Source organism: Hypanus sabinus (assembly GCF_030144855.1).
Source record: "Hypanus sabinus isolate sHypSab1 chromosome X2 unlocalized genomic scaffold, sHypSab1.hap1 SUPER_X2_unloc_17, whole genome shotgun sequence".
Taxonomy (NCBI): Eukaryota; Metazoa; Chordata; class Chondrichthyes; order Myliobatiformes; family Dasyatidae; genus Hypanus; species Hypanus sabinus.
In genome coordinates this window covers 260,783-332,485 of record NW_026778987.1, presented here as the reverse complement: position 1 = coordinate 332,485, position 71,703 = coordinate 260,783, and the positions used below count along the sequence as shown (strand labels likewise).

The 71,703-nt window shown below is 46.4% G+C and overlaps 2 protein-coding genes and 1 long non-coding RNA gene across 5 annotated transcripts in view; all 3 read left to right on the top strand.

The window, feature by feature from the left end:
* Positions 1-2,856, top strand: part of LOC132385755 (zinc-binding protein A33-like) — a 13,077-nt gene extending 10,221 nt beyond the window's left edge. Inside the window, exon 6 of the mRNA XM_059957982.1 lies at positions 1,475-2,856. Within this exon, the coding sequence (XP_059813965.1) occupies positions 1,475-2,028 (554 nt within the window). The 3' untranslated portion in view covers positions 2,029-2,856. The remainder of the gene's footprint in view (positions 1-1,474) is intronic.
* A 25,640-nt stretch (positions 2,857-28,496) lies between these two features.
* Positions 28,497-30,135, top strand: LOC132385758 (nuclear factor 7, brain-like; the record flags this gene model as incomplete). The annotated part of the gene is made up of 4 exons (XM_059957984.1): positions 28,497-28,907; positions 29,504-29,599; positions 30,010-30,094; positions 30,125-30,135. Coding segments are annotated over exons 1-4 (603 nt in total), but the record flags the coding sequence as incomplete, so codon positions are not given.
* Positions 30,136-43,783: 13,648 nt separating this feature from the next.
* Positions 43,784-59,894, top strand: LOC132385756 (uncharacterized). 3 transcript variants are annotated; one of them, XR_009509269.1, is made up of 3 exons: positions 43,784-48,296; positions 54,395-54,542; positions 59,059-59,894. It is a non-coding gene; the product is annotated as an uncharacterized LOC132385756 (long non-coding RNA). The 3 variants fall into 3 exon arrangements; XR_009509270.1 differs by having other exon boundaries at positions 54,395-54,715; XR_009509268.1 differs by having other exon boundaries at positions 54,395-54,715; positions 59,055-59,894.
* Positions 59,895-71,703: the final 11,809 nt, after the last annotated feature.

Genomic DNA, 71,703 nt, shown 5'->3' with positions numbered 1-71,703 from the left:
CACGTGCTAGCGAGGGCAAGAATAGTAGGATCAGACTGATGAATGCGTGGCTGAGAGACTGGTGCAGGAGGCAGGGCTTCAGATTCTTGGATCTTTGGTGTCTCTTCTGGGAAGTATTACCTGTTCAAAAAGGACGGGTTACACCTGAACCCGACGGGGATCAATATCATAGCGGGAATGTTTAATAGAGCTGTTAGGGAGGGTTTGAACTAATTTGGCAGGGGGATGGGAAACCGGAATGATAGAGCGGAGGAGAGGGAGAACGGAAGTAAATCTAAGATAGTGAGCAGTAAAGATGTCAGGAAGGACAGGCAGGTGATGGGGCAAATTTGCAGCCACTGGGATGAGTTGCAGTACAATCAAAACAAAAAAGTAACAAAGTAACACCTTAAGAGGTGTTATACTTAAATACACACAGCATAAGGAATAAGGTGGATGATCTTGTCTTACAGCTACAGATTGGCAGGTATAATTTTGTGGCCATCACTGAGACGTGGCTGAAGGATGCATGTCTCGGAGAGCTGAACGTCCAAGGATACACGGTGTATCGGAAGGATAGGCAGGTAGGCAGAGGGGGTGGCGTGGCTTTATTGGTAAGAAATGATATTAAATCATTAGATAGAGGTGACATAGGATCGGAAGGTGCAGAATCTTTCTGGGTTGAGCTAAGAAATCGCAGGGGTAAAAGGAACCTGATGGCAGTTATCAACTTCTGCTTTAAAAATCAAACAGGAGAAAATCTGCAGATGCTGGTAATCCAAGCTACACGGGTCCTGATGAAGGGTCTCGCCAGATTTCTCTGGCAGCTTCCTGGAGAGAGTTGATGTTGGGAGGATGTGGGTGAGTCGAGAACGGTAAGCACAGCCACCGACAGTAGGGATGTCCATTTAGGACAGAGATGAGGAGGAATTCCTTTAACCACAGGATAGTGAATCTGCAACAGGCAGCTGTGGAGGCCAAATAATTGAATATATTTAAAGCAGAGTAACACAAACAAATTGTTGGGGGAACATTAGGCCGGGAAGTTTCTATGGAAAAGAGTAAACAGTCGACGGTTCAGACTGAAACACTTCATCAGGACCTGTGTTGCTTAAGGATTCCTGCAAACGGACGATGTTTCCCCTGTTCAGTGGAAAACCCTTGTGGAGACATCTGCTTTAGTCGAGTCAAAGGTTCGTCACACCGGCCTTTTCCCTCGGTCCCGGGGCTCCGCTGCCCGAGTCTCCCCCCGATCCCCGGGGCCGCGCTGTCCGAGTCTCCCCCCGATCCCCGGGGCCCCGTTGCCCGAGTCTCCCCCCGATCCCCGGGGCCGCGCTGCCCGAGTCTCCTCCCGATCCCCGGGACCGCGCTGTCCGAGTCTCCCCCCGATCCCCGGGGCCGCGCTGTCCGAGTCTCCCCCCGATCCCCGGGGCCGCGCTGTCCGAGTCTCCCCCCGATCCCCGGGGTCTCTCTAATTCTCTGCTTCTCCCCCCAGTCTCTGTCACCCTGGATGTGGAAACGGCGAATCCGGATCTCGAGGTGTCTGAGGATCGGAAGAGTGTGAGATATACCGGGACACGGAGGAATCTCCCTGACACCGGGAAGAGATTCACAGACTGGGAATGTGTGCTGGGATCGGAGGGATTCACATCGGGGAGACATTACTGGGAGGTGGAGGTGACGGGGAATCGGGGCTGGTGTCTAGGAGTCGCCGCAGAGTCTGTGGAGAGGGAGGGAGGGTTCAGTCTGAGTCCGGAGACCGGATTTTGGGTCATCAGGCGGGTTGGTGACGTGTTACATCGGGATTGTAACGTGTTCGCTGCTCTCACCTCCCCCGAGTCCCGTCTCGCTGCCGGTCCCATCCCCGGGAGGGTGCGAGTTTATCTCAGTTACGAGTCCGGGACAGTTTCATTTTACAACGCGGAGAACAAGTCCCATCTCCACACCTTAACTGGGAATAAATTCACCGGGAAACTTTATCCTCTCTTCGCGACCTGGGATGGAAACCAGTGGCTGACAATCTGCTCCGGTTCCGCTCCGGGTCTGTAAACGGGTCGGGTCCCGGGACCGGCGTCAGGAGTAAATTCCCTGTAAATATAAATGTGCGGAGAGTGCAGCTAAATACGTGGCTAACGAGATGGTGCAGGAGGGAGGGCTTCATGTTTCTGGACAATTGGGCTTTGTTCCCGGGAAGGTGGGGCCTGTTCCGACGGGACGGTTTGCCCTGAACTAACATCCTTGCGGGTAGATTTGCCAGTGCTGCTCGGGGGGTGGGGGGGGGGGGGAGATTTGCAGAGGGAGGAGAACCAAAGTGTTAGAGCAGATAGTGAGGTGGAGGAGGATAAAGGTCATGCGAGGACTGCCTGTACAGACAGAAATCAAAGGTTTGTACATTAGGTTGTAAATTAATTTTCAGAGCTTTAGAAATTGTAGAAAATAAAGATTTCCAAAAAGATTTTGATGAAGAGCATGACCAGAGCATATGTGAAAAAGTGGCTACTTCAGTTTTACACCTATCGCAATAACTGTCTATGGTAGGAAATATATTGGATAGTCTCTCCTTTGTTAAATAGTAACAGGGAACAATTTTAAATTGAATTAAATACTGATTGGCACATATTAAAGAAGAATTGACCATCTTCATTAACAAAGGTCATATTAAGTTCTCTCTCCCAATCTTGTTTAATCTTTAGTGATTAAGGTGATCTGTTTTTTTTTTGCAGATTTATTTATTTTTATTTTCATTTATTTTGTGATGGTCGATCGATGACTTTTGAAGAGTTAATTAGCAAAAATTCTCTTCAGGGTAGACATTTTTTACAAAAATAATTATCTAAGTTTCCAGAAATGCAAGAATCTGATTTGTTGGATACTACTTTGAATATGAATCCTTTAGTAAGAGGCTCCATTGGTAGAATTTATAATTTATTTTTAATACATTAATACAAAAAGATAACCTCTCACCTAAGGTTTATACATGATAGAAATATTCGTTGTTTCAGACATGATAGAGAGGGAGGGATGAAAGGGGGTGGAGTGGCATTACTAGTCAGGGAAAATATCACAGCTGTGCGTAGAGAGGACAGCCCGGAGGGCTTGTCTACAGAGGTCATATGAGTGGAGCTGAAGAACGGGAAAGGTGTGACCACACTAATAGGGGTGTATTATAGACCGCCCAATAGTCAGAGAGAATTGGAGGAGCAAACCTGTATAAAGATAGTAGACCAATGTAAGAAACAGGAAGTTGTAATAGTCGGGGATTTTAACTTTTCTCATATTGACTGGGTCTCCCAAACTGTAAAAAGGCTAGATGGCTTGGAGTTTGTGAAATGTTTTCAGGAAAGTTTTCTAAATCAATATATAGAGGTACCTACGAGAGAGGATGCAATGCTTGATCTCCTATTAGGAACCCAGACAGGTCAGGTGACAAAAGTATGCGTAGGCGAACATTATGGGTTCATAATGATCATAATGTCATCAGTTTCAAGTTAATTATGGATAAGGATAGGCCTGGTCCTCAAGTTGAGGTTCTAAATAGCAGAAGGGCTAATTTTGTGGAAATGAAAAAAAGATCTAGGAAGAGTGGATTGGGATAAGTTTTTTTTTTCCTGACAAGGATGTGTTCAGTAAGTAGAAGACCTCCAAATGTGAAATTTTGAGGGTGCAGAGTTTGCATTTTCCTGCCAGGATTAAAGACAAAGTTAACAGGCAGAGGGAACCTTGGTTTTCAAGGGATATTGGCGATCTGGTTAAGAAAAAGAGGTAAGTGTATAGCAGGTAGAGGCAACAAAGAACAAATGAGTTACTTAAAGAGTATAGAAAATGTAAGAAAATACTAAAGAAGGAAATCAGGAAGGGGAACAAAAACATGAGGTGGCTTTTGCAGATAATGTGAAGGAAAACCTGAAGGGTTTCTACAAGTATATTAAGAGTAAAAGGATAGTAAGGGACAAAATTGGCCCCCGAGAAGATCAGGTTGGTCGTCTATGTGTGGAGCCTCACGAAATGGGGGAGATCTTAAACAGATTTTTTGCATCAGTATTTACTCAGGAAACTGGCATAGTGTAAATGGAAGGAATGGAAACAAGCAGTAGTGTCATAGAAAATTTGTAGATTAAAGAGGAGGAGGTGCTTGCTGACTTACAGTGTATAAAGGTAGATAAATCCCCCGGGCCTGAGTTGATATTTCCTCGGACCTTGAGAGAGACTAGAGGGTCCCTGACAGAAATTGCAGGGTCCCTGACAGAAATATTTAAAATGTCCTCAGCCACGGGTGCAGTGCCAGAGGATTGGAGGGTAGCTCTTGTTATTCCATTGTTTAAAAAAGGCTCCAATAGCAAACCAGGTAATTACAGGCCAGTGAGCCTGACATCAGTAATATGTAAATTATTGTAAGATGTTCAGAGAGATTTGTATTTGGTACAAGTCGACAAGTATTTGGACAGCCAAGGGCTGATTAAGGATAGTCACTATGGCTTTGTGCAAGGTAGATCTTGTTTAATGATTCTTGAAGAGTTTTTAGAGGAGTTTACCAACAAAGTAGGTGAAGGAAAGGCTGTGGCTGTTTTCTGCATGAACCTTAGTAAGGCCTTTGACAAGGTCCCACATGGGAGGCTAGTTCAGAAGGTTCAGACATGAGGTATCCATGGAGAGGTTGGAGAGACTGAAAGAGTGCAGAGATTTACTAGGATGTTGCCAGGTCTTCAGGAGTTGAGTTACAGGGAAAGATTGAACAGGTTAGAACTTTATTCCTTGGAGCGTAGAAGAATGAAGGGAGATTTGATAGAATGTAACAAAATTATGGTGGATATAGACAGAAAATGCGTTTAGGTTCTTTCCATTTAGATTAGGAACGATAAATATGAGAGGGCATGGTTTAAGGGTGAAAGGGGAAAGGTTTAGGGGGAACATGAGGATGAACTTCTTCACTCAGAGAGTGGTGTGAGTGTGGAACGAGCTGCCATCTGACATGGTAAATGCAGGCTCACGCTTAAGTTCTAGGAATAAATTGGATGGATACATGGATGGGAGAGGTCTGGAAGGTTACGAACTGGGTGCAGGTCACTGGGACGAGCGAAATAAAGTTTCTGCACAGACTAGAAGCGCCAAATGGCCTCTTCTGTGCTGTAGTGTTCTATGGTTCGATTGAGTGAAATAAACACGACACGAGAATTATCGATCAATCAATTTTAACTCATTCACCGCATCCGTCAGCCAAACAGAAACACGGGGGATTCAGAAGCAGTCCTAAGCTCCCCCGGGTCCTAAAGTTCACCCGTAATGAGACAGGTTAAATGGGACAAGTGGGGGCGGTGCTGACCGGAAAAGACAGTGAAGAGTGTTCATTCAGTTCATCGGCCATTTCTTTGTCCCCCAATTACTACTTCACCAGCATCATTTTCCAGTGGTCCAGTATCAACTCTCATCACCCTTTCACTCTTCATGTAACTGAAAACTAAACTTTTAGTATCCTGATTTATATTATTGGCCAGTTTGCCCTCATATGTCGTCTTGACCATTCTTATGGCGATTTTTGTTGCCTTTTGATGGATTTTAAGAGCATCCCAATAACCCAACATCCCACTCACCTTTGCTATCTTCTATGTCATTTCCTTGGTATTAACACAATTATTACATGCTTTTTCCAGTACAAACTCTGAATTGATTTAAAGTCAGTCTCATAATTTAATAGTTTTTATTTGAAAACTATCTACCCTCGCAAAGATTGCACTGAAGGCTGCATTTGATTTTTCTTCAGCCTTGTACGCTTCACATTGAAATAGTATGTGTTTCGACAGTTTCATAATGACAAAATGTACACGACACAGAATGAAGTTTTCCAATTAGTTACAAGGCATAATTAAGCATAGTGTGGATATTTCTGTCATGTGAATATCATTCCTTCCCTTGTTTTAAGCCCTTCTTCTATAAACCCAACAGGTTTATGTATTCTGGAAAGGTGTCTGTCTTTATGTCCATTATCCTACAGTGGGACATATTGTATCATCAAATACACTCATATTCCCAGCGTGGTAAGAACCCAGCCACCCAAAACAAAAAAAACACTCTTCTTGTGATGTCCCCAACCGTCCTCCAGCACACCTTTAACAGGATGATAATTTCCTTGCCCACGCAAATTAAACCAGTATTTTGACATCAACTTGAACCTCTATTACTTTGAGGGCAATTGTCCCACTGCAATCAGTAAAGCCAAAACAGGAGACAACATTACTGCACTAGAAAACAATCTGAAAGTCTGTAATTGTATCACATACAAACATTTTAAATTTGAAGATGAAGCTGACCCATAAGCCACACAGACATAATCAAGAACAGATCAAATTAAACAAATTGGTCAACAAAGATTTTCATGTTGCACCCAAGAATACCCACATAGATGTCTGAGGAGATTTAAAGCTCCTTTACATTTATCAATTATTTTACTGATAGGTGCTTCCTCGAAAGATTATCCATCCACATACTGAGAAATCTTACCACTGACACTTCCTCAAGACATTAGTCATATAATTTTAAATAAAGTGCAAGGCTATTGATGTTGTTTGTAAACCACGCAATGTGTTTAACGACTGAAAGCTTAAAATCCTCATCAATCTGTTCAGTGTTTGACATATTAATTGTAAATTGCAATTAATAACTAATCCTTAAAGCTATGTCATCTGTATATTGTGATTTACACAGGGTATCCCATTTTCCCATCTCAGAGAAAATATCATTAATCATAATATTAAATAATGAACGGCTACAATACTGCCTTGTGAGTTCCCATTCTCTATCTCATAGAAACACAAACATAACATGCCCTGTATTTGGACAGTCCATCCAAAATAAACTAAAAAAAATATACAATGTACCCCTCACTCCTAACTTAATCAAAAGTCTATTCTTCCATTTCATTTCCCTTTTCAGTAACAAGAAATACTGCTATTACAACATCTTTATTTAATTGTGCTTTCCGAATATCATCTTCCAAACCTAAAACTGAATCTAATGTCATTTCACCCTTCCAAAATCCACTCCAATAAAACACTTCATCTCCACTCTTTCCAAAATATAACTCAAGCGCTTCATTACCATACATTCCATAAGTTTACATAAATAAGACGTTCACGATATCGGCCCTTAACTAGAAGGATCAAATGGGGATCTGCCAGGTTTTAGAATAGTGACTACTATTTCCATTTTCCATGAGGAAAGTAGCTGCACAATTCAAACATTTAATATTTACAAAAGTGAATTATATACAATTACAATTTCAAATATCACTGTTTCCTGGGAACACCTGACCTGCATTATTAATAGACTTCTTAAAATCATACAAAGAAATCTCTCCATCAGTGATACTATCATTGCTACAGCTGACTTCCAGCACATCAGGGTATTCACTGAAAAACATATCCTTATATTGTTTAATTTCTTCACTTAAATTATCCTGATTATGAATCTCAGCAAATGACTCAGCCAGTAACACAACCTTCCTTGTTTCAGTAACAATCATTTTGCCCTCATTAATCTATACTGGAATATTATGATCCCCACAAATCCCCATATTTTCTAAATAATATCCCAAACAATTCCAAGTTTGATATCCGTTCCAATATTATCTCCATATAACCTCCAATAAATTACCTACTTCCTCACCACGGCCTTTGCCCTTTTATCGTTAATAATGTAACTCGGAGACTGATGCACCATCACATAAAAACTCACATTTCTCCCAATTTGCTTCCTGTCCCATTATAAATCCAAATCCAAACTCATAAATACAGGAAGGCTGACTGACGTTCACATAAACTAATCACCCTCCGAGTTCGCATTTGAGCGACAGGCACTGCAACCAATGACAGAAGGGGTCAGTGTTAAGACTGAGCGACGATAGGCTGGAGGAAATCGGCCCATGATCAGCCCCTCCTCTTCCGCTCCATCGCCATGGCGAAGATCAGCGAGTCGCTTCTGTCGGTGTCGCCGGCCTCGGCGCCCACAAGGACGGGTGTGATTCCCCTTCGCGCCCCGATGGATCTGTTTCGGTGCCGTCTGTGGTGGCTGACGAAACATGCTTTGACAGGGAGCGAGCGAGGAACAATGACTGCAACTCCCAGAAGGCCCCACTGATGACGTTGTGGTGTTTCGGGGTAAGGTATAAAAGCAAAATGGAGGAACATGTAATGCATTAAGTTTTCTGGACTGTGTCGTGCCTTCAATAAACAATTAAACTAAAAGAGAGATTCCAGCGAGAAATAGAGAGAACACAGAACAATACAGCACAGTACAGGCCCTTCGGCCCACAATGTTGTGCCAACCCTTAAACTCTGCCTCCCTAACTCCCTCCATATATCTGCCTAGTAGTCTCTTAAACTTCACTAGTGTATCTGCCTCCACCACTGACTCGGGCAGTGCATTCCACGCACCAACCACTCTCTGAGTATAAAATCTTCCTCTAATATCCCCCTTGAACATCCCTCCCCTTACCTTAAAGCCATGTCCTGTTGTATTGAGCAGTGGCGCCCTGGGGAAGAGGCGCTGGCTGTCCACTCTATCTATTCCCCTTAATATCAACTATACCTCTATCATTTCTCCTCTCATCAGCCTTCTCTCCAGAGAGTAAAGCCTTAGCTCCCTTAATCTCTGATCATAATCCATACTCTCTAAACCAGACAGCATTCTGGTAAATCTCCTCTGCACCCTTTTCAGTGCTTCCACAACCTTCTTATAGTGAGGTGACCAGAACTGGACAGAGCACTCCAAGTGTAGCCCAACCAGAGTTTTACAGAGCTGCATCATTACAACACGACTCTTAAACTCTATCCCTCGACTTATAAACGCTAACACCCCATAAGCTTTCTCAACTACTTTGTCTACCTGTGAGGCAACTTTCAGGGATCTGTGGACATGTAGCCCCAGATCCCTCTGCTCCTCCACACTTCCAAGTATCCTGGCACTTACTTTGTACTCTGCCTTGGAGTTTGTACTTCCAAAGTGTACCACCTCACACTTCTCCAGGTTGAACTCTATCTGCCTCTTCTCAGCCCACTCCTGCATCCTATCAATGTTTTTCTGCAATCTTTGACAATCCTCTTCACTATCCGCAACATCACCAACCTTTGTGTCTTCTGCAAACTTGCCAACCCATCCTTCTACCCCCGACATCCAGGTCGTTAATAAAAATCACGAAAATTAGGGATCCCAGAATTGAAACTTGTGGGACACCACTAGTCACAACCCTCCAATCCGAATGTACTCCCTCCACCACAACTCTCTTTCTGCCGGCAAGCCAATGCTGAATCCACCTGGTCAAACATTCTTGGGTCCCATACCTTCTGATTTTATGAATAAGCCTACCATGTGGAACCTTGTCAAATGCATTACTAAAATCCATGTAGATCACATCCACTGCACTACCCTCATCTATATGCCTGGTCACCTCTTAAAAAATCTCCATCAGGCTTGTTAGACATGATCTTCCCTTCAGAAAGCCATGCTGACTGTCACTGATCAGACCATGGTTCTCTAAATGCCATCCACCTCTGCGTGTTTCCCATTCCCCAGTGTACTACGACAGGTTTATGTAGCCTCAGGTCCCCCGGGCGGGAGGGGGCAAGAGAGCAAATGCTCCGGGGGCCCTGGCCTTCATCCTATGGGGGGGGGGAGAAGGTCTGCCACCCCTGTGGTGAGGCGCCTTGGTGGCTGAGGTGGGGCATTTCCTGTCTCAGGAAATCTCAGAGTTCTGCCCTCAGGCAGTTTCAGGTAAGGGAGGTGCAGAGGGTGGGTTGGTGTGGGCATAATCTGACTGGGTGGGGTGGTCTGGGTGGTCTTGTTGCAGCTAGATTTGCCCCTGTAATGCAGAGAACGAAGTGAGATTGGGGAGAAAGACGGGGGATTGGGGAGAGGAAAGAAGGGGGAGTGGGGCCTGTGAGAGAGAGGGAAATAGAAGAGAGAAGGGAGTGTGGGGACCGGGAGAGAGACGGGGAGTGGTTATGTAGTAAAAGAGAAAAGGGATTGTAGGGGGAAAGAGAGAGAGAGAGAGAGAAGGGAGAGTGTGGATTGAAAGAGGTAGAAGTCCGAGTGGGGAGATGAAGAGAGATGAGGAAGAATAGGGAATAAGTGACGAGTAAGGGCAAGTGTGTTGTGGAAGAGGGATTCCGGAGAAAGGGGAGTACAACAGTGTCACTCCACTCTTCAGGAAGCGAGAGAGGCAGAGGGAAGAGGGATTCCGGAGAAAGGGGAGTACAACAGTGTCACTCCACTCTTCAGGAAGCGAGAGAGGCAGAGGGAGGAAACTGAAAGCCAGCTGGTCTGACCTCAGTGTTTGAGAAGATGTTGGATTCGATTATTAAAGATGATGTCTCAGTGCTCTTTGGGCAAATGATAAAAAGGGCCGTAGTCAGCATAGTTTCCTGACAAATCTGTTGAAATTCATTGAAGAAATAACAAGCGGGATCGACAAAAGACAATCGGTTGATGTTGTGTGTTTTGAATTTCAGGCCTTTAAAAAGGTGGCAGACATGAGGCTGTTTAACACGCTACGAGCCCATGGTATTACAGAAAGAGCCCAGCACAGATAAAGCAGTGGCTGATTGACAGGAGGCAGAATGTGTGAATAAATGGAGCGTTTTCTGTCTGGCTGCAGATGTCCAATGGCATTCCACAGGGGTCTGTGATGGGACCCATTCTTCTCTGCTATATGGCAATGACTTGGATGATGTATTTGATGGTTTTGCTGCAAAATCTGCAGAGGACATGAACAGAGATGGAGGGAAAGGTAGTTCTGAGGACGTAGAGAGGCCACAGAAGGAGCTAGACAGATTAGGATTGGAAACGGCAGATGGTATACAGAGCATTCATTTCATGAGGACTAAAAGGTAAAAGTAGGGACGAAATGTTGAAACATTAAAAAGCTCTGGGGAGGCCTCACTTGTAGTATTTTGAGCAGGTTTGAGCTCCTTGTCTTAGAAAGGATGTGCTGAATCTCGAGGGGGTTCAGAGGTGGGGCACGAAAATGGTTCCAGTATTGAACAGGTTGTCATATCACCATTGATGTCTCTGGGCCAGAATTCAGAAAAATAAGGGGTGAACTCGTTGAAGGAGGAGCCTTGATAGAGTGGAGGTGGGCAGGGTTTTTCCTGTGATTGGTGGGTCTAAGACCGGATGAGACATGAGGGCATCCTGTTAGAACGGAAATGAGGAGGAGTTTCTTTAGCCAGAGTGGAGAATCTATGGGATTCTTTGCCACAGGCAGTGGTGGAGGCCGAGTCTCTCTGTACATTTACTACAGATGGTCATATATTACTGATTGTTCAGGGTGTTAAAGGATACGGGGAGAAGACAGGAGATTGGGTCTGTTGCGAAATTGGATCAACCAGGATGATATGCTGATATATTGAAACAGAGTGGATGGGCCGAATGTCCTAACCTGCTCCAGCACCTCATGGTCTTATGGACTTTCTGCCTTTTGAACACTTCTGTCTCTTTGGGATGTGTATATCCTGTGCTTTCTGAATTGCTTCCCGAAATTCCACCCATTCTTGCTTTGACGTTATCGGTGCCAAAGGTCTTTTCCAATCACTTTTGGCCAGCTCCTCTCTCAGGCCTCTGCAGTTTTCTTCATTCCACTGCAACACTGCATCTACGTTGTGCTTCCCCTTCTCAAATTGCAAATTCAATCCCGGTTCATTGCATCACACCCTAACCAGAATAGCAGATCCCTTAGTGCAGTGGTCCCCAGCCACCAGGCCGCAATGCATGTTCTACTGGGCCGCGAGGAACCGAAATGATTTGGCGATAGTGGGTTTAACCACGAGCTGCTCTCTGAAGCCACCTCGCAGGCATTCTAGAAATTCTCCCCCGGGGCATCCAGCAGCAACCGGGCTTTCCCAATCTATTTGTGTACTGAAATCCCACATGACTATTGTAACGTTGACCCGCTGACTTGCATTTTCTATCTCCCGTTGTAGTTTGTAGACTACGTCCTTACTACCGTTTGGGGGTCTGCACATACCTTCCACCAGGGTTTCTTTGCACTTGCAGTTCCTCAGCTCTCCCCACAGCGACTCAGCACCTTCCGACCCTATGCCGGCTCTTTCTGATGGTTTGATTTTGTTATGTTTACCAACAGGGCCACACTGTCAGTGATGCCCACAACCTCATGTATGCCAGTCCGCAGCTCTTCCTCCACGTCAGTTTGCACAATGCGCGCATTCAAATGTAATACCTTCAGTCCTGTGTTCAGCCTTTTAGATTCTGTGTGTCTTTTCCATCGCAACTCATCCTGTCGACTGCCAGGTTGCCCTATCAGCAGCCTCTCATTGCCAGCAGTCTCACAACATACTGTCTCTGTCTACAAACCAACGACCTCATCCTCGGCGGTAGCACATCGGTTCCCAAACCCCTTACCTAACTCACAAAATATCTTTTTTAGGGCCTGCTGACATTTTTAACTGTCATTGGTGCCAATATTTACCAACAAGTCTGGTTGCTCGCCCTCCCCCTTTAGAATGCCAGGGGCCTGATCGGAGTCATCCCTGTCCCTGGCACCTGGACACATCTCACCATCCGGGTGACTCTATCGCCAGCACAGAACCGCTGGTCGTTGGTTGACAACAGGAGGAACTCTAACCGTGTTCCAGCGGAGGGAGGATCGGGTGAGAGTTAATGTTCTAGAAATGGAGGGGTTGTCTCATGGATCAGAGGGAATGAAAGGTTGGAGAGGCTTCAGTTGTTTGCTCTGTAGCGATGGGGGCTGAGGGGAGACCAGAGGCAGACTGACGCTGAGTAGAGATCTGAGAGAAGAGAACCAACATTGTTTGTTCACCAGGTGAATATCTCAATTACCAGAGGATGTGATTTCAAGGTGAGCGTGGGACAGTTCAAAGATGATGTTTACCTGTGTCCCGGTACTCTACTCTGCTCCACAGTCCTGTCCTCTTTCTCTCCCTTTCTCCCTCCCTCCCTCCCTCTCTCCCTCTCCCCCTCTCTCTCTCTCTCTCTCTCTCTCTCTCTCTCTCTCTCTCTCTCTCTCTCTCTCTCTCTCTCTCTCTCTCTCTCTCTCTCTCTCTCTCTCTCTATGTATATATATATATATATATATACAATTCCTCAATTTCTCTGTCTCCTCTTATCCTCATCCGTACTCTTTTGCACCCTCCCACTCTTTCCTCCAAACATTCTTCCCCACACAGTCACTAACCTGCATCTTTCCCTTATTGTCTCTTACTCCGTTTATGCCTAACCTTTCGCTTGCCGATCTTTCTCCCCAATTCCCCCTTTCCTGTAGCTTGCTGTCTCCGCCACCCACCCGTCCAGACCAGCACCCCTCCCTCACCCCGCACTGTGATGACGGTTTTACACACTCAGTGGATTACAGATGTTGTATAATTTCTCATCGGTTGGAAAGATTCAATGTTCTCTCAGAAGATAAAGGCTTGTGGTTTCCAGGAGAGGCCTGTATGTTTCCGTTTAGTGTGCTACAGAACAGGCGGTGGAGGTGTGTGGAGAAGGGGGGAGAGAGAGGGTAAGTGAGGACGTAAGAGAGGGGGAAAAAGAGGGGAAAGGAGAGGGGTAGAGAGAAAAGGAAGAGAGAGGGAGAGAGAGCGAGAGAAAGAGAGAGAGGATAGGCACAAAGAATGAGAGAGGGGGGAGAGAGAAGAGGAGAGGTGAGGAGAGGACAGTTGCTTTCAATGAATCAAAGTACAGTGATAACCTTTGATTCGCAAGCCGCCCATAAAGATTAATTCTTCACCTCGTGACTGGGAGTGCGGGGTCGCGAAATGTGAGGGCCAATTAATTAACTTAACGAATCATACATCCATGAGGTACTGAACTTGTTCACAGCTCTCTGCAGTGTTTCCGGTGGTGGCCAGTGCTGTTGCCGTGACAACGCGACTAGTTTCCGCACAGGATGTGTTCTGTAAAAACAGATGGTTCGTCCAGGAGGCGCCGATTTTCTTCAGCCTCTGGAAGAAGCAGAGACGCCTCTGAGCTTGGCGATAGTGTCCTTGTGGCTGGACAAGGACAGGCTGTCAGTGGTGTTCACTCTCAGGAGATTGGAGCTCTCAACCCCCTTATCCTCTGGCGTTGATGTAAACAGGAATGTCTGCATCGCCCCGGCTGACTTCCTGTTGTCAGTAACCACCTCTATTGTATTGGTGAAATGGAGTGGGTGGGGAGTGTTGATACCAGGTCACAAAGCTCTCCAGCTCCGACCCGACACGCGGGTGGAGAAGGTTTACTGGAGTAAATTCCAACCGTGTGCAAACAGCACTGGCTCTGTGAACACGGGTGGAACTGTCCAGATGGACTGAAGGATCTATTTCCGCGCTTTCCCCGAAACTCGTCCTTCTCTCTTACTTTTCTCACTCTCACCTTCCTCTCTCTAGTCTCTCTCATCCCAAACTCTACTATCCCTCCCCTTATTCTCCTCCATTACTCCCCACTCCCTCCGCCTTACACCACTCTCACACTGACCCCCCACCCTCTGCTTACTCCCTCCCTTCCTGAATCCTGCATCACTCATATGAAACATATTCCTCCCGCGCCCTCCCCATCCAGCCGAAAGGCTTTATCTGCTGTCGCTTCCGCAGGACACGGATTTACTCAACTTCCGGTGACTCTGATTCACTGTCAAACCCTCAGCTGATTTACTGTCAAAGATAGAACAGGTAAAGAGCTCGGGGGAAGTTGAGAGGCAGCAGTTGCTGGGAAGTTGGAGAAACAGGACTGAATGGAACCAGACAGGAGAGGAATTTCACTCTCACCCTTTCCATCTCCCTATACATCTCCATCTCTCTCTCTCTCTCACTCTTTCTCTCTCTCTCTTTCTGTCGCCCTCCCTCTCTCTCACACTCTCTCTACTCGCTGTCGCTCTCTCTCACTCTCTCCACACCCTCTCTCTTCCCTCACTCTCTGTCTCCATCTCTCACTCACTCACTCTCCCCATCTCATTCTCTCTACCTTTCTGTCTCTCTCCCTCTCTGTCTCTCCATCTCTCCCCCTCTCACTTTCTGTTCTCTCCCTCTCTTTCTCTTTCTGTCTCTCTCTGTCTCTCTCTCTCTCTCTCTCTCTGTCTCTCCCTCTCTCCCCACCATCTCTCTGTCTTCCTCTCTCTCTGACTCTCTCCCCACCCTCTCTCTCTGCCTGTCTCTCTGACTCTCCTCTCTCTCTGTCTCTCGCTCTCCCTCTCTCTCCATCTCTCCCTCTATGTCTCACTCTCTGTTCCTCTCTCCCTCTCTCTCTCTTTCTGTCTCTCTCCCTCTGTCCCTCTCTCTCTGTCTCACCCTCTCACTCTCTGCACCTCTCTCTTACTCTCTCTCTCTGTCTCTCTCCTGCTCTCTCTCTCACTCCCTCTCTCTCTCTCACTCCTCACCCTCTGTCTCTCCGACCCCTCTCTCGGTCTCACTCTCTCACCACACCCTCTCTCTCTGCCTCTCTCTCTGTCTCTGTCACTCTCTCTGTTTCCCACTTTTTTTCTCAGTCACTGTCTCTCTCACTCTGTTCCTCTCCCTCTCTCTTTCTGTCACTCTGTCTCTCCCTCCATTTCTCTCAGTCTCTGCCCACCCTCTCTCTCTGTCTGTCGCTCTCCCTCTCTCTCTCTTTTCCTCTCCCTCTGTCTGTCTCTGTCTCTCGCTCTCCCTCTCTTTCTCTTTCCATCTCTCCCTCTCTGTCTCTCCCTCTCTCTGTTCCTCTCTCTCCCTCTCTCTTGCTCTCCCTCTCTCTCACTCTGTTCTCTCTCTCCCCCGCTCTTGCTGTCCCTCAGTCTCTCTCACTCTGTTTCTCTCTCACTCTCTGTTTCTGTCTCTCTCCCTCTCTCTCACTCTCCTCTCTTCTGTCTCTCTCTCACTCTCTGTTCCTCTCTGTCTGCCTCTCTCCCGCACTCTCTCTTGCTCTCCCTCTCTGTCTCTCTCACTGTTCCTCTCTCACTCTCAATTCCTCTCTCTCTCCCTCTCTGCCTCTCTCTCTCACTCTCTGTTTCTCTCTGCCTCTCTCCCCCTTCTGTCTCACTCTCTCTCCCCCTCTGTCTAGCTCCCTCTCTCTGTCTCTCTCGCACTCTCCCCACTCTCTCTCTCTCCCTCTCACTCTCTCACTTCCCACCCTCCCTCTCTCTCCCTCTCCATCTCTCCCTCTCTTTCTCTCTCTCCCGCTGTCTTTCTCCCTCACTCTCTCCCACCCTCTCTCTCTGTCTGTTTCTCTCTCTCTCTCTGTTCCACTATCTCTCTCCCTCTCTCTCTTGCTCTCCCTCTCTCTCCCCCCCCTCTCCCTCCCTCCCTCTCTGTCTTTCTCTCTCACTCTGATACTCTCTGCCTCTCTCTTTCTATCTCTCTCACTCTCGGTCTATCTCCCTCTCTCTGTCTCTCACTCTCTCCCCACACTCTCTCTCTCTCCGCCTGCCTCTCCTTCTCTCCCTCTGTCTCTCTCACTCTCTCTCTGTCTCTCTCCCCCTCAGTCTATCTCCCTCTCTCTCTCTCACACACACAATCTCCCCATCCACTCTCTCTCCCTCTCACTCTCTCACTCCCTTCCCACACTCCCTCTCTCTTTGTCTCTCCCCCTCTCCATCTCTCCCTCTGTCTCTCTCTCTGTCTCTCCCCCTCTCTCTCTCCCTCTCTGTTCTTCTCTCTGTCTCCCTCTCTCTCTTGCTCTCCCTCTCTCCCCTCTCTCTCTCTCTTCCTCCCTCTCTGTCTTTCTCTCTCTCCCTCTCTCTCTGCCTCTCTCTTTCTATCTCTCTCTCTCTCACTCGGTCTCTCTACCACTCTGTCTATCTCCCTCTCTGTCTAACTCTCTCCCCACACTCTCGCTCTCTGCCTGTCTCTGTCTCTCTCTCCCTGCCTCTCTCTTTCTGTCTCGCTCTCTCTCTCACGGTCTCTCTAACCATCTGTCTATTCTCCCTCTGTCTAACTCTCCCCACACTCTCGCTCTCTGCTTGTCTCTGTCTCTCCTTCTCTCTCTCTCTATCTCTCCCTCTCCAACCCTCTCTGTCTCTCTGTCTGTTCCACTCTGCCTCGCTCCCCCTTTCTCTATCTCTCTCACTCTCTCTTTCTCTCTCCCTCTGTCTCTCTCACACTCTCCCCACTCTCTCTCCCCCTCACTCACTCTCTTCCCACACTCCCTCTTTCTCCCTTTCTCTCTGTCTCTCTCCCTCTCCATCTCTCCCTCTGTCTCTCTCTCACTCTCTATCCCTCTCTCTCTTTCTGTCTCTCTCCCACTCTTTCTGTCTCTCTCCCTCTCTCTCTCTGTCTCTTTCACTCGGTACCTCTCTTTCTCTTTCTGTCTCTCTTCCTCCCTCTCTGTCTCTCTCTCTCTCCCGCTGTCTTTCTCCCTCTCTGTCTCGCACTCTCTCCGCACCCTCTGTCTGCCTCTTGTCTCTCTCTGTTCCTCTCTCTCTCTCCCCCTCTCCCTCTCTCCCCACCCACTCTCTCTGTCTCTCTCCCCCTCTCTCTCTTCCTCCCTGTCTCTCTCCCTCTCTCTCTTGCTCTCCCTTCTCTCTCCCTCCCTCTCTCTTTCTCACTTCCTCTCTCTCTGCCTCTCTCCCCCCTCTCCCTCACTCTGTCTCTCTCCCCCGCTCTGTCTATCTCCCTCTCTCCCCACCCTCTCTCTCTGCCTCTCTCTGTCTCTTTCTCTAGTCTCTGTCTCTCTCTCACTGTTCCTGTCTCTCCCTCCCCACCTTCTCGCTCTGCCTGCCTCTCTCTTTTCCTCTCCCTCTGCCTGTCTCTTGCTTTCCTTCTCTCTCTGTCTCTCTCCCTCCCTCTCTCTGTCTCCCTCTTTCTCTCACTCTCTCGCCACCCTCTCTCTCTGTCCCTCTCTCTTTTCCTCTCCCTCTGTCTCTCTTGCCCTCCCTCTCTCTAGCCCTCTCCCTCGGCCTGTCTGTCTCTTGCTCCCTCTCTCTTTGTCTCTCTCTCTCTATCTCCCTCTCTCCCTTGCTCCCTCTCTCTCTCTCCCTCTGCCTGTCTCTGTCTCTTGCTCCCTCTCTCTGTCTTTCTCCCTCTGTCTCCCTCCCTCCCCCTCTCTCTTCCGCTCCCTCTGCCTTTGTATCTGTCTCTTGATCTCCCTCTGTCTCTCTCTCTCTCTCACTCTCTGTTCCTCTTTCTCCCTCTCTCTCCGTCTCTCTCACTCTCTCTATACATGTACAATTCCTCAACTTCTCTATCTCCTCTTTTCCTCTTCCGTATTCTTTTGCACCCTCCCTCTTTCCTCCAAACATTCTTCCCGACACAGTCACTAACCTGCATCTTTCCCTTATTGTCTCTTACTCCGTTTATGCCTAACCTTTCGCTTGCCTCTCGTTTTCTCCCCAATACCCCCTTCCCTGTAGCTGGCTGTCTCCGCCACCCACCCGTCCAGACCAGTATCCCTCCCTCACCCCGCACTGTGATGACGGTTTTACAAACTCAGTGGATTACAGATGTTCTATAATATCTCGTCGGTTGGAAAGATTCAACGTTCTCTCAGAAGATAAAGGCTTCTGGTTTCCAGGAGAGGCCTGTTTGTTTCCGTTTAGTGTGCTACAGAACAGTCGGCGGAGGAGTGCGGAGAAGGGGGGAGAGAGAGGGTAAGTGAGGAGGTAAGAGAGGGGGAAGGAGAGGGGTAAAGGGACGTGAAAGAGAGGGGGAAGAGAGAGAAGAGAGAAAGAGACAGTGACAGGCAGGGGGGGGGGAGAGAGAAGAGGGGAGCAGAGGTGAGCGTAAATTGGGACATTTGCTTTCAATTAATCAAGGTACAGAGCTACTTTTGATTCGCAGCCCGTCCATAGAGATCAATTCATCTTCTCGAGACTGGGTGTTCGGGGTCGCGAAATGTGAGGGGACAATTAATTAACTTAACGAATCATACAGACCATTTAATCACAACACTGCATTAGGGAGATTGTGAAGTTAGTGGCCCATCTCTCAGGAAGTCAGAATGTTCAACGTGTGTGGGGTCTTTGATAATGTGGACTGTTTTATTGAGGCAGAGAGATGTGTAAACAGTCCATAGTTTCCATGATGTACTGAACTTGTTCACAGCTCTCTGCAGTGTTTCCGGTGGTGGACAGCGCAGTTGCCGTGACAACACGACTAGTTTCCGCACAGGATGTGTTCTGTAAAAACAGATGATGTTCGTCCAGGAGGCGCCGATTTTCTTCAACCTCTCAGAGAAGCAGAGAGGCCGCTGAGCTTTCTTGGCGATAGTGTCCTTGTGGCTGGACAAGGACAGGCTGTCAGTGGTGTTCACTCTCAGGAGATTGGAGCTCTCAACCCCCTTATCCTCTGCCGTTGATGTAAACAGGAATGTCTGCATCGCCCCGGCTGACTTCCTGTTGTCAGTAACCAGCTCTATTGTGTTGGTGAAATGGAGGGGGTGGGGAGGAGGGAGACTAAGGGATAATAAGATGTGGGGAGAAGTAAGTGTGTAGAAGGAGAGATAGAACAGATAATGAGCTCGGTGGAAGTTGAGAAGCAGGAGATACCGGGAAGATGGAAAAACAAGACTAAATGGAACCAGACAGGAGAGGAATTTCACTCTCACCCTCTCCATCTCCCTCTCCCTATCCGTCCCACTCCTCTCTCTTTCTCTCTCCCTCTCACTCTCTCTCTCTCCCCCTCTCTGTCTCCCTCTCATGCTCTCTCTCACTCTCTCTCTCTTTCTCTCTGTCTGTCTGTCTGTCTCTCACTCTCCACAACCTCTCTCTCTTCCCTTCTCTGTCTGTCTCCCTCTTCCTCTATCTCAATCTCTCACTCCCTCTCTCTCCCTCTCTTTCTCTCTGTCTGTCTCTCCCTGTCTCTCTTTCCCTCCTCTCGCTCACTCTCCCCACCCTCTCTCTCTCTCTGTCTCTCTCCCTCTCTGTCTCTGTCTCTCTCCCTCTGTCTGCCTCTCTCTCTGTCTTTCTCCCTCTCTCTCTGTCTCTCCCTCTCACTCTCTCCCCACCCTCTGCCTCTCTCTCTGTATTTCTCCCTCTCTCTCTGTCTCTCCCTCTCACTCTCTCCCCACCCTCTGTCTGTCTCTCACTCTCTGTTCTTCTCTCTGCCTGTCTCTCTCCATCTTCCCCTCTCTCTCTGTCTCTGTCTGTCCCTCTCACTCTCTGTTCCTCTCTCTCTCTCTCTCCCTCCCTCCCTCACTCTCTCCCCACCCTCTCTGTCTCTGTCTCATTCTCTCCCTCTGCGTGTCTCTGTCTCTTTCCCACTCTCTGTCTGTCTCTCTTGCACTCTCTCTTTCTGTCTCTGTCTCTCTCCCTCAGTCTGCCTCTCTCTCTGTCTTTCTGTCTCTGTCTCTCTCCCTCAGTCTGCCTCTCTCTCTGTCTCTCCCTCTGTTCCTCTCTCTGCCTGTCTCTCTCCATCTCTCCCTCTCCCTCTCTCTCTGCCTGTCTGTTTCCCTTTCTCCATCTCTCCCTCTCCTTCTTTCTGCCTGTCTCTCTGTCTCTCACTCTCCCTCCCTCTCTTTCTGTTTCTCTCTCCCTCTCACTCTCTCTCTTTCTCTCCCTCTCTTTGTCTCTCTCCCTCCTCTCTCTCTTTCTCTCTCAGTGTACTATAAAGGCATGGATGAAGGATATGCAGTCTGGGGGAAAGCTGGGGTCACTGAACGAAGCCAATGCCGATACAATCAATACGAACAATCTACTAAACAAGTGTAAACAGAGCACAGAATCATTTATCTGTGAGAGGGGGTGTAGAGGGGGAGATAGGGGGTGAGAGGGAGAGTGGGGGAGACTGGAGAGGGGTGGAGAAAGGGGAAAAGGGAAGGGGGAGAGGGAGGGAAGAGAGTGAAAGAAAGAATGTGGCAAGAGAGGGTTCAAGAGTAGGAGAATGGGGTATACTGGGGAGGAAAGAGTGAAGCAGAGAGTTGGGAGAGTGGGAAGTGTGGGGAGAGAGTGTGGAAGAGGGGAGGAGAGTGTGAGAGATAGGGAGAGAGTTGAGGAAGGGGAGGGAGGGAGAGAGAGAAGAGAATGGTAAGCAGTGAAAGTGAGGTTTGTAGGCTAGAGAGTGGGGAGAGGGGGAGGGACAGAAATGGATGGGTGGTGCCTCACCTCATCTTGCCCTGATGACGGATGCTGCTTTTCCTTTTGCTAAGGCAGACGTTGATGGACTTTCGATCGGTCAGGGCATGAAAGGATACGCAGTGAAGGCAGGAAAATGGGGCCGGGAGGAAAAATGGATTTACCATGATGAAATGGCAGAGCAGTTTTGATGGGCCAAATGGCCTAATTCTGCTTCTGTCCCTCATGGTCTTATGGTCCAAGAGCAGCCTCTCATTCAATGAGAGCAAGAGCAATGAACTGCTTCTGGACTTTGGAGGAGGAAACAGGAACCCATGAGGCAATCCTCATCGGGGCTCAAAGGTGGAGACGTTCAGCAACTTTAAATTCCACAGTGTGAACATTTCAGAGGATCTGTCCCGAGCCCGGGACACAAGTGCAATTACAAGAAAGCAGGAACTCTCTGTCCTCAGTAGTATGGCCCAGCACATCATAGTGGATATGGCCCAGCACATCACGGGTAAAACTCCCCTCACAACCGAGCACATCTCTGCGGAGTGCTGTCGCAGGAAATCAGCATCCGTCATCAAGGACCCCCACCACCCAGGCCATGCTCTCTTCTCAATGCTGCCATCAGGAAGAAGGTGCATGAGCCTCAGGAGCCTCAACCCCAGGTTCAGGAACAGTTATTACACTCAACCAACAGGTCCTTCTTTCTTTTTACAATGTTTTTATTCAGAGGAAAAAAAATTTACAGAGTGCAACACATGGATACATTTCAACATAACTTGTATACATTTATATCTTGTAATAAAATTGTTATAGCATAATACATAAAGGTATACCACTCTGTAATCAAAAACTTAAAAATAGGTCATACATCATAAAAGAAATTTTTTATATATATAAAAAAAATCAACCCCCTACCAACTACCAAAGAAAAAAGCTGATGGATGACAATGGATAATTAGAAAAAAAAACATATTCACTTAAGAAGAGAAAAATATACGTAAAAGTATATTTATAAATTGGAAAAAGTAATTTAGGAAAGGTCCCCAAATATCATTAAAAGATTGTTTCAAATTTCAGACTGAGCAGCAGATCTTTTCTAAATTTAAATACTACATAATATCATGTAGCTATTGAAGATGTGTAGGAGGGGTAGACTCCTTACATTTAAGCAAGAATGCTCTTCTTGCTAAAAGGGAGGTAAAAACTAAAACCTGTAGGTTAGGAGTATTTAAAGTTATATCTCCATTTGCAATAATACCACACAAGGTAGTAAGCGGATTTGGGTCAAATTGGACCCTAAAAAGTTGAGAGAAGGTATGAAATACTACCCGCCAAAACTTTTCAATTCTAGGGCAAAACCAAAACATATGAATTAAAGAGGCATCAGCAGAGTTGCATTTATTACAAAGTGGAGAAACATTCGGGTAAAAACCGGAGAGCTTCTGTTCAGAAATGTAAGCTCTATGAACCACTTTAAATTGTAGAAGAGAATGACGAGCACAGAAAGATGATTTATTTACCCATTTAAGAACTTTATTCCATCTATCATCAGTAATCTGACATTATAGGTCATTCTCCCAAGCTTTTTTAAGTTTATTTTAAAAGTCTTGCCTAGAATCAATCAACAAGTTATAGATACCGGTAATAGAACCTTTAAGAAAAGGTTTTAATTTAAAAGATCGTCCAGTAAATTTTTATCAGGACCTATAGGAAAAGTAGCTAATTGGAAATGTAGAAAATCTCTAACTTGAAGGTATCTGTAAAAATATGATTTTGGGAGTGCTAATTTATTTGACAATTGGTCAAATGACGCAAGAGATCCTGAGATAAACAAGTCCCAAAAACACTTAATACCTAGTTCATCCCAATCCTTAAAGGGATAAAAAATAATTAAGGAGAATGGGAGACGATAATGAAAAATTCGCTAAACCAAAACATTTTCTATTTTGACAAATTTTCTAAAATTATCAATTTTCTAAATTGAGACCAGATCCCTAAACTTTGCTATTCCCATAACCAATGGACACAATCAACAGCTCTTCATCTCATGTTCTTGATGTTTATTTCTGGGTTATTTTTTTAGTTTTATTTATTTTGTATTTGAATTTTGTTTTCTTTTGCACATGGTTTTGTTTGTCCTGTTGGGAGGCAATCTTTCATTCATTTTATAATGGTTCTTGAGTTTACTGAATTTACAACATATTCAAATCCCAGGATTATACATGGTGATGTGCCTATACTTTGATAATAAATTTACTTTGCACATTTTAAGTTCTACATTTCAATTTGTAAATAACTGAAACACAAGAGCTCAGTCAGCTGGGTAAATGATTTTGTTCTGATCTGAATGGTCGGCCCAACACTGTGTCCCGTCTTTCGAGGCACATCAATTACTGGAAATATTACTGCATCGAACTGGAAAGCCTCAAATACTCTGTCTCTCTGCTCAAGCTTGCAAACACACGTAGACACACACACACACACACACGTTTCAAAACGCCGACAATCATACCAGTGCCCAAAAATACCAGGGTAACCTGCCTCAACGACTATCGCCCAGTGACGCTCACTACTGTGATGAAGTGCTTTGACGGGATGGTCATGGTCAATCAAATTCTGTCTGTGTGTAGGGACCCACTGCAATTTCCCAATCTCTACAATCTGTCAACAATCCTCACTGGCTCACACTCGGCCTGGATAAAAGCAAGTCAGGCTGCTGATTACAGCTCAGCATTCAACACAATCAGACCCTCAATTGTATCAACAAGCTCCAAAACCTGGGCCTCTGTACCTCCTTCTGCAACTGGATCCTCACCAGGAGACCACAGTCTGTGTGGATCAGAAATAACATCTCCTCCTTCCTGACAATCAACACCGGCACACCTCAACGATGCGTGCTCATCCCACTGCTCTACTCTCTCCACACCCACGTCTGTGTTGCTAGGCTCATCTATCAACTTGTTGATGACACAACCATTGTTGGTGGAATTTCAGATGGTGACGAGGAGGAGTACAGGAGTGAGATAGATCAGCAAGTTGAGTCATGTTGCAGCAACAACCTTGCACTCAGCATCATGAAGACAAAGGAATTGATTGTGGATTCAGGAAGGGGAAGTCGAGGGAACACACACCAGTCCTCATCGTGGGATCAGAAGTGAAAAGGGTGAGCAGTTTCCATTTCCTGCCTGTCAACATCTCTGAGGAACTATCCTGGGCCCAACATATTGATGCAGTTACAATGAAGGCACAACATCGGCTATATTGCATTCGGAGATTGAGGGGAATCGGTCTGTCACTAAAGACACTTGCAAATTTCTACAGATGTACTGTGGAGAGCATTCTAACTGGTTGCATCACTGCCTGGTGTGGAGAGGCCACTGCTCAGGATCGGAAAATGCTGCAGAAAGTTGTAAACTCAGCCAGCTCCTTCATGGGCACTGGACTCCACAGCATTCAGGACACATTCAAAAGATGATGCCACAAAAAGGTGTCATCCATCATAAAGGACCCCCATCACCCAGGACATGACCTCTTCTCATTTCTACCATCAAGGAGGATGTACAGGACCCTGAACACACACTCACCGGTTCAGGAACAGGTTCTTCCCCACCATCAGATTTCTGAATGGACAATGAATTCAAGAACATTTCCTCAGTATTTTCTCTCCGGTTTTGCACTACGTTTTGAATTTACTTTTATAAATACTTATTGTGATTTATAATTTTTATTACTATGTATTGCAATGTACTGCTGTCACAAAACAACAAATTTTACCACATATGCCGGTGATATTAGACCTGATTCTGATACACAAACACACGCAGCTGGGCTCAGACATACAACACTCCCACATTCCTCCCTTTGTGACACCCTGCTTGCTCCGTGGCCCCCGTATGAAGCTCAAACTGTTGCAACACCTGCCCTTTAAATTCATGGCTGAGGCTGTGTTGTGTCTGTTCACTGTTTGAGGTCAATATTAAATGAAGAGAATTGAATGGGAAGGAAGGTTTGAATAGAAGAATAAAGATCTCCTCTGAAGGTATACGGGGTCCTGGTGAGAGCGTACATGGAACACTGTGCACAGGTCTGGTCTCCCTCCCGGAGTCAGCCTGTGGAATGAAGGGAATGAAGAGATTTCCCAGATTAATTTAGGAGGTGAGGTAGTGTCCTCGGAGAGATTATACTGACCGGGCCTGTCTCAAAATAAGAGGTGGTCTGACTGAGACAGACACAGTCTCACAGGGTATTGACAGAGTGGGGCAGGAATGCCGTGTTTCTTCACTGGGTGTTGAATAAGGTCACAGACTCAGAATCCGATGTCATCTGACAGGACTCAGATGAGGAGTGCGGCAAATCTTTGATTTTTTCCCCACAAGGTTTCTACATTCACAAGAAATATTGAAGGACTAAGCGATAATGGGAACGTTGCAAGATATTTTCGCTGACGTCAAAGATCAGCCATGTTCGGAGTGGAAGGCAGAACATGGGCAAGGGGTCGAATGGACACGCCTGCTGCAGTTTATTATTTTCTAAAGCATGTATTTATCTTTGCGCCTTGTTTACCCTTGGGTTTCAGCCCGTCCGCTTGAGAGCACCGGAGATCCATCTGCTGCCGTAGCGCGTAAGATCCGGGCTCCCAGCAGCCGGAGACAGGTCTGGGAGGAAACTCCCGACGAAAGGCCTTTGATTCTTGGCAGGAAAAGACCGGCCACCCTCCGTTCAGCTGAAACATCTCACGGAATCTCTGCCATGGGAAGGATTCACCTGGCCGGTGTTGCAGCCTTTACCCGAAATTTGGCTCCCAATCTCCGGCCACATCCCGGATCCACTCGCTCTCACTTTCAAACCTCGGACCGCTCCGAACATTCAGCATCCCGCCCACTGGCACTCCTCAACCAATAGGAGCAAGACTCTCCCAGCAGTGCCGCTGATTGGCTGTAAGTGTGACTGACGGGCAGCTACCGGGAGCTGGAGATGTCAGTCACAGTTTGTTCTCGCAATCGAAGGAATTTCCCCGAAACTTAAACTTCAGAGTAAATTTTATTATCAGAGTACGGATAACTCACCACATACAAACTCGAGAAGCATTTTGCTGCGGACACAGAGAAGATCGACAGAATAGTAACTATAACTGGATCAGTGAATGATCAGCCAGAGTGCGGAAGACAATAAACTGTGCAAATACAAATATAAATAATTAGCAATAAGTAACAGGAACATGAAATAACCGCAGCGGCTGCTGATGGATCTCCGGAGCTCTCACCGCTTCCCTGTGCAATCCAACAGGCGGAAGGCCAAGGGAGAACAGGCGCAAAGGTAAATTCGTGATTTAGAAAATAAGAAACAGGAGCAGGCGTGGCCATTCGGCCCGTTGCACTGTTCTGCCCCTCAATCAGAACATGTTGAACTTTGACCTCAGCGCCACTTTCCTGAAACGTTCCCAACACCGCCAAGCTCCTAAATATGTCCGTTTAATTTAGGAAACTTGTGGAAAAAAATTCCAAATATTCACCGCACTGTGTTGGGGAAAGTTCTCCTCATCTCAGTCCTGCTGAGGTGACCTCGGATTTTGAGTCTGTGATCCCTGGTTCTACTGCCCTGTATTGTATTTCATTTGCCACTTCTTTGACCATTCTCCTAATCTATCCAAGTCTCTCTGCAGACTCTCTGTTTCCTCAGCACTACCGTCCCCTCCACTTATATTTGTATCATCAGCAAACTTAGCCACAAAGCCATCTATTCCATAATCCAAATCGTTGATATATAACGCAAAAAGAAGCGGCCCCAACACGGACCCCTGTGGAACACCACTAGTAACTGGCAGTCAACCAGAATGCAATCCTTTATTCCCACTCTCTGTTTCCTGACAATCAGCCAACGCTTTATCCACGTATGTAACTTTCCCGTAATTCCATGGGCTCTTGTCTTATTTCGCAGCCTCCTGTGCGGCACCTTCTCAAAGTCCTTCTGAAAATCCAAATACACAACATCCACTGCATCTCCCTTGTCTAGCCTACTTGTAATTTCCTCAAAAAATTGCACTAGGTTTGTCAGGCAGGATTTTCCTTCAAGGAAACCATGCTGAGTTCTGCCTATCTTGACATATGCCTCCAGATACTCGGTAACCTCATCCTTGACAATCGACTCCAAAAACTTCCCAACCACCGATGTCAAGCTAACAGGTCTATGATTTTCTTTTTGCTTCCTTGCCCCCTTCTTAAATAGCGGAGTCCTCCGGAAATAGGCCAGAATCTATTGACTTTTGAAAGACCATTGCTAATGCCTCCGCGATCTCCACAGATACTTCCTTCAAAACACAAGGGTGCATACCATCTGGTCCTGGAGATTGATCTACCCTTAGACTATTCAGCTTCCTGAGTACTTTCTCTGTCGTAATTGTGACTGCACACACTTCTCTTCCCTGACACCTTTGAGTGTCCGGGAATACTCACCCTTGAGTATACTGCTGATATCTTCCTCAGTGAGGACTGATGCAAATACTCGTTCAGTTCCTCAGCCATCTCCTTATCTCCCATTACAATTTCTCCAGCATCATTTTCTATCTGTCCTGTATCTGCTCTCACCTGTATTTTTATATACTTGAACAAGTCCTGCTGTTCCTGCCCCGATCCTGTCACTATCCTGTGAGATTGAGCCTGTCCCTTTTACTTCTGTAATTCTGAGACAGGCCCAATGCGATCAGTCTCAGTCAAACCACCTCCGATTTCACTCATTTTGTTCCGATGATTGGTTGTGGGAGCATCTCAATGGACGGTAAGTGAGTGTAGTCATCCTGTGTTGTTCCCGAGTCGATTTTACATTTCTCTCCACAGATGCTGCCTGACCTGCTCAGTCCCTCGAATTTGTTACTCGAGATTCCAGCATCTGCAGTCTCTTGTGCCTCTCGTTTCAGAACTTGTCCCTTTCAGTCCTGCCTCAGACTGAACCAGGCTCTTCTCTCCGGCTTTATTTCTGTTCTGCTTCTTCTTCAGCCCATCACGCCTACCGGGACAGAGGCCGTCAACAGCAGCTCGTCAGAGTCCCCTGTCCAGGGCGAAGGTTAGCGGCCCTGTGGCTTCTCCTTTCTCCGCTGGACTTCAATCGTCTTCCAGGGGAAGGTCCTTCCGATCCCGGGGATGAGGTCTTTGGAGGTTCATTTGACATTTCTGTGCACTGCCACTTTTCGGGACGAGGTTGCAAACCCCAGGCCCAACGCCGCTCCTTTCGGAGCCGGGCTCAGACAGTCTACGGCCGAATTTTCATTTATGTTCTGATCTGTTTAATGTGTTGCTGATCTCACCCTGCGATTACCACCATTACTTCCCATTGAACACATCCAGCAGCAGAATGTTCATCCCTGAGACTGTTCCGACATGCTTAATCTGTTTCTAATCCCTCCTTGAAATAGATAGAATTTCTCCCTCAGACAGCAACATAATGTTCACTCCCTGAGACTGCAGCGCGCGTAGTGGACAATCGCGGTACTGCAGCTGAACAGCAGCTCCCCGAAAGTGAAAGCATTCTGAATCAGGAAGTGCTGGGAGTTAACATGGCTTCGAAAGGAGAGACCGACAGTTTGAGCGAGGAGGTAATTTGTCCCGTCTGCCTGGATTTCTTCATCGATCCGGTTATACTGGAGTGCGGACACAACTTCTGTCGCTCTTGTATCACACGGTGTTGGGAAAGGGAGGAGAGAAACTCCTGCCCGGAATGCAGAGAGCTGTTTGCTGACCGCACCCTCAGGGTGAATCGGGCCTTAGCAAATCTGACACAAAAAGTTCGGAATCTAAGCCTGAACCCGAAAGGGAAGGAAAGTAAACGTCACTGCGAGGAACATGAGGAAGAACTGAAGCTGTTTTGTGAAACGGACAAGTCACTGATCTGTCTGGTCTGTAGAGACGCGCAGGAACACAGAGGGCACCGCTTCATGCCGATTAAAGAAGCTGTTAAAATCTACAAGGTAAAACTAACGTTAGTTTAATACTTAACATATTAACATATTACATTACACTTAACAGCCCAGACCCACCCCTCCCCACAACTGTCCACGTAAGCTCTGTAACTCCCTGATCCACTCGCTCCTCCCCACTGATCTCCCTCCTGGCACCGACACCTGCAAGCGGGACAAGTGCTACACCTGACTCCTAACCTCCTCCCTCGTCACCATTCAGGGCCGCAAACAGCCCAGTTCCTCCCGTTTCTTCCATGGTCGATTGTCCTCTCGTATTAGATTCCTTCTTCTCCAGCCCTTTACCTCTTCCACCTGTCCCCTCTCAGCTTCTCACTTCATCACCCTCCCCCACGTTCCCCCTCACGTTGTCTCACCCGTCACCTGTCAGCTGGTTCTCATCCCCAACCTTTTTATTCTGGCTCCTGTCCCATTCCTTCCCAGTCCAAATGAAGGGTCTCATCCCGAAACACCGGCTGTTTGTTTCCTCTGAATAGATGCTGCCTGACTCACTGAGTTCTTCCGGCATTTTGTGTGATAATCGGGTTTGATCACCTGTTTCTTTTGATGCATCTTTGTTTCTATTTCCTTCACTCTCTGACTTCCAGGATCAGATAAAATCTTCCTTCGACTCTCTCACAAAAAAGAAATCAGACTTCCAGGAAAAGGAGCAGCAACAGAAAGAGAAGATTTCCGGAGTTCTGGTGAGGCTTCCTGAGCGGAATTTCTGATATTACTGTCGAGTTTTGCTCCCTTTAATGCAGAATAGCCGAGTATTGCAGCTCTAGTGACCTGGTTTCGATCCTGACCTCTGCTGCTGTCTGTGTGGAGTTTGCATGCTCTCCCTGTGACCACGAAAGATTCCGACACATCCCAGGGACATGCCGGATGAATGGCTAATTACCGTTAACCCTGTAAAGGTGGGGAGGGTGTGTGTGAATCAGATGGGAGTTTATGGGTCAATAAGTGATAATAGGTTTCAGGAAAACTTGACGGAATGGAGTTGACGGGAATGCACTCAGAAGTAGCATGGACTCCAATAGACCGAACTTAACGACAAAAGGAAACAGAGCACAGCAATGCAGTATATTAATCTTCACCTTTCCTTCGACAGGAACAGTCACACAGCCTTCAGTCCCACATCACATCCCAGTTTGCTGAACTGCGCCAGATTATCACTGAGAAAGAGCAGAGTTTACTCAGGGATCTCAGGGAAAAAGAGAAGAGGATTCTCAAACCAATGGAGAAAAATCTTCTAGCTCTTCAAGAGAATATAAGGATTATTCAGGAGGAAATCACTAAGTTAAAGGAACAGATGGATCAGAAAGACAGCGTGATATTTCTCAAGGTGAGGGATTATATTTCAATTTGTTTCTGTCAAAAGGCACTAAATGAACAGTGGTATATTTGAAATAAACACAGCACCTGAGCCAATTCTAACAAATCGATTGCCGCTGCTGGCGACCTCACACAAGTTGTTATACCTGCATGACGCGCCCTCCCATCACTCCAATAATGACATTTCAAAATGTCCAAGATACGCTTTCAGTCCTTCATTAAAAAAACACAATCTTGAAGCGATGAAACTTCAGGGTAATTCATTGTAAAGTAAGCTGCAACACAGCGGTCAAGAACAGAATGACATCCGCCCGTCCCCAGCTCAAACCTGCCCAGAACAAAGTACAGATACGTAACTTTTTCCCTTCGCTTTTACCACGTCCCCACTCACGTGACGAGTTACCGTAATAAACACGTAACACAGAATACAATGCAGACAGAAAACAGACGTGTTGCTCCTACACACAGCATTTACAAATGGCAGCAAACTGTTTCTCACCAGACAATTGTTGCATCTATTCAGGGTTGTTGTTGTCCCATAATAATTAGATTATTAAGGGATTGGACACGCTGGAGGCAGGAAGCATGTTCCCGCTGATGGGTGAGTCCAGAACTAGAGGCCACAGTTTAAGAATAAGGGGTAGGCCATTTAGAACAGTGATGCGGAAAAACTTTTTCACCCAGAGAGTGGTGGATATGTGGAATGCTCTGCCCCAGAAGGCAGTGGAGGCCAAGTCTCTGGATGCATTCAAGAGAGAGTTAGATAGAGCTCTTATAGCTAGCGGGGTCAAGGGATATGGGGAGAGGGCAGGAATGGGGCACTGATTGTGTATGATCAGCCATGATCACAGTGAATGGCTGTGCTGGACAGAAGGGCCGAATGGCCTACTCCTGCACCTATTGTCTATTGTCTATTGTCCTAAGAGAGGGCTTCCACAACTTCTGTACACCCCAGGACAAAATGCAAATCTCTCTGAAATTATTTACTCCGATCATAACACAGAGCTGCTGACTGTTTCCTTAATTACTGCACTAAATATCCTTTGAAATTTCCATTAACACCCAGTTCCAGTCACAGGCTGTGAGTGTGTCTGTTGCTGTTGGTGCGAGGGTCTCTGTCAATCAGTGAGAACAAAGAATGTGACCCACACATTAGACTTATCCTCCATATCCGGTTTCCATCAGATTATGGAAACTTTCACTGTCTCTTTATTTTTTGGATATATTTCACATGGGATTATATCCCATTCTCTATCATAAACAGGCCATTAGGTCCATCTTCTATCAGTTTCCCTGCATCACAATCCTCCTGCCACCTACTCACCACAACCAGCAACAGTGCCCCGAACTCCCTGGTCCCTCACGTGTTTATCCAGCCTCCCCATTACAGTCAGTCTCTGCTGTTCCATTTCATCCACTCCTGTGACAGCGAGTTTCACATCCTCCTCACTTAATTTCTTGTGGAATTTGTTAAAATCCATCTGGAATTATATATCCCCACGAGTCTTCCCATACATTGAGGTACTTCCTTCACCCGCACAAAATCAGAGACATCACTGATCTTAAATTCCTCCATCCTATCACACTGACGTCATATCCAGATGATAATGCACAGCCTGTCCTGTCTTCCCTGTAAGATTCATCCACTCAGTAATGGTCTGATATTCAGAAACTTTCCCTGTAAATTCATGGTTCTGTATTGTCCGTGTGTCTGAGTGATTGTGGGAGTGCGAATTTTCAACACCTTGTAATGATTTGGATGAAATTCAGGATGTGGACAGTAAGTCCAAGTCTAATCAGATTTGTGTTTTATTTATTTCAGGAGGAAGCTCGTCGGAACAGGAGGTAGGACAGGCTCTTTACTGAAACACTGAATGGATTTGTAAGATAGTTCAGAATAGCAATTTATAACCAGTAGTTTAATATTTACAGGATTAATGACGATGTCCAGGAATTAGCAGTGACAGATGAGACCCTACCGGTTGAAAACTTCGATCACCCCTATTTGTTGAACACAGTGCTGAGAGAAACGCTTGATGCTATTAATCGAGGTAAAACGTACAACGATTCATTTCCCCTTGTTTATGAAGCTCAATTTAGTTCCAATGTGAGGCAAAGATTGTCTGTAATACTGGGCTGAAGGGGAACTGAAGTTTATTCCACATCAACCCCACCGACTGGGAGGCATCACTGTCACATGGTCAGCTGGAGATGTCAGACCCCTGGACACACCAGCACAGGGTCACAACACAATCAATATACGGGACTGTCAGATGAACCACTGTGTTCCAATCCCAGGCAAATGCATTAACACACCAGGACATAAGTCTGGATCTACCAGAGGAGCTGAGAATTTAATACTGACAATAATATTGTCAGGAATAAAAATGAGTATCAGTGTGGTGACAGGGATTGTCAGGAAAATACACAAGTCGTTCATGTGCCCTGTGAGTGCAGACTCTGACTGACACAGGTCTTCCCCCTTCCGGATCAGCATCTCTCATTGTTGTTAGAGGCAGAAGAGGGGAGTGGTCGTGATCGGGGACTGAATCGCCAGGGGAACAGACAGGAGATTCTATTGATGTGAACGGGACACCTGAATGGTATGTTGCCTCCTGGGTGCCAGGGTCAGGGATGGGTATCAGTGCATTAGGGAATCGTCAGGGGAACAGACAGGAAAATCTATTGATGTGAACGGGACACCCGAATGGTATGTTGCCTCCTGGGTGCCAGGGTCAGGGATGGGTATCAGTGCATTAGGGAATCGTCAGGGGAACAGACAGGAGAATCTATTGATGTGAACGGGACACTCGAATGGTATGTTGCCTCCTGGGTGCCAGGGTCAGGGATGCCTCGAATCGTGTCCGCAGCATTTTAGAGAGGGAGGGAAAAGAGCCAGATATCTTTGTAAATTTGTGACAATGACATTGGAAGTAAAAACAAAGAGGTCCTGAAAATAGAATTTGGAGAGCTTGGTAGAAAGCACTGAAGCAGCACCCCCAGGGTTGTAATTTCCAGATTATTGCATGTGATACGTGCTGGTGAGGGTAGAAACAGGATAATTTGACAGATAAACATGGCTGAGAAGATGGTGCTGGGGACAGGGATTCAGGTTCTTGGATCATTGGGATCTCTTCTGGTGGAGGAATGACCTACTCAAAAGGGATGGGTCGCACCTCGACCCGAGGGAGAACTATATTCTCACAGAGTGGTTTGATAGAGCTGTTGGGGAGGATTTAAACTAATTTGGTGGGGGGAGGGGGTGTTGGAACTGGAGTGAAGGGATAAGACTGATGGTAAAAATGCAAAGATAGCGTCCAGTCAGACTGTCAGATAGGGCGGACAGATGAGAGGAGAAAATTGCAGCCAGTAGGGTGAGTATCAGTGCATTAGGGATGCAGAATTAAAAAGGGTAGCAGATACAGTACACCAAGTGTTATATTCCAATATATGGAGTATGAGAAATAAGGTGGATGATCTTGTTGCACTATTACCGATTGTTAGGTATGATGTTCTGGCCATCACTGAATTTTGACTGAAGGATGGTTGTAGATGGGATCTGAATGTTCAAGGTTACACAATGTATCGGAGGAAGGAAGGAAGGCCGATGGGGTGGTGTGGCTCTGCTGGTAAATCAGTAGCAAGATGTGACATAGGATTGGAAGATGTTGAATCTTGTGGGTTGAGGTAAGGAACTGCAAAAGTAAAAATGACACAGACACCAGTCATATACAGGCCTCCCAACAGTCAGTGGGTTGAGGCCCACAGATTACAACTGGAAATAGAAAAGGCTGATGAAAAGGACGATGTTATGATAATCATGGGAGATTTCAACATGCAGGTCAATTGGGAAAATCAGGTTGGTAAAGGATCTCAAGAGAGTGAGTTTGTTGAATGCAATGTGATGGCTTTCTAGAGCAGTTTGTCGTTGAGCCTACTCGGGGAACAGCTCTAATGGATTGGGTGTTATGTATTGAACCAGAGGTGAGTAGTTAAAAGAAACCTTAGGAGGCAGAGCTCACAACATGACCGAGTTCAACTTGAAATCTGATAAGGAGAAAGTAAAGTCTGATGTTGTAGTATTTCAGAGGAGTGAAAGAAATTACAGCGGTCTGAGTGAGGAGTTGGCCAAAGCAAATTGGAAGGAGATGCTGGCAGGGATGAGAGCAGAGCAGAAATGGTGTCAGTTTCTGGGAAAATGAGGATAGATATACTCCAAAAATAAATAAATACTCAAATGGCGAAATAGTACAACCATGGCTGACAAGGGAAGACAAGTTAATGTAAAGGCAAAGGAGAGGGCATACAACTAAACAAAAATTATTCGGAAGGGAGAGGATTGGGAAGCGTTTAAATATCTACAGAGAGGAACTAAAAGGATGATTGGGTGGGAAAAAATAAACAAGAAATTGATTTGAATTGAACTGGCCTGGTTGAAGAAGCTGTCCCGGAGCCTGTTGCTCCCGGCTTTTATGCTGCGGTACCGTATCCCGGATGGTAGCAACTGGTACAGGTTGTGGTTGGGGTGACTCTGGTATCCAATGATCCTTCAGGCCCTTTTTACACACCTATCTTTGGAAAACAAGATAACAAACAATATCAAATTGTTTTTCAAGTATTGTAAAAAAATAAAACAGAGATGAGAGTGGATATAGGACAGCTAGAAAATGAGGCTGGATACAGAATAACAGAGGATAAAGAGATGGCAGATAAGCCAAATATTTTGCACCAGTCTTCACCGTGGAAGACACCAGCACTGTGCCCGGTGTTGAAGAGTGCGAGGGAAGAGAAGTGAGTGCAGTTACTGTTACAAGGGAGAAGCTGCTCAAAAAGCTGAAAGCCCTAAAGATGCATAAGTCACCCAGACCAGATGAACTGCACCCTAGTGTTCTGAAAGAGGTCGCAGTAGAAATTATGGAGGCATTCCAAATGATCTTTCAAAATCATTGGACCCTGGCATGGTGCCAGAGGACTGGAAAATGGCAAATGTCACTTGACTCTTTAAGTAAGGAGGAAGGCAGCAGAAAGGAAATTATTGACCAGTTTGCCTCACCTCTGTGGTTGGGAAGAAATTGGAGTCAGTTGTTAAGTATGAGGTTATGGAATACTTGGTGACACTGGACAAGATAGGACAAGTCAGCATGGCTTCGTTAGGGAATATCCTGCCTGACAAACCTGTTGGGATTCTTTGAGGAGATTACAAGCAGGATCGATAAAGGGGATGCAGTGGATGTTGTATATTTGGAATCTCGGAAGGCCTTTGACAAAGTGCCAAACATGAAGGTGGTAACCAGGTTAAGAGGCCATGGTATTACAGAAAAGTTACAGGCATGGTTAGAACATTGGCTGATTGGTAGGAAACAGCGAATGGGAGTAAACGGAACCTTTCCTGGTTGGCTGCCAGTGAGTCGTGTTCCACAGGGACACAGGTGTTAGGACACCTTCATTTTATGCTGTATATCAAGATTTAGCTAATGGAATAGAAAATAAGATATAGGAAAAGAAATAGGCCATTCGGCCCATTGAGTTTACTCCAATATTCAGTCATGGGAAGACCCAATTCTTCCGGACATCCCCACTCCCCTGCTTTCACCCCATACCATTTGATGCCCTGGCTAAATGAGAACCGGTACATCTCTGCCTTAAATATGCCTTGGCCTCCACAGCCACATGTCGCAACAAATTCCACAGATTCTCCACAGACACTGACTAAAGTAATTTCTCCACATCTCAGTTCTAAAAGGACGTCCTTCAATCATGAAGTCACACCCTCTTGTCCTAGAGTAGATGGCTTTGTTTCCAGGTTTTGCAGATGATACGAAGATTGGCGGAGGGGCCGACAGTGTTGAGGAAACAGTTAGGCTGGACAAGGACATGGATGAGGAGGATGGGAAAGAAATTGGCAAATTATATACAATGTTGGAAAATACATGGTCCTGCACTTTGGTCGTAGAAATAATGTGCACATTTTTTTTTTCAAATGGGGAGAAAATCAAAAAATCTGAGACGAAATTGGATTTAGCAGTCATTCTGCAGAACTTGAAGGTAGAGTCACTGGTGAGGAAGGCAAATCCAATGTTAGCATTGAATTCAATCGGTTTAAATAGCATTCATTTCAAGAGCAGGGATGTGATGCTGAGGATTTATAAGGAACTGGTGAAGACTCACCTTCAGTATTGTGAACAATTTTGGGCTCCTCGTCTAAGAAACGATGTGCTGGCATTGCAGAAGGTTCATTTCATAAGGATGATTCCAGGAATGAAAGGGTTATCATACGAGGAACGTTTGATAGCTCTGTGTCTGTACTCGCTGGAATTTAGAAAGATGAGGGGGAATCTCATTGAAACCTTTCAAATGTTGAAAGTCCTAGAAACCTTTCGAATGTTGAAAGTCCTAGACAGAGTAGATGTGGAAAGGATGTTTCCCATGGTGGTGGAGTTTAGGACAAGAGGGCACAGCCTCGAGACAGAGGGGGAATCTATATAAAACATGCGGAGAAATTTGTGCCAGCAGCTAGTGAATTTGTGGAACCTATTGGGTGTATTTAAGGCAGAGCTTGATAGGTTCTAGATTGGACACAGCATCAAAGGTTACGGGGAGAAGGTCAGGTAGTGGGGCTGAGGAGGGAAAAAAGGGATCAGCCATGATTGAATGGCGGAGCAGACTCGATGGGCAAATGGCCTAATTCTGCTCCTATGTCTTATGGTGATCAGACCACTACATTGAAGCGTTGTGAGAATGAGCTCGGACACACCAACAAGCATTGACATGGGTCAAGATTTCATCTCGGGAGAAGCACACACAGCATAACCGGCCTGGCAAAGCTCCCTCACACACATACACAGGACGGATTGGCAGATTGTAGTCAGAGCCTCAGCAATGTACGTTGTTACTTCCCTCAGTAACCTGGAAACCAGTCTCTTCAGAGACAGTCATTTGTTCATTAAGCAACTCAATCACGTGTGACACATTGTCAACACACACCAGACATGTGATGAAACACTGTAACATACAAATTCTTCAATTTGCACACTATCCTTCAATGTGTATACACAACACACACACACACACACACAGATATACTATCAGAGTGTGACACACAGCCACAGAAAATGGCACAAATTCCCATTTAGGATTGAAATCTGCCGTCCTTACCCAGCCTGTCTGTTCTGTGGCACTGAGCTGCCCTCTGACGTGACGTCACATCAACACTTCACACACAGACTCCGGGGTGAGATTCCTCAGGAGGATGATCTGGGAGGGTTTGATGGATGTTGAACTCACAGCCCACTTCATCAATCTGCAAGACTAAGATGTCTTCTTGAGCATGGCCCATTTGTGTGTGTTTGCCCCCCCATCCCTCTAACCATTTCCCATCTGTGTATTTATTTTAAAATATGTTATTTTTACCTGTTTCTACAGCGTCTGAGGGCAAATTCCGTTCACCAACCTCCCTCTCTCTGAGAATGTTACCCGATTTCCCATCTCACTTTCAATCGGAGGCCTCTGGTTCTGTACTCCCATTTCTTGGAAAAAAGAACGTTATTTAAGCTCCCTAGAATTATTTACCTTGATAAGGGGTCATACCTGAACATCCTACACTACAGCTGAATAGCCCAAGCTTATCCACTCTCTGCTTTTAACTCAAGCCCCCAGTCCTGGTAACATCCTCCTGAAGCCTCCTGTCCAGTGTAATGACATCCTCCCCATATTCGGGAACCGGAAATGCAGACAATGCTCCAAGTGTGGTCTATCAACAACATCAAAGGCCTTGCTGAATTTCATGTGGACAGTGTGGAATAGGCTGATCAATACAGGACTGAAGGTGGTTTTTTAGATTGGGACAAGAAGGGCGGCGTGGGAGCAAAATTCTGAAGGAAGACAATGTAAAAAAAAATCTTTGCGTACAAGAACAGCGAGACTGCACAGGACAGCGCGGAGAGTTTAAAAAGATGACCACCCTATACAGCGGGCAGCGGAGTGGGTGGCAGTAGAGTGTAGGGCTTTGGCTCAACGGGCTTAGGTGGTAACGGGAAGAGGCGAGAGCGAAGCACCGACTCTTTTTCTCCCCTTGGCAAATCGGCCCGGACGAACAGGGGAACAGCAGGGCAAATTACCTAACTGATTAAAAAGTTCATCAGCCTCCTTGTCCGAGTCTTCCCCCGATCCCCGGGGCCGCGCTGACCGAGTCTCCCCCCGATCCCCGGGGCCGCGCTGTCCGAGTCTCCCCCCGATCCCCGGAGCCGCGCTGTCCGAGTCTCCCCCCGATCCCCGGGTTCGCGCTGTCCGAGTCTCCCCCGATCCCCGGGTCCCCGCTGTCCGAGTCTCCCCCCGATCCCCGGGGTCGCGCTGCCCGAGTCTCCCCCCGATTCCCGGGGCCGCGCTGCCCGAGTCTGCCCCCGATCCCCGGGGCCGCGCTGCCCGTGTCTCCCCCCGATCCCCGGGGCCGCGCTGTCCGAGTCACCCCCCGATCCCCGGGGCCGCGCTGTCCGAGTCTCCCCCCGATCCTCGGGGCCGCGCTGTCCGAGTCTCCCCCGATCCCCGGGGCCGCGCTGTCCGAGTCTCCCCCCGATCCCCGGGGACTCTCTAATTCTCTGCTTCTCCCCCCAGTCTCTGTCACCCTGGATGTGGAAACGGCGAATCCGGAGCTCGAGGTGTCTGGGGATCGGAAGAGTGTGAGACGGACCGGGACCTGGAGGAATCTCCCTGACACCGGGAAGAGATTGACAAACTGGGATTGTGTGCTGGGATCGGAGGGATTCACATCGGGGAGACATTACTGGGAGGTGGAGGTGACGGAGATTGGGGGCTGGGGTCTGGGAGTCGCCGCAGAGTCTGTGGAGAGGGAGGGAGGGGTCAGTCTGAGTCCGGAGACCGGATTCTGGGTCATCAGGCGGGTTGATGACGTGTTACATCGGGATTATGACGTGTCCGGTCGCCCTTCCCCCGAGTCCCGTCTCGCTGCCGGTCCCATCCCCGGGAGGGTGGGAGTTTATCTCAGTTACGAGTCCGGGACAGTTTCATTTTACAACGCGGAGACCAAGTCCCATCTCCACACCTTCACTGGGAATAAATTCACGGAGAAACTTTATCCTTTCTTCCGGACTCGGAATGTAAACCAGTGGCTGAGAATCTGCTCCGGTTCCGCTCCGGGTCTGTAAACGGGTCGGGTCCCGGGACCGGCTTCAGGGGTAAAGTCCCTGTAAATATAAATGTGCGGAGAGTGCAGCTAAATACGTGGCTTAGGAGATGGTGTAGGAGGGAGGGCTTCATGTTTCTGGACAATTGGGCTTTGTTCCCGGGAATGTGGGGCCTGTTCCGACAGGACGGTTTGCCCCTAAACTGGGCGGGGTGGGGGGGGGGGAATAACATTCTTGCGGGTAGATTTGCCAGTGCTGCTCCGGAGAATTTAATCTAGATTTGCAGAGGGTGGGGAAACAGAGTGTTAGAGCAGATAGTGAGGTGCAGGAGGATAAGGAAAATGAGAGGACTGCATGTATAAACGGAAATGAAAAAAAAAGCAGATGATATACATATTCTCAGGTACATCTATTTCAATGCACGGAGTATTGTCGGTAAAACAGATGAGTTTAGGGCTTGCGTTGAAACGTGGGATAACGACATTACTGCTATTAGTGAGGCTTAGGGGCAGAACTGGCAGCTTAATGTTCTGGCAAAATTGGAGAAGGGCCAATTTTGTGGAAATGAAAAAGGATCTAGGAAGAGTGGATTGGGATAAGTTTTTTTTTCTGGCCAGGATGTGTTCAGTAAGTTCACAGGCATAAGAAATTAAATAGAGATTGGGTTGGAAATGTTATAGCAACTTCATTTAATTCAAAATCGAGAGGAGTTGCAATTTCGGTTAATAAATCTTTACTAATTAAAATACAAAATGTAATAATTGATTCTGTGGGGAGATATGTGATTATACATTGTCAATTTTTTTCAGAATTATGGACTTTTATGAACATTTATGCACCAAATGAAAATGATGCAAAATTCATACAAGAAGATTTTTTGAACTTGGCTGACGCAAATGATAAAATATTAATAGGCGGAGATTTTAATTTTTGTTTAGATCCAGTTTTGGAAAGGTCAACTACAGTTGTTACAAAATTAAAACTAATAAAACTAACTTTATCATTAATGAAAGATTTAAACCTGATTGATATATGGAGAAAAATTAATCCAAGAGAAAGAGATTATTCATTTTATTCAAATAGACATAAAACATATAAAACAATAGACATGGAGATTTAATACAATTTTATTAAAACGTCAAGATTTTTGTGATTTTATGAAAAAACAGATTCAATTTTGTTTGGATACAAATTTACATTCAGTTGAGGATAAAATTGCATTATAGGAAGCGATGAAAGCATATTTAAGGGGTCAGATTATAAGTTATACATCTAAAATTAAGAAGGAAAATTGGGAAAAGATATCATAAAGCTAGAAAAAGAATCTCAAAGATATATGACCGAAGAAAAACAAAGACAACTTGTTAATAAAAAACTACAATATAATACACTCCAGACATATCATACAGAAAAAGTAATTATGAGAACTAAACAGAAATATTACGAATTAGGTGAAAGATCACATAAAATTCTTGCATGGCAGTTGAAAACAGGACAGGCTTTTAAAACAATAAATGCAATTAGAACAAGTGTAAATAAGGTTGCTGATAAACCTTTAGAAATTAATGAAACTTTAATTTTTTTTAATACTGAACTATATCAATCAGAATCACAAAATAAGATTACTGAGATAGATTAATTTTTATCACAAATAACCCTTCCAAAATTTAATTTGGAAGAACAGAAAGGATTAGATATGCCCTTTACATTAAAAGAGGTTGAAGAAGCTTTAGGATCACTTCAGAGTAACAAATCCCCAGAAGAAGATGGTTTTCCTCCTGAATTTTATAAAAAAATTTAAAGATATATTAATTCCTCCCTTTATGGAATTAATATACCAAGTGGAAAGAATGCATAAACTCCCACAATCTTTTTTAACAGCGATCATAACGGTATTGCCAAAAAAAGAGATCCTCTAAAACCAACATCATATAGGCCTATTTCTTTGTTGAATACAGATTATAAGATAATAGCAAAAATTTTATCTAATAGAATATCTAAATATTTACCAAAATTAATACATATGGATCAAACAGATTTTATTAAAAACAGACAATCAATCTAACCTGGTTACTTAGTATAATTCATCTGGCACAAAAAAGAGAGGAAATGAGTGCGGCATTTGCTTTGGATGCAGAAAAAGCATTTGATAGATTGGAATGGGATTTTTTGTTTAAGGTATTGGAAAAATATGAGCTAGGAAAATCTTTTATACAATGGATTAAAACCTAAAATACTAATCCTCAAGCTAAAGTAGTTACAAATGCTCAGATTTCAACACCATTTTGCTTAACGAGGTCAACTAGACAAGGCTGCCCGTTATCACCTGCTTTATTTGTATTGGCAAAAGAACCATTAGCTGAATTAATTAGAACAGATTCAGATATTGGCGGTTTTAGAGTTAATCAAGAGGAATATAAGATTAATTTATTTGCTGATGATGTTTTGATTTATTTAACAAACCCATTACAATCTTTGCAAAGATTATCTTTTAAATTGGAGGAATACGGGAAAGTATCAGGGTATAAATTAAGTTGGGATAAAAGTGACATTTTACCCCTTACCAAAGGAAATTATAATCAATGTCGATTAGTAACTCAATTTCGATGGTCAATAAATGGGATAAAATATTTAGGTATCAGAGTTGACAATGATGTAAAAAATTTATATAGACACAATTATTTGCCATTATTAAAAAAAAATAAAAGAGGATCTTGATAAATGGATGATGTTACCAATAACATTAATAGGTGGAGTTAATGCTGTAAAAATGAATATATTCCATAGATTGCAATATTTATTCCAAACTTTACCAATACAATTACCGCAGAAGTTTTTTCAAGAACTAAATAAATATGTAAGGAAATTTCTTTGGAAACGAAAGATGTCAAGAATATCATTGGAAAAATTGAGATGTAAATTTGATTTAGGTGGGTTACAACTTCCAAATTTTAAGAATTATGATAAAGCAAATCAACTTAGATTTATTGCATCTTTTTTTGATGAAAAAAAAACCCGGCATGGATTAGAATAAAATTAGATAATATAGGAGAAAACATACCAGAAGATTTTACATATAAATGGGAATCCAAATTGATACGGGAAAAAAAAGAATCTCCTATATTAAGACACTTGATTGATTTATGGAATAAGGTAAATATGGACGATAAGATAAAGAAATCTTTATTAGCAAAAACAAACTTTAATTCAAAATAGGCTTATTGCTTTTACAATGGATAATAAACTTTTACATAATTGGTTCCAAAAGGGGATTAAATATATACGTAATTGTTCTGAAGGAGGTATATTGATGTCGTTTGATCAATGAAAAAATAAATATAAAATATCAAACAACACTCTTTTCTCTTATTTTCAATTAAAGGACAATTTACGAGAAAAGCTGGGTCAAACAATGTTGATGCCAAAACTTAGTGAAATAGAAATATTAATTCAAAAAGGAAAAAATTAAAAAATTACATCTTGTATGTACAATTTGATTCAAAAACAGACTGAATCTGGAATTCATAAATCAAGACAAAAATGGGAAACTGATTTGAATGTTAAAATTGTTGGAAAAAGTTGGTCAAGATTATGTTCTGATAGTACGATAAATACAATAAATGTTCAAATTAGATTAATACAATATAATTTTTACATCAATTATATATAACTCCACAGAAAATAAATAGATTAAATTCAAATATGTCTGACCAATGCTTTCGATGTAATCGGTACTTTTTTACATTCTACTTGGTCTTGTTTTAAAGTTCAACCATTTTCGATAAATCTGACTTTTATTGGAACAAAGTACTGGAGTTCAACTCCCAAATAGTCCAATATTATTTTTATTAGGAGATATTGAAGGGACAATACCGAAAATTAAATTGAATAAGTATCAGAAAAAAATTATAAATATTGCATTAGCAGTAGCTAAAAAAGTTATCGCAATTACTTGGAAATCTGAGTTATATTTAACTATGGATCATTGGAATAATGAAATATATAGTTGTATTCCACTTGAAAAAATTACATATAATCTAAGAAATGAATATGATATATTTTTCAAAATTTGGCTCCCATACCTACAAAAGATGGGATTAAATATATAGGTCCTTTGAAGATAAAATTATAATGTAATTGGGGAAAGTAAGAATAAATATTAAAATTATTTTGAACTCCATGGAGCATGTGGGTATCCTCCAATATCGAGGCAATCTTTTTCTTCATTATTTCTTTCTTTAGATAAGGGTTAAGGTGGGGAGGGGAGGATTAATATTATTTTTCTTTTTCTTACTAATTTTTCATTACATTTATTCTTTGTAATTTTCTAAAAAAATAAATAACCCATAAATAATAATAATAATAATAATAATAATAATAATAATAATAATAATAATAATAATAACCCACCAACAGCCCACTCACCTTTGCTACCCTTTATGTTATTTCCTTATGTTTAACACAATTATTACGTGCCTTTTCCAGCTCAAACTGTGAATTGATTTAAAGTCAGTCCCATAATTTAATAGTTTTTATTTGAAAACTATCTACCCTCGCAAAGATTGTACTGAAGACTGCATTTCATTTTTCTTCAGCCTTGTACGCTTCACATTGAAATAGTATGTATTTCGACGGTTTCATAATGACAAAATGTACACGACACAGAATGAAGTTTTCCAATTAGTTACAAGGCATAATTAAGCATAGTGTGGATATTTCTGTCATGTGAATATCATTCCTTCACTTGTTTTAAGCCCTTCTTCTGTAAACCCAACATGTTTATGTATTCTGTAAAGGTGTCTGTCTTTACGTCCATTATCCTACGTCTTGCCATAAGCCCCTAATTCTTAACACTACCAACCTTTTAGTTTCTAATTTGCTAAGTGGCAAGTCTATATCCACAGCTTAACATTTAACAGCTTTTGGAGCTAAACAGTCAACATCATCATTTCCCTCAACAGTGTGATGTGCAGGACCCATCATGTGCAGACATATAAATCAAACTTTATATATGAAATAGCGTTTGACAAGTTTCCAACAGTCAATGTGACCTACTGCCAGAATGACCTGTTTAAGACTCATCAAAACCGAAATATATTCTGAGCAAATTATAAGGACCAATTTCTTCCATCCACTGTAAGCCTAAACTATTGGCAAAGAATTCTGCCTTCTATGCTGATAAATGGCTATAAGTCATTTCTTTATCATTACCTGCAATTCAGGCACACAAAAACAGCCACACCAACATCCCCAATTAAATTATCTTTTGATTCATCTGTAAAAATGGTTACTGTATGATAATAACTTTCATTAATATACTGATGACCAACAGACTCTCAGGCAGAACCGAATCCAATCGTGTAAAAACTAAAATCAACTGAAGTCATTGGGAAAAACAATGTGGGGTTACAGAGAACGCTACAGTGGGATATACTGTATCATCAAATACACCCGTATTCCCAGCGTGATAAGAACCCAGCCACCCAAAACAAAAAACACTCTTCTAGTGATGTCCCCAACCGTCCTCCAGCGCACCTTTAACAGGATGATCATTTCCTTGACCCGCAAATTAATCCAGTATGTTGACATCAACTTGAAGCTCTGTTACTTTGAGGCCAATTGTCCCATTGCAATCAGTAAAGCCAAAACAGGAGACAACATTACCGCACCAGAACACAATCTAAAAGTCTGTAATTGTATCACATACAAACACTTTTAATTTGAATATGAAGATGATTCACAAGACACACAGATATAATCAAGAACAGATCAAATTAAATAAATATAATTGGTCAACAAAGATTTTCATGTTGCACCCAAGAATACCCACATAGATGTCTGAGGAGATTTAAAGCTCCTTTACATTTATCAATTATTTTACTGATAGGTGCTTCCCCGTCAGCTTATTATCCATCCGCATACTAAGAAATCTTACCACTGACACTTCCTCGAGACATTAATCCTATAAGTTAAAATCAAGTGCAAGTCTAATAATGCTGTTTGTAAACCACGTAATGTGTTTTAACGACTGAAAGCTTACAATCCTCATCAATCTGCCCACTGTTTGATCTACTAATTGTAAATTGCAGTTAATACCTCAAATCCATAAAGCTAAGTCATCTGTATATTGTGATTTACCCAGGGAATCCCATTTTCCCATCTCAGAGAAAATATCATTAATCATAATATTAAATAATGAAGGGCTACAAATACTGCATTGTGGGATTCCATTCTCTGTGTCATAGACACAAACATGCCGACCGTTACTTGGACAGTCCATACAAAAAAAAACTCAGAAAAATTATACAATGTCCCCCTTACTCCTAATTTAATCAAAAGTCCTTTCTTCCATATCATTTCCCTTTTCAGTCTCAAGAAATACTGCTATTACAACATCGTTATTTAATTGTGCTTTCCGAATATCATCGTCCAAACCTAAAACTGAATCTAATGTCATTTCACACTTCCAAAATCCACTCTAATAAAACACTTTATCACCACTCTTTCCAAAATATAACTCAAGCGCTTGATTACTATACATTCCATAAGTTTACATAAATGAGACTTTCACGATATAGGCCCTTAACTAGAAGGATCAAATGGGGATCTGCCAGGTTTTCAGGCACTACTATTTCCATTTTCCATGAGGAAAGTAGATGCACAATTCAAATATTTAATATTTTACAAATGCGAATTATATACAATTACAATTTCAAATATCACTCTTTCCTGGAGACACCTGACCTGCATTATTAATAGACTTCTTAAATTCATACACAGAAATCTCTCCATCAGTGATACTATCATTGCTGCAGCTGACTTCCATCTCATCAGGGTATTCACTGAAAAATATATCCCTGCATTGTTTAACTTCTTCACTTAAATTATCCTGATTATGAATCTCAGCAAATGACCCAGCCAGTAACACAATTGTTTCTGTAACAATCATTTTGCCCTCATTAATCAGCACTGGAATATTATGATCCCCACAAATCCACCCATTTTCTAAATCATATCCCAAACAATTCCAAGTTTGATATCCCTTCCAATATTATCTCCATATAACCTCCAGTAAATCACCTACTTCCTCACCACGGCCTTTGCCCTTTTATTGGTAATAAAGTAGCTCGGAGACCGATGCACCATCACATAAAAACTCACATTTCTCCCAATTTGCTTCCTGTCCCGTTATAAATCCAAATCCAAACTCATAAAGACAGGAAGGCTGTCTGACGTTCACATTAACTAATCACCCTCCGAGTTCCCATTTGAGCGACAGGTACTACAGCCAATGACAGCAGGGTTCAGTGTGAAATCTGAGCTCCGATAGGCTGGAGGAAATCGGCCCTTGACCAGCCCCTTCTCTTCCGCTCCATCGCCATGGCGGAGATCAGCGAGTCGCTTCTGCCTCCCTAAACTTAAATTCCGACATATACCTGTCTAGTAGACTCTTAAACTTCACTCGTGTCTCTGCCTCCACCACTGACTCGAGCAGTGCATTCCACGCACCAACCACGCTCTGAGTATAAAATCTTCCTCTAATATCCCCCTTGAACTTCCCTCCCCTTACCTTAAAGCCATGTCCTCTTGTATTGAGCAGTGGTGCCCTGGGGAAGAGGCGCTGGCTGTCCACTCTATCTATTCCCCTTAATATCAACAATACCTCTATCATTTCTCCTCTCATCCTCCTTCTCTCCAGAGAGTAAAGCCTCAGCTCGCTTAATCTCTGATCATAATCCATACTCTCTAAACCAGGCAGCATTCTGGTAAATCTGCTCTGTAACCTTTCCAGTGCTTCCACGTCCTTCTTATTGTGAAGTGACCAGAACTGGACAGAGTACTCCGTGTGGCCCAACCAGAGTTTTATAGAGCTGCATCATTACATCGCGACTCATAAACTCTGTCCCTCGAGTTATGAAAGCTAACACCCCATAAGCTTTCTTAACTACTCTGTCTACCCATGAGGCAACTTTCAGGGATCTGTGGACGTTCAGCCCCAGATCCCTCTGCTCCTCCACACTTCCAAGTATCCTGCCATTTTTTTTTTTTTGTACTCTGCCTTGGAGTTTGTCCTTACAAGTGTACCACCTCACACTTCTCCAGTTTGAACTCTATCTGCCACTTCTCAGCCCACTCCTGCATCCTATCAATGTCTCTCTGCAATCTTTGACAATCCTCTGCACTATCCACAACACCACCAACCTTTGTGTCTTCTGCAAAGTTGCCAACCCATCCTTCTACCCCCACATCCAGGTCGTTAATAAAAATCACAAAAATTAGGGATACCAGAACTGATTCTTGTGGGACACCACTAGTCACAACCCTCCAATCCGAATGTACACCCTCCACCACAACTCTCTGCTTTCTGCAGGCAAGCCAATTCTGAATCCACCTGGTCAAACATCCCTTGTTCCCATGCCTTCTGACTTTATGAATAAGCCTACCGTGTGTAACCTTATCAAATGCATTACTAAAATCCATGTAGATCACATCCACTGCACTACTCTCATCTATATGCCTGGTCACCTCCTGAAAGAACTCCATCAGGCTTGTTAGACACGATCTGCCCTTCAGAAAGCCATGCTGACTGTCACTGATCAGACCATGATTCTTTAAATGCCAATAAATCCTATCTTTGTGAATCTTTTCCAACAGCTTTCCCACCACAGATGTAAGGCTCAATGGTCTATAATTATCCAGACTGTCCCTACTACCCTTTTTGAACAAGGGGACAACATTCGCCACCCTCCAATCCTCCGGTACCATTCCCGTGGACAATGAGGACATAATGATCCTAGCCAGAGGCTCAGCAATCTATTTCCTCGCCTCGGATGCAGAATTGGGAAGTGGCAGAGGGAGTTCAACACAGATGAAGAGATTCATTTCTGCAGGTCAAATTTGAACACAGAATATAATATTAATGGTAAGATTCCTGGCAGTGTGGAGGGTCAGAGAGATCTTGGGGTCCATGTCCGTGCAAAGCTGCTGTGGAGGTTGGCAGTGTTGTTAGGAAGGCGTCTGGTGTGATGGCCTTCATCAACGGTGGGATTGAGTTCAAGAGCTGTGAGGTGATGTTGAAGCTATATTTCTCCGAACCTGTACATAAGTAATTGTACCCCAACACGGCAGGGCTGTGGGCTTAGTTGGACCCCACTTGGGAGTCCTGTGTTCAGTTCTGGTGGCCTCACTACAGGAAGGATGTGGATACTATAGAGAGTGTCGAGTAGATTTACAAGGATGTTGCTCGTGGATTGGAGAGCAGCCTTATGATAATAGATTGAGTGAATTTGGACTTTCCTTCTTGGAGCGACGGAGGATCAGAGGTGACCTGATATAGGTGATGATGAGAGGCTTTGACCATGTGGATAGCCGGAGGCATTTTCCCAGGCTTGAAGTGACTTACACGAGGGGACGTAGTTTTAGGCTGCTTGGAAGTTGGTACCGAGGGAATGTCAGGGGTGTTTCTTACAGAGAGATGGTGGGTGCATGGAATGGGCTGCTGGCAGCGATGGTGGAGGTGGATACAATAGGATATTTTAAGAGACTCTTAGATAGGTTCATGGGGCTTAGAAACATAGAGGGATATACGATCAGGAAATGCTAGGCAGTCTCTGGAGTAGGTTACATGGTTGGTTCAACATTGTGGGCTGAAGAGCCTGTAATGTGCTGTAGATTTCTGTGTTCTGTGTCAAAGACAGGCAGAGGGATTAGTTTAAATGAACTGTAGGACGGTATGGAAAGGTTGGGCCGAAGCGCCTGTGTTAGTGCCGTAATTGAGGGTTTCTGTCCCAACCATCAGTTGCTATTCCCCTCAACAGATGCTGCCTGACTTGACAACGTTCTTGAAAAGTTACATTCAGTTCCGCTTAGCATTCTGTACAAAGGATGTTTTGTGCTGGAAGAGTGCAGAGGAGATTCATCATGATTGAGGGGGCTTGTGTTCATAAGGCCATAAGGCATAGGAACAGAATTAGGCCATTCAGCCCATTGAGTCAGCCACCTTTCCATCATGGCTGATCCCAGATCGCACTCAATTCCAGATATCTGACCTCCCGCCATATCCATTGATGCCCTGACCGATCAGGAAACGATCAACTTCCGCCTTGAATATACCCACACACTCGGCCTCCACCGCAGTCTGTCGCAGAGCATTCCACAGATCCAAAACACCTTGGCTAATAAAAAAAAATCCTGCTTACCTCTGTTTGAAAAGGTGGCCCCTCAACTTTGTGGCTGTGCCCCACCATAGGAAATACCTTCTCCACATCCACCTTATCCAGTCCTTTCAACATTCGGTAGGTTTCAATGAGATGCCCCGCATTTTTCTGAGCTCCAGTGAGCACAGGGTCAAAGCTGCCAAGTGCTCCTCATTTTAACCCCTTCATTCCCGAAATAATCCTTCTGAACCTCCTCTGGACTCTCTCCAATGACAACACATCCTGTCTGAGATGTGGGGCCCAACACTGTTGACACTTCTCCAAGTGTGGCCTGACTCGTGTCTTATAAAGCCTCAGCATTATCTCTTTGCTGTTATATTCATGGGGTGAGATTGGACTGTGTTGATCTACAGGGGGATCTTGGAATCCGAGTTCATAACTCCCAGATAGTGGTTCCATTGTCAGGCAGTTATGTTGCAGTTGTATAAATCTCTAGTTTAACCAGATCTGGAGAATTGCATTCGAATGCAGGAATAATGAAGAGGTTTTGGTTGGTGAGTGAAAGACGCTTAACAGGATGCTGCCTGGATAAAGTGAGACCGGACAATCTCGGGGAATTTTCTCCGGAGTGGCAGAGGCTGAGGGAGGTCTGACAGACGTTTACAGGAATGTGAGAGACACAGACAGAGTGGACAGCCGGGATTTTTTCTCTAAGGAGGAAATGTCCATTGCCAGAGGGCATGCACTTCAGGGGAAAGGGGGAACACATCCTCATTGGACCTTTTTGCACTATTGAAGTATTTTGTAATTTTGTATATTTTCTCTGCATAGCTGCTGTCGAAAAAAAAACAATTAGAAAAAACAATGATGTTAAAAACCTGACTCAGAATGGTTAAAGGAGATTTGCGTTTCAAGTTTTGTTTTTCATTCCCATCATGGTGGGAGTCTGGAGTGAATATCGTGTGGTGGTGGAGGCGGATGTGATAGAGGCTATTAGGTACAATGTGAATGTGAGAATTCAATGTTCAGACCAAAGGGCTGGAGACTACCCAGACGGTATATGAGGTGTTGCTCCTCTAACCTGGGTTTAGCCTCATCATGGCAGTAGAGGAGGCCATGTATGGACATATCCGAATGGGAATGGGAAGCAGAGTTGAAGTGGGTGGCAACTGGGAGATCCTGTTTGTTGCGGTGGACGGAGCGGAGGTGAAAGATGTGCTTAGTGATGGGGTCCTGTTGTAGGTGGCGGAGTTTGCGGAGGATAACATGCTGGATCCGGAGGCTGGTGGGGTGGTAGGTGAGGTCGAGGGGAACACGGTCCCTGTTGTGGTGACGGGAAGATGGGGTGAGGGCCGGAATGCATCCGGTGCCCATCCACACCGCAATGCCATTAGCCCAGGAGTCAGTGTAGATGTGGATTGGTCCGGTGGTGTTTTGGAGGGGGAGGGCTACTGCTGCCAGCACGGCAAGTTGACTGGAACCCCCCTCCATCTCTGTGGTAAATTTTGCCCGTGGCAGGATGAAGTGCTGCCGCTGTCCACAATGGTCTCCCCCTTTCCAGCGGCTGGAGCCGTCTGTGAACCAGGCGTGCAGTTTGTCGTCGGGATGGAGGGAATCGAAGGGTTGACCCCAACACGCTGAGGAGGGTTGTACCTTGGGGATGTCCGGGGCAGGGTTCTGGGACTGGGGGAAAGCCCCAACACGCTGAGGAGGGTTGTACCTTGGGGATGTCCGGGGCAGTGTTCTGGGACTGGGGGAAAGCCATGACTTGTTCATGGAGGCGGCTGACCCCTTCAGGACCGGGTTCAGCCCGCTCCGCAATGTAGCTTCCACTTGACAATGGAGAACGGCCCTCTTTGTGGGAGGAATCAGGGGACGTGACCCATCGCATTATGGGGAGGTGGGGGCGGAGGACAACAGGGTCGGTGCCTGTTTGGTGTTCTGTGTCGATGAACGCCAGGTAACGGGCGAGTAGCTGGCGCTCGAAGGGGCTGTAGCGCGCTATGCGGCGGGATTGCCTGGGAGGATGGTGTGCTGGGCACCTGTATCGACAAGAGCCATCCACCTCTGCGTGTTTCCCTTTCCCCAGTGCACTACAACAGGTATATGTGGCCTCAGGTCCCCCGGGCGGGAGGGGGCGAGAGAGCAAAAGCGCCGGGGGCCCTGGCCTTCATCCTATGGGGGATGGAGGGAGAAGGTCTGTCATGAGGCGCCTTGGTGGCTGAGGTGGCATTTCCTGTCTCAGGAAATCTCTGTTCTGTCTTGAGGGCAGGCGAGGCAGTTCCAGGTAAGGGAGGTGCAGAGGGTGTGCTGGAGTGGGCATGGTCTGGCTGGGCGGTCTGGGGGCTGGGGGCACCCCCTGCCTCGGATTTGGTGGCCGTACTGATGGTGGTGTTGTTGTAGCTAGATTTGCCCCTGCAATGCAGAGAACGAAGTGCGATTGGGAGAAAGACGGGGGAGTGGGAAGAGGAAAGAAGGGGGAGTGGGGCCTGGGAGAGAGATTAGCGAGAGAGGGCAGTAGAAGAGAGAAGGGGGTTTGGGGTCCGTGAGAGAGACAGGGAGTGGATATGAAGAGACGGGGCAGTAAAGAGAAAAGGGAATGTAGGGAGGGAGGGAGGGAGGGAGGGAGGGAGGAGAGAGAGAGAGAGAGAGAGAGAGAGAGAGAGAGAGAGAGAGAGAGAGAGAGAGGAATAGGGAAATTGGGAAATGTTGGATTCGATTGTTAAGGATGATGTCTCAGTGCTCTTTGGGCAAATGATAAAAAGGGCCGGAGTCTGCATAGTTTCCTGACAAATCTGTTGAAATTCATTGAAGAAATAACAAGCGGGTTAGACAAAAGACAATCGGTTGATGTTGTGTACTTTGAATTTCAGGCCTTTGAAAAGGTGGCAGACATGAGGCTGTTTAACACGCTACGAGCCCATGGTATTACAGAAAGAGTCCAGCACATATAAAGCAGTGGCTGATTGACAGGAGGCAGAACGTGTGAATAAACGGAGCGTTTTCTGTCTGGCTACAGATGTCCAATGGCATTCCACAGGGGTCTGTGATGGGACCGATTATTCTCTGCTATATGACAATGACTTGGATGATATATTTGAATGCTTTGTTACACAGTCAAAGTCTGCAGAGGACATGAACAGAGATGGAGGGAAAGGTAGTTCTGAGTTCGTAGAGAGGCCACAGAAGGAGCTCGGCAGATTAGGATTGGAAACGGCAGATTGTATACAGAGCATTCATTTCATGAGGACTAAAAGGTAAAAGACGAAATGTTGAAACATTTAAAAGCTCTGGTGAGGCCTCACTTGTAGTATTTTGAGCAGGTTTGAGCTCCTCGTCTTAGAAAGGATGTGCTGAATCTCGAGGGGGTTCAGAGGAGGGGCACGAAAATGGTTCCAGTATTGAACAGGTTGTCATATCACCAGTGATGTCTCTGGGCCAGAATTCAGAAAAATAAGGGGTGAACTCGTTGAAGGAGGAGCCATGATAGAGTGGATGTGGGCAGGATTTTTCCTGTGATTGCTGGAAGACCGGATGAGCCATAACGGAGGGCATCCTGTTAGAACGGAAATGAGGAGGAGTTTCTTCAGCCAGAGTGGAGAATCTATGGGATTCTTTGCCACAGGCAACGGTGGAGGCCGTCTCTCTGTACATTTACTACAGAAGGTCATATATTGCTGAGTGTTCAGGGTGTGAAAGGATACGGGGAGAAGACAGGAGATTGGGTCTGGGACGAAATTGGATCAACCAGGATGATATGGAGATATGTTGAAGCAGAGTCGATGGGCCGAATGTCCTAACCTGCTCCTGCACCTCATGGTCTTATGGACTTTCTGCCTTTTGAAAACTTCTGTCTCTTTGGGATGTGTATATCCTGTGCTTTCTGAATTGCTTCCCGAAATTCCACCCAGTCTTACTTTGACGTTATCGGTGCCAAAGGTCTTTTCCAATCACTTTTGGCCAGCTCCTCTCTCATGCCTCTGCAGTTTCCTTCATTCCACTTCAACACTGCATCTCCGTTGTGCTTCCCCTTCTCAAATTGCAAAGTCAATCCCGGTTCATTGCATCACACCCTAACCAGAATAGCAGATCCCTTAGTGCAGTGGTCCCCAGCCACCAGGCCGCAATGCATGTTCTACTGGGCCGCGAGGAACCGAAATGATTTGGCGATAGTGGGGTTAACCACGAGCTGCTCTCTGAAGCCACCTCGCAGGCATTCTAGAAATTCTCCCCCGGGGCATCCAGCCCCAACCGGGTTTTCCCAATCTATTTGTGTACTGAAATCCCACATGACTACTGTAACGTTGACCTGCTGACTTGCATTTCTATCTCCCGTTATAGTTTGTAGACTACATTCTTACCACTGTTTGGAGTCTGCACATAACTTCCACCAGGGTTTTCTGTGTATTTGCAGTTCCTCAGCTCTCCCCACAACGACTCAGCACCTTCCGACCCTATGCCGGCTCTTTCTGATGGTTTGATTTTGTTATGTTTACCAACAGGGCCACGCTGTCAGTGATGCCCAAAACCTCATGTATGCCAGTCCGCAGCTCTTCCTCCTCGTCAGTTTGCACAATGCGCGCATTCAAATGTAATACCTTCAGTCCTGTTTTCAGCCTTTTAGATTCTGTGCGTCTTTTCCATCGCAACTCATCCTGTCGACTGCCAGGTTGCCCGATCAGCAGCCTCTCATTGCCAGCAGTCTCACAACGTACTGTCTCTGTTTACAAACCAACTACCTCATCCTCGGCGGTAGCACATCGGTTCCCAAACCCCTTACCTAACTCACAAAATTTCTTTTCAGGGCCTGCTGACATTTTTAACTGGTAACATTTTTAATTGGTTGCTCGCCCTCCCCCTTTAGAATGCCAGGGACCTGATCGGAGTCATCCCTGTCCCTGGCAGCTGGACACATCTCACCATCCGGGTGACTCTATCGCCAGCACAGAACCGCTGGTCGGTGGTTCACAACAGGAGGGACTCTAACCCTGTTACGGCGGAGGGAGGATCGGGTGAGAGTTAATGTTCTGGAAATGGAGGGGTTGCCTCATCGATCAGAGGGAATGAAAGGTTGGAGAGGCTTCAGTTGTTTCCTCTGTAGCGATGGGGGCTGAGGGGAGACCAGAGGCAGACCGAGGCTGAGTAGAGATCTGAGAGAAGAGAACCGACATCGTTTGTTCACCAGGTTAATATCTCAATTCCCAGAGGATTTCAATGTGAGCGTGGGACAGTTCAGAGATGATATTTACCTGTGCCCCAGTACTCAATTCTGCTCCACAGTTCTCCCTCTCTCTCTCTCTCTCTCTCTCTCTCTCTCTCTCTCTCTCTCTCTCTCTCTCCCTCTCTCTCTCTCTCTCTCTCTATAAATATACAATTCCTCATCTCATCTTTTCCTCATCCATACTCTTTTGCACCTTCCCACTCCTTCCTCCAAACATTCTTCCCGACACAGTCACTAACCTGCATCTTTCCCTTATTGTCTCTTACTCCGTTTATGCCTAACCTTTCGCTTGCCTCTCGTTTACTTCCCAATTCCCCCTTTGCTGTAGCTTGCTGTCTCCGCCACCCACCCGTCCAGACCAGCACCCCTCCCCCACCCCGCACTGTGATGACGGTTTTACACACTCAGTGGATTACAGATGTTGTATAATTTCTCGTCGGTTGGAAAGATTCAATGTTCTCTCAGAAGATAAAGGCTTGTGGTTTCTGGGAGAGGCCTGTTTGTTTCCGTTTAGTGTGCTGCAGAATAGGCGGTGGAGGAGTGTGGAGAAGGGGGAGAGAGAGGGTAATTGAGGATGTAAGAGAGGGGGAAGAAGAGGGGAAAGGAGAGGGGTAGAGAGAAGGGAAAGAGAGAGGGAGAGAGTGACAGGCACAGAGAATGGGGGGGGAGAGGAGAGAGAGTACGAGAGAGTGACAGGCAGAGTTAGGGTGGGGGGAGAGAGAAGAGAAGAGGAGAGATGAACGTAAATTGGGACATTTGCTTTAAATGAATCAAGGTACAGTGATATCTTTTGATTCGCATCCCGTCTATAAAGAGCAATTCATCACCTCGAGACTGGGAGTGCGGGGTCGCGAAATGTGAGGGGGCAATTAATTAACAACGAATCATACAGACCAATTAATCACAACACTGGATTAGACAGATTGTGAAGTTAGTGGTCCATCTCTCAGGAAGTCAGAATGTTCGACGTTTGTGGGGTCTTTGATAATGCGGACTGTTTTATTGAGGCAGAGAGATGTGTAAACAGTGTTCACAGTTTCCATGATGTACTGAACTTGTTCACAGCTCTCTGCAGTGTTTCCGGTGGTGGTCAGTGCTGTTGCCGTGACAACACGACTAGTTTCCTCACAAGATGTGTTCTGTAAAAATAGATGATGGTCGTCCAGGAGGAGCCGACTTTCTTCAGCCTCTGGAAGAAGCAGAGATGCCGCTGAGCTTTCTTGGCGATAGTGTCCTTGTGGCTGGACAAGGACAGGCTGTCAGTGGTGTTCACTCTCAGGAGATTGGAGCTCTCAACCCCCTTATCCTCTGCCGTTGATGTAAACAGGAATGTCTGCATCGCCCCGGCTGACTTCCTGTTGTCAGTAACCAGCTGTATTGTGTTGGTGAAATGGAGGGGGTGGGGAGTGTTGATACCAGCTCTCAAAGCTCTCCAGCTCCGACCCGACACGCGGGTGGAGAAGGTTTACTGGAGTAAATTCCAACCGTGTGCAAACAGCACTGGCTCTGTGAACACGTGTGGATCTGTCCAGACGGACTGAAGGGTCTATTTACGCGCTTTCCCCGAATCTCGTCCTTCTCTCTCACTTTTCTCACTCTCACCTTCCTCTCTCTCGTCTCTCTCCGCTTCTCCTCTCTCATCCCAAACTCTACTATCCCTCCTCCTCACTCTCCTCCAATACACCCCACTCCCTCCGCCTTACACCACTCTCACACTGATACCCCACCCTCTGCTTACTCCCTGCCTTCCTGAATCCTGCATCACTCATATGAAACATATTCCTCCCGCGCCCTCCTCATCCAGCCGAAAGGCTTTATCTGCTGTCGTTTCCGCAGGACACGGATTTACTCAAATTCCGGTGACTCTGATTCACTGTCAAACCCTCAGCGGAGAGGGTGGGAGAGGGCGAGGGGAAGTATCAGGACATTGGGAAGAGGGAGAAACAGTTGAGGGAATTGGGAAGGGGGCGAGGGAGGAGGGAGATTAAGGGACGACGAGATGTGGGAAGAAGTAAGTGTGTAGAAGGAAGAGAGATAGAATGGGTGAAGAGCTCGGGGGAAGTTGAGAAGCAGGAGATACCGGGAGAGCAAGTTCACTCTCACCCTCTCCATCTCCCTCTTCCTATACGTCTCCCTCTATCACTCCCACTCCTTTCTCTCTCTCCCTCTCCCCCTCTCTCAAACTCCCTCTGTCTCTCTCCCGCTCCTCTTCTCTCCCCCTCTCCCTCACTCTCCTCTCTCTCTCTCTCACTCTCTCTCCACACCCCCTCTCTCCCCCTCTATTTTCCCTCTCACTCTCTCTGACTCTCTCACTCCCTCTCTCGCTGTCTGTGTCTCTGTCCCTCTCTCACTCACTCTCTCCCCATCCTCTCTCTGTTCCTTACTCGCGCTCTCTCTCACTCTGTTCCTCTCCCTCTATCTCTCTCCCTCTCTCTGCTTCTCTCCCCCCGTTCGTCTCTCTCTGTGTCTCTCTCTGCCTCTCTCTGTCACCCCCTCTCTCTGTTCCTCACACGCTGTCTCTCTCACTCTCTGTTCCTCTCTCCCACTCTGTTCCTCTCTCTCACTCTCTCTCTCTCTCTCTTTCTCTCTCTCTCTCTCTCTCTCTCTCTCTCTCTCTCTCTCTGTTTCTCTCTGTCTCTCTCCCTCTCTCTCCCCCCCTCTTTGGCCTTCCCTCTCTCCCCCTCTCTCTGTCACCCCCTCTCTCTGTTCCTCACACGCTGTCGCTCTCACTCTCTCTCTGTCTCTCTCTCCGTCACTCTCTGTTCCTCTCTCTCTGTCTCTCTCCCTCCCTCTCCCCCTTCTCCCTCTCACTCTCAGTGTACTATAAAGGCACGGATGGAGGAAAAGATATGCAGTCTGGGAACAAGGCGGAGCAGGGGTCACTGACCGAAGCCAATGCCGATCCAATTAATTGCTGACTTGGTCAGTTTCACTCCTCGCTCTCCATCTCTGTCTAACTGTCCGTGGCGACAGATGTGACAGAGGTGAGGAGAGAAAGAGAGTGAGGTAGAGATATGTTAAGAGACAAAGGGTAGACTATGGGGGAGAGAATGGGACAGTGCGGGTAGGTAGGTTGAAGAGGGTGAGAGTGGGATGAGCGAGTGGGTGCAGTGAGAGAGGGTGAAGAGAGGCACCGGGGGAAGGGGGAAGGAAGGTGGAGGCTAAGAACGTGAGCAGCGATAGAGGGTGGGCAGGCAGAGAGGGAAAACAATTTTATGTGAAATCTGGGCAAACAAGAGAAGAAGAGCGGGAACAGGGGTGGGATAGAGAGGGTGGGAAGGAAGGAGTGGACCAGCGTGAAAGTGGGAGAGATGGAGAGGGCTGGAGTGGAGGAGAGTGTGGGAGTGATTGCGAGAGTAACAGAGGGGAGAGGTGTGTGTGTGTGTGTGTGTGTGTGTGTGTGTGTGTGTGTGTGTGTGTGTGTGAGAGAGAGAGAGAGAGAGTGATAAAGGGGGAGACAGAGAGACTGCAATGAACAGTTGGGGTGAGAGAGGGACAGAGAGAGTGAGCACGTGGGAGAGATGGGTAAGAATGGAGGAAGGGAGAGACGTGCAGGAAATGGGAAAAGAAAGGGGCAGAGAGGAGGAGGTGTAACGGAGAACACAAAATGCTGGAGGAACTCAGCAGTTCAGACAACCTCTATGGAAAATAATAAAGAGTGGACGTGTCGGACCGAGATCAGCAAGATGAGAGGATTCTATCAGTGGGGAGTAGGAACTGTCGAGGATGCTGCGGGATTGTTTGTCAGATTACAGTAAGTGAGAAGTACAATATATAATGAAAAACACAATCCCAAGTCTAAAACAAAGAGTGAAAGAATTGATAAAGGAACAAGTGATACGAACAATCTACTAAACAAATGTAAACAGAGCACAGAATCATTGATCTGAGAGAGGGGGTGTAGAGAGGATGAGGGGAAGAGTGGGGGAGACTTGAGAGAGGTGGAGAAAGGGGAAAAGGGAAGGGTAGAGTGAGGAAAGAGAGGGGTGAGAGTGAAAGAAAGAGAACGTGGGGAGAGAGGATTCAAGTGTAGGAGAGTGAGGTATATTGGGGAGGAAAGAGTGAAGCAGAAAGTTGCGGGAGTGTGGGGAGAGAGTGTGGAAGAGGGGAGGAGAGTGAGTGAGAGAGGAGAGAGTTGAGAAAGTTGAGAGAGGGGAGGGAGAGAAGAGAATGGTAAGGAGTAAAAGAGGTTTGTAGGCTAGAGAGTGGGGAGGGGGGAGGGACAGAAATGGATGTGTATGGAGTGGGAGGTGCCGCACCTCATCTTGCCCTGATGACGGATTCTGCTTTTCCTTTTGCTAAGGCAGACGTTGATGGACTTTCGATCGGTCAGGACATGAAAGGATACAAGGCGAAGGCAGGAAAATGGAGCTGAGAGGGAAAATGGATTTACCGTGATGAAGTGGCAGAGCAGTTTTGATGGGCCAAATGGCCTAATTCTGCTTCTGTCCCTCATGGTCTTATGGTCCAAGAGCAGCCTCTCATTCAATGAGAGCAAGAGCAATGAACTGGTTCTGGACTTTGGAGGAGGAAACAGGAACCCATGAGGCAATCCTCATCGGGGCTCAAAGGTGGAGACGTTCAGCAACTTTAAATTCCACAGTGTGAACATTTCAGAGGATCTGTCCCGAGCCCGGGACACAAGTGCAATTACAAGAAAGCAGGAAATGTCTGTTCCTGCTCAGAAGCTTGAATGGATTCAGAATGACATCTAAAACCCTGACAAACTTGGACAGATGTGTGGTGGGGAGCATGTTCAGAGGTTGCATCATGGCCTGGTATGGAAACACCAAAGCCCTTGAAAGGAAAATCCGATTAGAAATAGTGGATATGGCCCAGTACATCACGGTAAAACTCTCCTTACAACTGAGCACATCTCTGAGGGCTGCTGTCACAGGAAATCAGCATCCATCATCAAGGACCCCCACCACCCAGGCCATGCTCTCTCCTCAATGCTGCCATCAGGAAGAAGGTGCATGAGCCTCAGGAGCCTCAACCCCAGGTTCAGGAACAGTTATTACACTCAACCAACAGGTCCTAAAAAAGAGGGGATAATTTTACTCAAATTAACTTGCCCCATCACTAAACCATTCCCACAACCGATGGACACAATCAACAACTCTTCATCTCATGTTCTTAATTTTTATTTCTGGGTTATTTATTAGTTTTAGTCTTTTGTATTTGAATTTCGTTGTCTTTTCCACATGGTTGTTTTGTTTGTCCTGTTGTGGGCGATCTTTCATTCATCGTATAATGGTTCTTGAGTTTACTGAATTTACAATATAATCAAATCCCAGGATTATACATGGTGACATGCGTATACTTTGATTATAAATTTACTTTGCACATTTTAAATTGTACATTCCAATTTGTAAATAACTCTGAAACACAAGAGCGGGTTGTGAGCTCGGTCTGCTGGGTAAATTATTTTGTTCTGATCTGAATGGTCGGCCCAACACCGTGACCCATCCTTCGAGGCACACCAATTACTGGAAATATTCCTGCATCCAAAACCCTCAAATGCTCTGTCTCTCTGCTCAAGTGTGCGAACACACGTAGACACACACACACACACATTTAAAAATGTCGACAATCATACCAGCGCCCAAAAATACCAGGGTGACCTGCCGCAACGATTATCGCCCAGTGACTGTGATGAAGTGCTTTGAGGGGTTGGTCATGGTCAATCAACTCCCTTCTGTGTGCAGGGACCCGCTGCAATTTGCCAATCGCCACAATCTGTCAAAAAATACTGGCTCAAACTCAGCCTTAGATCACCAGGATAAAAGCAATTTAGGCTGCTGATATCAGCTCAGCATTCAACACAATCAGACCTTCAATTGTAATCAACAAGATCCAAAACCTGGGCCTCTGTACCTCCTTCTACAACTGGATCCTCACCAGGAGACCCCAGTCTGTGTGGATCAGAATTAACATCTCCTCCTTGCTGACAATCAACACCGGCACACCTCAACGATGCGTGCTCAGCCCTCTGCTCTACTCTCTCAACACCACGTCTGTGTGTCTAGGCTCATCTATAAACTTGCTGATGACACAACTATTGTTGCTGAAATTTCTGACAGTGACGAGAAGGAGTACAGGAGTGAGATAGATCAGCAAGTTGAGCGGTGTCGCAGCAACAACCTTGCACTCAACATCATGAAGACAAAGGAATTGATTGTGGATTCAGGAAGGGGAAGTCGAGGGAACACACACCAGTCCTCATCATGGGATCAGAAGTGAAAAGGGTGAGCAGTTCCCATTTCCTGCCTGTCAACATCTCTGAGGAACTATCTGGGGCCCAACATATTGATGCAGTTACAATGAAGGCACCTCATCGGCTATATTTCATTCGGAGATTGAGGGGAATCGGACTGACACTAAAGACACTTGCAAATTTCTACAGATGTACTGTGGAGAGCATTCTAACTGGTTGCATCACTGCCTGGTGTGGAGAGGCCACTGCACAGGATCGGAAAATGCTGTAGAAAGTTGAAAACTCAGCCAACTCCTTCATGGGCACTGGACTCCACAGCATCCAGGACACATTCAAAAGATGATGCCACAAAAAGAGGGCATCCACAATTAAGGACCCCCATCACCCAGGACATGCCTTTGTCTCATTGTTACCATCAAGGAGGATGTACAGGACCCTGGAGACACACTCACCGGTTCAGGAACAGCTTCTTCCCGACTGTCAGATTTCTGAATGGACAAAGAACCCATGAACATCCCCTCAGGATTTTCCATCTCGTTTTGAACTACATTTTAAATATAATTTTACACATTCTAATTGTAATCAGTAGTTTCACCACATATGCCAGTGATATTAAACCGGATTCTGATACACAAACACACACAGCTGGGCTCAGACATACAACACTCCCACATTCCTCCCTTTGTGACACCCTGCTTGCTCCGTGTCCCCCGGTATGAAGCTCAAACTGTTGCAACACCTGCCCTTTAAATTTATGTCTGAGGCTGTGTTGTGTCTGTTCACTGTTTGAGTTCGATATTAAATGAAGAGCATTGAATGGGAAGGAAGGTTTGAATAGAAGAAAACCTTCTCTGAAGGTATATGGGGTCCTGTTGAGAGGCCTAGACAGTGTAGATATAGAAAGGATGTTTCCCATGGTGGGAGAGTCCAGGACAAGAAGGCAGATCCTCAGGATAGAGGGGAATCCTTTCAGAGCAGAGATGCAAAGAAACTTCTTTAGCCAAAAGGTGGTGAATTTGTGGAATTTGTTGCCACATGAAGCTGTGGAGGCCAGGTCATTGGGTGTATTTAATGCAGAGATTGACTGCTTCTTGTTCGGACATGACATCAAAGGTTACAGGGAGGAGGCTGGAATCTGGGGTTGAGGAGGAGATTTTAAACAAGGGATCAGCCATGATTGATGGTGGAGTAGACTCGATGGGCCAGATGGCCTCATTCTGCTCTTATGTCTCACGGTTCTTATGGTCTTATGGACTATTTTCTAAATGGGGAGAAATTTCAAAAATTGAGATGCAAAGGGATTTGGGAGTCCTTGAGCAGGATTCCCTGAAGGTTAATTTGCAGGAGTCTGTGGTGAGGAGGTCATATGCGATGTCACCATTGAAGAGGACAAGTCTATAAATGCAAAGATGTAATGTTGAGTCTTTATAAAGCTCTGGTGAGGCCTCACTTGGAGTATTGGGAGCAGTTTTGTGCCCCTGAGCTTGGAGAGGATGTGCTGAAACCGGACAGGTTTCAAATGTGGTTCATGAAAATGATTCCAGGATTAAATGTCTTGTCATATGAAAATCATTCGATGGCTCTGGGTCTGAATTCACTGCAATTCAGAAGAATGAGGGGTGACCTGATTGAAACCTGTTGAATACTGAGAGAGCTTGATGGAGTGAATGTGGAGAAGGTGTTTCCTCTGGTGGGCATGTCTAAGGACACAGACTCAAAATAGAAGGGTGTCCTTTTGGATCAGAGATGAGGAGAATTTCTGTCGCCGGGAGAACTGAATCTGTGGAAATCAGCTTGCGAGGCCAATTCATTATGTATTTTTCAGTCAGAGGTTGATTGATTCTTGATTGGTCAGTGCCTGACGTGATACGGGGCAAAGACAGGCGATTGCTGTAGAGAGTAAAAATGGATCGGCCATGATGAAATGGCTGAGCAGACGTGATAGAATAAATACAAGAATAAAGATCTCCTCTGAAGGTATATGGGGTCCTGTTGAGAGCCTGCATGGAACACTGTGCACAGGTCTGGTCCCCGTCCCAGAGGCAGCCTATCGGATAAAGGGAATGAAGAAGTTTCCCAGATTGATTTTCGGTTGTGGTAGTGTCCTCAGAGAGATTACAATGATTGGGCCTGTCTCAAAACTAGAGAAATAAGAGGTGGTCTGACTGAAAGAGACACAGAATCACAGGGCAGGGGCAGGAATGATGTTTTCCTAGGTGGGGGTTGGCGGCGGGGTGGTGTTGAACAAGGGGTCAGAGACTCAAAATCCGAGGTTACCTCAGCAGGGCTGAGATCCGGAGAAATTTCCTCACCCATATTGTGGTGAATATTTGGAATTTTCTCCACAAGTTTTCTAAATTCAAATTTCAAATTTAGGGACTCAGCGATGATGGGAAAGGACACGACCCACCCAGCCAACACACTTTTTGGTTCTCTTCCCTCTGGGAGAAGGTTCAGGAGCTTGAAGATTCGTAAGGCCAGATTTAGGAACAGCTTCTTTCCAACTGTGATAAGACTGCTGAACGGATCTTGACCCGGATCTGGGCCGCAACTTCCAAATATCCCGACCTGACTTGTACTACCTTGTACTACACTTTTCTATTTTCTAATTATGATTTATAATTTAATTTTTTATTGCATTTACTTCGATTTGTTCTTCAGGGAGCGTGAAGCGCAGAGTCAAATATTGCTTTGATTATTGTACGTTCTAGTATCAATTGTTTGGTGACAATAAAGAGAAGTATAAAGTATAAATATCGGGTATTCTGAGGGAAGGGGAGAACAGGCGCAAAGGGCTGACTGGCCACGCACGCCTGCTACTGTTTCTTATTTTCTAAAGCAAGAGTTGACCATGGGTTTCAGCCATCCGGATTGCACAGGGGAGCGGTGAGAGCTCCGGAGATCCACCGGCAGCCGCTGCGGGTCAGCTCCCGTCTCCCGGCAGAAAGGGACGGATCTGGGAGACAACTCCAGACAACAGGCCCCGATCCTCGGCGGGGAAAGGCCGGGCTCCCTCCGTGTAGCTGAAACATCTCACGGAATCTCCGCCAGTCTCTTCAGCTCTGCCTTCGAAAGGATTCACGACCCGCCGGTGTTGCAGCCGAAACCCGAGGCGCAGCTCCCGGTCTCTGGCCTCAGTCGGTCCCGGTTCCAAACTCTGGCCCGGCCGGGCTCTCAGCGTCCCACCCACTGACACCCCTCTGGCAATGGGAGCATACCTCTCCCAACAGTGTTTGAGGGCGGACAAACAATTGATACTAGAGCGTTCAATAATCACAGTGATGTTTGATTCTGTGTTCGCGCTCCCAGAAGTACAATTCGAAGTAAATACAATAAAAATTTAAATTATAAATTATAATCAGAAAATAGAAAAGGGAAAGTAAGGTAGTGCAAGTTAGGTCCAGATATTTGGAAGGTACGGCCCAGATCCGTGTCAGGACTTGTTCAGCAGTCTTATCACCGTTGGAAAGAAGCTGTTCCCAAATCTGGCCGTAGGAATCTTCAAGCTCCTGAACCTTCTCCCGGAGGGAAGAGGGACAAAAAGTGTGTTGGCTGGGTGGGTCGTGTCTTTGATATCAGCGCCACTTTCCTGCAACGTCCCCAACGCTGAGCCCCTAAATTTGACTTTTGAATTCAGAAAACTTGTGGGAATTGTGCACAAGGACTCCCAAATCACTTTGCATCTCAGTTTTTGAAATTTCTCCCCATTTAGAAAATAGTCCATGAGACCATAAGAACCGTGAGACATAAGAGCAGAATGAGGCCATCTGGCCCGTCGGAGCAAGCAGGGTGTCACAAAGGGAGGAATGTGGGAGTGTTGTATGTCTGAGCCCAGCTGTGTGTGTTTGTGCATCAGAATCAGGTTTAATATCACCGGCATACGTGGTGAAATTTGTTGTTTTGTGTCTGCAGTACATTGCAATATTTAGCAATAAAAACTACAGATTACAATTAGGATGTGTAAAATTAAATTTGAAATGTAGTGCAAAATGAGAGGGAAAATACTGAGGAAGTGTTCATGGGTTCTTTGACCATTCAGATATCTGATGGTGGAGGGAAGAAGCTGTTCCTGAACCAGTTAGTGTGTCTCCAGGGTTCTGTACATCCTCCCTGATGGGAGCAATGAGACGAAGGCATGTCCTGGGTGATGGGGACCTACATCAATGTAAAATCTTCCCCATCCACCACCAATTCAGAAAGGGTTAACTTTAGTTTTGCAACTGACTCGTATGTTTAGGCAGGAAATGAAGTGAGAGAGAGAGAGAGATAGAGAGAGGGGGAGAGAGAGAGAGAGACAGAGAGAGAGGAGGGGTAGTGAAAGAGGGAGACGGATAGGGAGGTGATGGAGAAGGTGAGAGTGAACTTGCTCTCCTGTCTGGTTCCACTCAGTCCTGGCTATCCATCTTCCCAGTAACACCTGCTTCTCAACTTCCCCGGAGTTCTTTACCCGTTCTATCTCTCCTCCTTCTACACACTTACCTCTCCCCATATCTCGTCATCCCCTAGTCTCCCTCCTCCCTCACCGCTTCCCAACTCCCTCAACTGTGTTTCTCCCTCTTCCTAAAGTCCTGAAACTTCCACTCACCCTCTCCCTCCCTCTCCGCTGAGGGATTGACAGTGAATCAGTCACCGGAAGTTGAGTAAATCCGTGTCCTGAAGAAGCGACCACAGATAAAGCCTTTCGGCTGGATGAGGAGGGCGCGGGAGGAATATGTTTCATATGAGTGATGCAGGATTCAGGAAGGTAGGGAGTAAGCAGAGGGTGAGGGGTCAGTGTGAGAGTGGTGTAAGGCGGAGGAAGTGGGGAGTAATAGAGGAGAGTGAGGGGGGATAGTAGAGTTTGGGATGAGAGAGGAGAAGCGGAGAGAGACTAGAGAGAGGAAGGTGAGAGTGAGAAAAGTGAGAGAGAAGGACGAGATTCGGGGAAAGCGCGTAAATAGACCCTTCAGTCCGTCTGGACAGATCCACCCGTGTTCACAGAGCCAGTGCTGTTTGCACACGGTTGGAATTTACTCCAGTAAACCTTCTTCACCCGCGTGTCGGGTCAGAGCTGGAGAGCTTTGTGACCTGGTATAAACACTCCCCACCCCCTCCATTTCACCAACTTCCCCCGCTCATTATCTGTTCTATCTCTCCTCCTTCTACACACTTACTTCTCCCCATATCTCATCATCCTTTAGTCTCCCTCCTCCCCACCCCCTCCATTTCACCAACACAATAGGGCTGGTTACTGACAACAGGAAGTCAGCCGGGGCGATGCAGACATTCCTGTTTACATCAACGGCAGAGGATAAGGGGGTTGAGAGCTCCAATCTCCTGAGAGTGAACACCACTAACAGCCTCTCCTTGTCCAGCCACAAGGACACTATCGCCAAGAAAGCTCAGCGGCCTCTCTGCTTCTCTGAGAGGCTGAAGAAAATCGGCGCCTCCTGGGCGACCATCATCTGTTTTTACAGAACACATCCTGTGCGGAAACTAGTCGTGTTGTCACGGCAACAGCTCTGGCCACCACCGGAAACATTGCAGAGAGCTGTGAACAAGTTCAGTACATCATGGAAACTGTGGACACTGTTTACACATCTCTCTGCCTCAATAAAACAGTCCGCATTATCAAAGACCCCACACACGTCGAACATTCTGACTTCCTGAGAGATGGACCACCAACTTCACAATCTCCCTAATGTAGCGCTGTGATTAATTGGTCTGTATGATTCGTTCATTTAATTAATTGTCCCTTCACATTTCGCGACCCCGCACTCCCAGTCCTGAGGTGATGAATTGATCTATATGGACGGGATGCGAATCAAAAGTTATCACTGTATCTTGATTTATTGAAAGCAACTGTCCCAATTTACGCTCATCTCTCCTCTCTTCTCTCTCTCCGCCCCCCCCCCATTCTCTGTGCCTGTCACTCTCTTTCCCTTCTCTCTACCCCTCTCCTTTCCCCTCTTCTTCCCTCTCTCTCCCCCTTCTGCACACTCCTCCGCCGCCTATTCTGCAGCACACTAAACGGAAACAAACAGGCCTCTCCCAGAAACCACAAGCCTTTATCTTCTGAGAGAACATTGAATCTTTCCAACCGATGAGAAATTATACATGTGTAATCCACTGAGTGTGTAAAACCGTCATCACAGTGCGGGGTGGGGGAGGGGGTCTGGTCTGGACGGGTGGGTGGTGGAGACAGCAAGCTACAGGAGAGGGGGAATTGGAGAGAAAGCGAGAGGCAAGCGGAAGGTTAGGCATAAACGGAGTAAGAGACAATAAGGGAAAGATGCAGGTTAGTGACTGTGTCGGGAAGAATGTTTGGTGGAAAGAGTGGGAGGGTGCAAAAGATTACGGATGAGGAAAAGAAAAGATAGAGAAATTGAGGAATTGTATATGTAAAGAGAGTGAGAGAGAGAGACAGAGAGAGAGAGGAACAGAGAGAGAGAGAGAGAGACAGACAGAGAGAGAGAGGGAGAGAGACAGCGAGGGAGAGAGGGAGAGACAGCGAGGGAGAGCAAGAGAGATACAAAGGCAGAGAGAGAGGAAAGGAGAGGGGGAGAGGGAGACAGAGAGAGAGAGAGAGAGGGAGGGCAAGGGAGAGACACAGGGAGAGGAAAAGAGAGGGACAGAGAGAGATAGACAGACAGAGAGAGGGTGGCAGAGAGAGAGGGTGTGGTGAGAGAGTGAGACAGAGAGAGAGAGAGGGGCGTAGAGAGGGAGAGAGAAAGAGAGAGCAGGAGAGAGACAGAGGTAGAGAGACAGAAAGAGAGAGAGAGGGAGAGGAACAGAGTGAGAGAGAGAAAGAGACAGAGGGAGAGATGGAGAGAAGGAGAGAGAGAGAGAGGGAGAGTGAGAGACAGAGAGACAGGCAGAGAGAGAGGGTGGGGAGAGAGTGAGTCAGAGAGAGGGAGATTTTCAGAGATGGGAATAGAGAGTGAGGGAGAGACAGAAAGAGAGAGAGTGAGGAAGAAAGAGTGGGACAGAGAGGAACAGTGAAGAGAGACGTAGACAGGGAGAGAGAGAGAGAGAGAGAGAGAGAGTGGGTGGGGAGAGGGGGAGAGACAGAGATGGAGAGGAAGGAGCGAGAGGAACAGTGAGAGAAAGACCAAGAGAGAGAGAGGGAGGGAGAGCAAGGGGGAGAGAGAGGAACAGAGAGAGAGTTGGTGGGGAGAGAGGGAGAGGAACAGAGAGTGAGAGAGAGGGAGAGAGAGAGAGGGAGAGCGAGAGGCTAAGAGAGAGAGAAGGAGAGACAGAGAGACAGGCAGAGAGAGAGGGTGGGGAGAGAGTGAGAGGGAGAGACAGAGAGGGGGAGAGACAGACAGAGAGACAGAAAGAGAGACAGAGAGAGAGAGGGGAGAGGCAGAGAGAACAGAGAGAGAAAGACAGAGAGAGGGAGGAAGAGAGAGAGGGGAGAGAGAGGAAGAGCAAGAGAGAGAGGGAGAGAGACAGAGAGAGAGGAACAGAGAGGGAGGGAGAAAGAGAGATACCGTGAGAGAGACAGAGACAGAGAGGGAGAAGAACAGAGAGAGAGAGGGAGAGAGAGTGAAAGAGAGACAGAGAGGGAGATGGACAGGGAGAAATACAGAGAGAGAGGGAGGGTGGGCAGAGAGTGAGAGAGAGAGGGTGGGGAGAGTGTGAGAGAGACAGAGAGGGAGATAGACAGAGGGGGAGAGAGGCAGAGAGGAACAGAGAGTGAGAGAGAGACAAAGCTGGAGGGAGAGGGAGAGGGAGTGGAACAGGGAGAGAGGAACAGAGAGTGAGAGAGACAGAGGAGAGCAAGAGAGAGGGGGAGAGAGGCACAGAGAGAGAGAGGGAGAGAGACAGACAGAGAGAGAGGGTGGGGAGAGAGTGACAGAAAGAGAGAGGGAGAGAGAGGAACGGAGTGAGAGAGACAGAGACTGAGAGAAAGTGGGGGAACAGAGAGAGAGAGACAGAGGGAGAGCGGGTGTGGTGAGAGAGTGAGAGGGGCGGAGAGAGGGAGAGACAGAGAGAGAGCGTGGGGAGAGGGAGAGAGGGAGAGACAGAGTGGGAAGGAGAGAGAGATAGAGACAGGCAGAGAGAGAGGGTGGGGAGAGACAGAGAGAGAAAGAGAGAGAGGAAGAGAGAGAGAGAGAGAGAGAGAGAGAGAGAGGGGGTGGGGAGAGAGGGAGAGGAACAGAGAAAGAGAGAGGGAGGAAGAGAGAGAGAGAGACAGAGGAACAGAGAGAGAGATGCAGAGAAAGACAGAGAGAGGGAGAGAAAGAGTGGGTGGGGAGAGAGGGAGAGAGGGACAGAGTGAGAGAGAGTGACAGAGATGGAGAGAGACGGAGAGATGGAGCAGCGAGAGGGAGAGGATCAGAGAGAGTGGAACAGAGTGAGAGAGAAAGACAGGGAGAGCGAGACAGATAGAGGAACAGAGAGAGAGAGGGAGAAGAACAGAGTGAGATAGAGAGAGAGACAGAGGGAGAGATGGAGAGAGAGGGAGAGCGAGAAAGAGAAAGAGAAGGAGACAGAGACAGGCAGAGAGAGAGGGTGGGGAGAGTGAGGGAGATGGAGAGGTAGATAGACAGAGCAGGGGAGAGAGAGTGAGAGAGACAGAAAGAGAGAGACAGAGAGGGAGAGATGGAGAGGGAGAAAGACAGAGAGAGAGGGAGGGTGGGAAGAGAGTGAGAGACAGAGGGAGATAGACAGTGGGAGAGAGACAGAGAGAGTGAGAGAGAGACAGAGGGGGGAGAGAGGCAGAGGAACAGAGTGAGAGAGAGAGACAGTAAGGGAGGGAGAGAGAGGGAGAGGGAGTGGAACAGAGAGAGAGGAACAGAGAGTGAGAAAGAGAGGAGAGCGAGAGAGAGGGGGAGAGAGGGAGAGAGAGAGAGAGGAACAGACAGAGAGAGAGGGAGGGAGAAGAAAAGAGAGAGAGGGAGAGAGAGGCAGAGAGAGAGGGTGGGGAGAGAGTGAGAGAGACAGGGAGAGAGGGATATAGACAGAGAGGGGGAGAGACAGAGAGAAAGAGAGAGAGGGAGGGAGGAAGAGAGAGAGATAGAGAGAGAGAGGGAGAGAGTCAGAGAGAGAGGAACAGTGAGATGGAGAGAAAGAGAGAGTGGGTGGGGAGAGAGGGAGAGGAACAGAGAGAGTGACTGAGACGGAGAGAGAGGGAGAGGGAGCGAGAAGGAGAGAGTCAGAGAGACTGAGAGACAGAGAGAGAGGGGGAGAGAGGCAGAGAGAGAGGAACAGAGTGAGAGAAAGAGAGAGAGGGAGGAAGAGAGAGTGAGAGAGACAGAGAGGAACAGAGAGAGAGGGGGAGAGAAAGACAGAGAGGGAGAGAAAGAGTGGGTGGGGAGAGAGGGAGAGAGGAACAGAGTGAGTGAGAGTGACAGAGTTGGAGAAATAGGGAGAGATGGAGCGAGAGGGAGAGAATCAGGGAGAGAGGAACAGAGAGTGAGAGAGAAAGACAGGGAGAGCAAGAGAGAGGGACAGATATAGGAACAGAGAGAGAGACAGAGAGAGAGAGGGAGAGTGGTTGGGGAGAGAGGGAGAGGAACAGAGTGAGATGGAGAGAGAGTCAGAGAGGGAGAGATGGAGAGAGAGGGTGAGAGAGAGAGGAACAGAGAGGGAGAGATGGAGAGAGTAAGAGAGAGAGAGAGGAAGAAGAGAGAAGGGGAGAGCGACATACAGAGAGAGAGGGAGGGTGGGGAGAGATGGAGAGAGAGAGGGTGGGGAGAGTTTGAGAGAGACAGAGAGGGAGATAGACAGTGGGAGAGAGAGAGAGAGTGAGAGAGAGACAGAAAGAGAGAGGGAGGGAGAGAGAGGGGAGAGGGAGAGGGAGTGCAAGAGAGAGAGGGAGAGAGACAGAGAGGAAGAGAGAAGAGGGGGGAGAGAGACAGAGAGAGAGAGTGGGTGGGGAGAGAGGGAGAGAGAGGGAGAGGGGGAGAGAGAGAGGAACAGAGAGAGACAAGAGGCAGAGAGAGAGGGTGTGGAGAGAGTGAGACAGAGAGAGGGAGAAAGACAGCGGGAGAGAGAGAGACAGAGAGGGAGGAAGAGAGACAGAAAGAGAAAGAAAGGTACCGAGAGTGAGAGAGACAGAGAGAGTGGGAGAGACAGAGAGACAGAAAGAGAGAGAGGGATAGAGAGTGAGAGAGAGACAGGGAAAGAAGGAGAGGGAGAGAGAGAGAAAGGGAGAAAGAGGGAGTGTGGGAAGAGAGTGAGAGTGAGGGAGAGAGAGGGTGTGGGTAGTGTGTGAGAGACAGAGGGAGAGTTGGAGAGGGAGAGACAGAGAGAGAGAAGGAGAGACAGAGACAGGCAGACAGCGAGTGTGGGGAGAGAGTTAGACAGAGAGGGAGATAGACAGAGGTGGAGAGAGAGTGAGAGAGACAGACAGAGAGAGGCAGAGAGAGAGAGGAAGACAGAGAGAGAGGGAGGAACAGAGAGTGAGGGGAGAGGGAGAGTGGGTGGGGAGAGAGGGAGAGAGAGAGAGAGAGGAACAGAGAGAGACAAGAGACAGAGAGAGGGTGTGTGGGAAGAGAGTGAGAGAGTGAGGGAGAGAGAGGGTGTGGGTAGTGTGTGAGAGACAGAGGGAGAGTTGGAGAGGGAGAGAGAGAGAGAAGGAGAGACAGAGACAGGCAGAGAGCGAGTGTGGGTAGAGAGTTAGACAGAGAGGGAGATAGACAGAGGTGGAGAGAGAGAGTGAGAGAGACAGACAGAGAGAGGCAGAGAAAGAGAGGAAGACAGAGAGAGAGGGAGGAACAGAGAGTGAGGGGAGTGAGGGAGAGCAAGA